Source organism: Rutidosis leptorrhynchoides, chromosome 4, assembly GCF_046630445.1.
Source record: "Rutidosis leptorrhynchoides isolate AG116_Rl617_1_P2 chromosome 4, CSIRO_AGI_Rlap_v1, whole genome shotgun sequence".
Classification (NCBI taxonomy): domain Eukaryota; kingdom Viridiplantae; phylum Streptophyta; class Magnoliopsida; order Asterales; family Asteraceae; genus Rutidosis; species Rutidosis leptorrhynchoides.
This window is the reverse complement of record NC_092336.1, coordinates 485,896,663-485,968,751: the sequence shown is the minus strand read 5'-3', so window position 1 is coordinate 485,968,751 and position 72,089 is coordinate 485,896,663.

Here is a 72,089-nt window from a genome sequence, read left to right as displayed (position 1 = left end):
TTTAATTTCCTTTATTTTATATTTAATTGCACTTCTAATTATCGCACTTTTATTTATTGTTATTTAATCGCAATTTTAATTATCGTACTTTTTAATTATCGTAAGTTTATTTTATCGCACTTTTATTATTCGCAATTTCATTATCGTTATTTACTTTACGCTTTAATTTAAGTCTTGTATTTATTTTATATTTTACATTAGGTTTTAACTGCGACTAAAGTCTTAAAATCGACAAACCGGTCATTAAACGGTAAAAACCCCCCTTTATAATAATAATATTACTTATATATATATTTGTATTTTTATAAAAGTAAACTAATATAGCGTTGAGCTTTGTTTAAAGATTTCCCTGTGGAACGAACCGGACTTACTAAAAACTACACTACTGTACGATTAGGTACACTGCCTATAAGTGTTGTAGCAAGGTTTAAGTATATCCATTCTATAAATAAATAAATATCTTGTGTAAAATTGTATCGTATTTAATAGTTTTTCCTAGTAAAATATAAAACTATTTCATATACTACCCCGCTGCACATCATAATTCATTATTAATTAATAATACTTATGATATGATTTAAAATTTATTATTAATTAATAATACCTATATTATAACAAATATTTAATTAATTAATTAAATACTTATGTTATATTAATTATATCATTTAAACTTATGTTAACTTTAATAATTCAATTTAATTTAATTAAACTTATGTTATGACATAATTATACATATATGACTTTAAATAACATTATAACTTATGTTATTAATATAACTTATACTTTTAAAATTAACGTTGACTATGTTTGACTAAGGTTGACTTTTGAGTTGACTTTCGATTGACTTTGACTTTCGGTTGACTTTTGTTGACTTTCTAATTAAGGAAACTTTCCTAACTTATAAACTTTTCAAAAATAGCAACTTTCTAAATATAGAAACTTTCTAAATTTAGAAACTTTCCAAAAATAGAAACTTTCCTAAAATAGAAACTTTCCTAAAATAGAAACTTTCCAAAAATGGAAACCTACTAAAAATAGAAACTTTCTAAAAATAGAAAGTGTGTGTCCGTACGCTGTTTCGATCAAACCGATGCATGTTGAGTGTTGTTCTATGTCTACTTGTAACATTTACAATAGCTATCATACTAAGACTTGACCTAAGTTAGTTATTTATATCGACCTGCTTTATTTATAGGTCGGCGTTGTGATCATACTTGATCACTTTACTTCATTGATGTTCGCATTTTTGTCTGATTACTTCATTTGCTTTAAGGTGAGTTATAGTCCCAGATTTCTATTTTAAATCTTTTGGGATGAGAATACATGCATTTTATTTTTACGTATTGGACACAAGTGGAAGTTGGTTTAAATTATTCATTGTGAGTCGAACAAAAATATTCCCTAACCTGGTAATTGTAATCACTGGTTTCTACTGGTGAACGCGAATCCTATGGATAGATCTATCAGGTTTGACAACCCCATTTCGAGCTAGTCGCGCTAGCAATTTATAATCGGAATGTTTAGTACTTCGTATTTAGTTGAAGATACACTTGTTCGGTGTATAATATTTATTGTGATTGGCAAGGGTAAATAAATGGTTAAGTGGTTACCAGGTGGCTCATGGAAAATGGAATAATATTTTTATATGTTTTCTAGCATATAATTTTGTAGTCTAAAAAGGAGTTTTATGTTTTCAAACATACATTTTTATGGTTTAAATTAAATATTGTTTGCAATATTAAACCTATAATTCACTCAACATTTTTATTGACAGTTACTCGCATGTTTTATTCTCAGGTTCATGATTGATTGCTTTCGCTGTGCTTAGAGAGTCTGCATATTTATGATGGCAGCTTTTAACATTAACTTGCATTCTATTTTGATACATTTAATAGTGGATGTTGTTGACTTTGTTTTAGTCAACTTTTGGTTAAGTAATAATGTATGGTTTTTCTAAACTTACATATCTTGGTATGATTCCTTTATAGGAAATCATTTTTTAAATAAAGAATGCAAGGTTATTTATCAAATTCATATAGAGTTATGATCAGGCTGTGGGACCAAGATAATGATGGTCGTCAAGTGTACTTTGACGTGTCGTTTCAGTTATGTCGTTGTATTTTTTTGGGAATTTTTTTGTGCAAGCAGGACCTTCCATGCATGGTGCACGTGAGTTTACAATGCCACATGGTCCGTACATCATAGTCGCGGAGATCATCACGTAACCAGCGAGGTCGGTTCTCGGGTCAGGAAGTTTTGCGGATATGTAATCATCTATTCTTTCACTTATAGGTGATGGGGGTGAGGAATGCAACCACACCAATGTGTGACAATGCGGAAAACCTCTTTTTTGAATTCAATGGTATACAGAACTGGAAAAAAAAATAGCCGTCAACAGCGGGAAAAAAATAAAAAAATATAAACGTCAGTATCAACTAAATACAAAAGTAAGGGAACCTGGAGCATCAACCAACTTTAAATCGGGATGGAATCCTGGCTAGCCAAAAAAAAACATCAATGGGAATTGTAGCGATATATACAACGAATGGAGTTTGTTAACCCGCCTTGGGGTACTCAGACCTCGGGTGGATTATTACATCGTAATCCGAAACTGCCTGTGGGCCAGTATCAAAGACAATAGCCCCTATTGCATCAGAAGTAGGAAGGCTATGCTGGTCTGACCCGGTGACACTGAACAATCGAATCTTGAAAGTAGGAACCTCGTTAGCACCACATTTATCTCTGGCCGTCCGGAACATTCTCACAAGCTCGTTATGCGAATCGAGCAAATGAATCAGTTTGCGCACAATATCTTCACAGATTTGATTTGAATCTCGGCCACAAAAATTGGCCATTATGTTTTCAACCTCGGTATCCGTATCGTAGATGTAAAGCTGCAGAAACCTCAGGCGAGTTCCCGGCTGAGGGCACAGAGAACCAATCCAATGGAAAATCTGGCCCAAAACTTTGAAAACGTACGGAGACCGGCCATCATTTATGGCTTCATCAATGCGAGCACCAAAAGAGGTCATGCTGAACATCTGGTTGTAAGCACGGACTTTATCCATGAAACTGCGTGTTTCTAAAAGTTCCTTCAAAGCCTCAGGAGGTTCTTCATAACTTGGCAACACCACACGGCCGTTCTCACAGCAACAATAATAGTGAAGTTACGATACAAAGGAGATATAGCTGCAAAAAAGTGAAAAATCAATTCAGACAACAAATCCAAGGGTCGAAAACGGTAAAAAAAAAAATACACAAAAAGAGAAAAAAACAGGTCAAGAATAATAAATATACGACAACATTCGTAAAGTATGCATAAAAGTACTTGCTATAAAACCTCTAAAGAAACACAAAAAATTTACAGTGAGTACAATGAGGGAAATACACCACCTGAAGAATCGAAAGCTGCAGACAAACTATATATGAGTGTAACTCCACGTTGAAGTAACGGAGTAAGTAACTGCAGTGCAGGCCCGAAATTAACGACACCTGGATAGAAAGCAATTCACAAATAAGATCTAAAACGACTAATAACCACATAAAAACAAAGACAAAAAATTGTTAAGACTTGCAAGCGTACCTAACGTATGATCGTAAGTTGTTGATGACGATGATTCAAAATTACACTTGCACAGAGACGCCCGCTTTGCCGTTTGTTTTACAGAGACAACATCATCGACTGCATCTGTTCTATCACCCTTTTTTTCTTTTTCTGGTGCCTCTTACCATTACAATCAGCAACACAATTATGAAGACAAAAAAAAAAATAACAGCACTATAGAGATGAAACATTCCATCAACGAACGGTAGCACATACTATCGAAGGAACAACATATCCAACAATAACAACATATTAAATAAAAGAAAAGGCCAAGAAAATACCTGGAAAGATGAACTGCAAGCACACGAACCTGAATTAAACCCAATAATTTAAAAAGGCGTTAATATGAATCAATATACCCCATTGTAGTTTATTTATAAGATTAGAGGGGAAAATAATTAAAAAACATAATATAAATGAATAAACTCCATTTCAATTATTTTATATCAGGCTAAAACAAATTTAAATGAGTAAGATTAACAACAAAGGAAGCATATCTCAAAGTATTCTTTTTTGTCAATCGAAAATGCAAAACATACACAGATTTGGTATAAAAAACAGACACATGGTGTTTTCAACTTCTCTCTTTCCAAAGCTCATTAATTTATTTTTCTAATTCAAGTTTGACTGCTGAAAAGATGCAAAGTGTGTTTGAAAGTATTCTGCTTCTCAATGGAAGTTGAAGAGGTTGCCATAAAAAACATAACCATGTTGTTTCATATCTTGTTTGTAAACAAAAGTTCAGAAAGTTCTAAATAACAAATACATGTTCACTATTCAAACTACTTTGCACATAATGGTTAAATGTAGTATATGATACATATAAATATAACATGTCAAAACATACACAGACACAGAGATATTTTCAATGGAAGTTAAATACGTTTTAAAAAAAACATAAACATGTTGTTCAGGAATTTTCAATGGAAGTTAAAAAAAATACAAACATGCTAACCTGAAGAGGTTCTAAATAACAAATATATGTTGATTACTCAAACTATTTTACACATCATGATTCAATAGCTTCTAAAAAAATAACATAAACATAGTAAGTTGAAGACGTTGTAAATCATGTGCATTCGATACATGCAAATCGAACCTATGATCAACATGCAGCAATCAATAATACTAATTAAGAAATTCAATAGCAATAATTAATCAAAAAATAGAATACCAATTACCTTTGCTGGTAAACCGAAAACTGGAATCAAGTGAAATTGGATTTTGGCTTGCAACACGAAAACTGGAATTAGAGTTGGAATTGGAGAAGATATTATTGGTAAATTGATAAAAAGAAACAAAGAAGTATGTTGTTCATGGAGACCCGGGTGTCCAAGGTATGGGAAGTATGGCGCAGCGGTACTTGTTTGTACAGATGATGATGCAACCCCTCGTACGTGCTTGGTCGACATGTCCCGGTTAATCCTCTTCTCAGTCGGCATGTCCCGGTTAATACTCCTCTCCCGGTTCAAAATTTGGTCGGTCGACATAGGGGGCAAACGGTGAACAGATGGCGCATGTGAGTGAGAGGGGTAAACGTGGACCAATGGGAGAGAAGAAATCCCACTTGTATTTAGTATGTGGATAATATATATTATTTATTTTATTCCTTTTAATTAATTAAATAAATTAAAAAATAAAACTAGACAAAATAAATAAAATAAAACTTGGAGTAGTAGAAAAAAAATTACAATTCATAATTAAAAAATTAAACTACAATTCATAAAACATCGGAGTAAATTAAAATTAAAACATTTAACCAAAACTTAAATAACTGCTCTTCTTTGCATATTAGCCCAAAGATGTTCTACCGAATTGGATATTCGTCATTCTCTTGTACGTGTCATATCTTTCGATCTAACAAGTTTTCATGTTCACAACCAGTTCATAAACCTCATCATTGTCAGCAATGTTATATCCATGATCCTCAACAATCATGTTGTGTAGAATGATACAACAATACATGATTCTTTGAATAGCTTTCACTTTGTAAGCTCGTGACGGTTGTTGTAGTATATGCCAACGTCCCTGTAAAATACCAAAGGTTCTCTCAACACCCTTGTGTGCAGAAGCTTGTTTCTTTAAAAAGTAAGTACGTTTCCGATCACCTGCACTATAATACGCCTTAACAAATGATTCCCATGTTTGGTAAATCATGTCAGCTAAGTAATAACCTCTTTTATACTCGACATCGTTAACATAAAAAGGGATGTCTGGCATTTCATCATTGAGAATAGAGTTGAACAAAGGACTAGCGTATAAAACGTTAAGTCATTGTTTGCTCCCGCAATTCCGAAGTAAGCATGCTAAACCCAGTTGTCATATGAGGCAACAGCTTCAAGCATGATAGTTAGATGACCGTGATCCCCATATTGAACTCTCTATGCAACCGAACATTTTTCTCATTCTCAATGCATACAATCCATGCTACCGAGCATTGCGAAAAAACCTTAAAGTTCCTCACGAGCCTCATACAAACATAACGTGTCTTCATATGTAGGTTCCCGCATATAAACATTTGATATAAGTCAATAATACACCTTGAAAAAGTTTGTAGTCTTTCACGTGAGATGTAACGACCCAACCCGTTATCCAACCGAATACGCAAAATATATTTTTTTATATAACAGAGGGTGCGCGGCGCGCAACCCTTGATGTGCGCGACGCGCACAGAGGCCATCAGGTTCTGTCCGGATTTTCCAAATTTTGATTAAGGATCTCCCACTTTCCGACACTTTTAGACAAAACGGTTTTCACGACATTTAATATTAGTTAAAACTAACACGTTCCAATAATAAAATGAGTTTTATGACACCGGGCCCACATCGGCCGTTTTACGACTTTCATACAAAGTACAAGTTTTCGACCACATGATTTTTAACACATAATAAAGACCGAGCATGGCGATTAGGGATACGCTACCCAATCCTAATCAATCCAAAAGCATGTCTTCTAAAGCAACCTACGCGAGTCCACTAGTTCCCACGCTTACCCGAGCCACCGCCTCCATGCAAATCTATAAAAAAAAAATGTAAACAACGAGAGGGTAACCTAACGCTTAGTGAGTGAGAATATACTACATACATATATATGCATAAAATGGACACGCCACACAAATAATCAATTAACACATACCGAGGCATCCACGTATAAGGCAAACTAAGCATACCGTTCAACTGCTATATAACAAGCTAATAATCAACAAGTAAGTTCACCAACGACGATATGAACGACTCCAACAAGCTACACCCGGAGGGTTAGCTACATCACAACGATACAACGATATATATATATATATATATATATATATATATATATATATATATATATATACATATATACCCAAGCATAATACCGCCCAAGGTTAACCCCATAACCCAATACCAAAGGTCAATTAACACAATGAAGATTGGCCGAACTACACGAGCCATAGTAAATCCACATCCACACGAGACTACTATCTTCATTACCACAACAACATCGAGGTTGGCCGAACTACAAGAGCCTTAGTGAATCTGCAACTACACGAGATCACTACCTCAATAAGATGACCGAACTACACGAGTCATCGTGAATCCGCATCCACACGTGATCCACTTCTCCAATCACAACACAATACCAATCCTTCGTCATTGGGGTTATATAATCCACATCACAAGCACATGTGATAACGTACACACAAAATGTGCACCTCGCCAAAGGTAGTCAACCAAAACGCACAACCGTGCCAATTGGACCTATACGCAAGTCCATCAAATCCACCTATATGTGAAGTGAGCTCTATAACCGAGAACCACTTCACCCGACCCGCACCCATCCTACACATACATATGCACATAGGATATTAACACTCACCTTGTCACCTTGATGAATGCAACCGAATAATCCGCAACTCGCCGATGGAATGTACCTATTCCAATATCACAATACAAGTAACTCACTTAGAGTGGATTTACATACCAACTCAAAACGACACTTAGTGCAATTTTGACCAATTGCACTTCCAAGCACAAAACAGCGTCCAAACTAACCAATAATCACTAACACAAGTGAAAATGGTCCTAATACGCCAATTAAACCCAAACACAAGTGTTAAACACTTATCATTCTCAAAATCACCCATAAACCCTAATTTTGACTCAATTCAAAATTAGTCTTTCAAATACACTAAAATGGGTTCTAACACTTCCATAATCACCAAACCTAGTGATTAAACACAATTCCAAGTCCTAAATCATGGCCAAGTCGATTTTCAACCCAAAACCTACCAACAACAACAATAAAACCGATTACTACCATCAATGAACTCACTTCAAGAGTTTAAATGGGTTTCTCTACAATTCAAGTTCAAATCCTAACTTTGAATATCAAATCAAACATTGAAATTCGGAGTTAGAACTTACCACAACAACTAAAACTGTAACAACCCAACCCAATATCCAACCGAATACGCGAAATATTTTTTTTTAAACAGAGGAGTGCGCGGCGCGCAACCCCTCTATGTGCGCGGTGCGCACAAGCCAGTTCAGGTTCTGTCCGGATTTGCAATTTTTCAAATAAAGATCACCCACTTCCCGACATATATAGACGAAACGCTTTTCACAACATGTTATAATATGAAAAACTCCGCCGATTCTATAATAAAATAAGTTTTACGAAACGAGGCCCACATCGACCCGAATTACGAGTTTCATACAAAACATGAGTTTCGACCACATTAGTTTAAATTCCAAACGACACTATGAGCATGGTGTTTGGGGGTTAAACTACCCAAATCTCGGTCAAACTCCAAAAGCTATATGTCCAAAAGCGTCTCGTATCAAAACAAAGCGGGATCACTAATCCAAACGAACGCCCTTACCCTTGTCCACGCCGGAGCCTATAAAAAGATAAACAACGAGGGGGTAAGCAAAACGCTTAGTGAATGCAATAATTATACACATACATATATAATATACCTACTTGCATACACTTACATTCACCATATAATCGCTAGTAATAACAATTAGCATACCAACTCCGAGTATAAGCTAATAACCTCCAAATACCGCAACTAGCATAATCAATAGCATATTCACTGAAATAATATATTATGCTATACAACAACACATACACAAACTACATGGTTAACCATTCTCGCGTCATGGTGCTACCGGCTCCGTGGTTCACACCATACGCAATGCTTTGACGCTACAGGCTTCGTGGTTCACGTCACTACGCATTTGAGTCATACTATTTTATAGTGCTACCTGCTCCGTGGTTCATACTTTGGTGTTACCGGCTCCGTGGTTCACACCTCATTTTATAGTGCTACCGGCTCCGTGGTTCACACTTTGATGCTACCGGCTCCGTGGTTCACATCACAACTCGAGTCATACTCTTTTATAGTGCTACCGGCTCCGTGGTTCACACTACAACACACGTACCATGATGCTATCGGCTCCGTGGTTCACATCATAGCACACTCGCACATACTATGGCACTACCGGCTCCGTGGTTCATGCCATAGCATACAAATAAATACACTATATACATACATGCATAATTATTCCACTCACCTTAACGATTCGGTGACGGTTTTACACGTCCGCAAGCTTCAAAGCAAAGTACCTAATACAATAAGTACTCAATCAACACACAAACTAGTTGGACTTATCACCAACAAATCTCTCATGTGCATTTAATGACTTAAATGCATTAAATGCCCCATTGACACCAAAATCGTCCATTTAAGGTCAAGACCATCATAAATTACTAAAAGCTAGTGATTAAGGTCCAACAACACTAACTAATACACAAATAGGGTATTTCATACCCATCTTTCCCAACTAGGTCAATTATTACCCATTTGACCATTTTCAAGTCAACACACCCATTTTGGGTCATCCATCAACCCAATTAACACTCAATTGCTTAATAACTAGGTGTGCTAGTAATTAACTAACCAATTATAACTCATAAGCCCATTTATCATTTCAAAACCCTAGGTTAATCATCTTTGAGTCCTCATGACCCAATCTTACCCAAGAACACCCAAAATCACCAAATATGGGTTTTATGTTCATCACTAACCCAAACCCTAACCCTTAAACACATTAAAATAAGGAAATCGGAATTAGAGCATACCACCACAATCACAACGTAGCTAGTGATGAGATGAACAACTTTAACACTCGAGCTTTTGATCGATTCGAGCTCCTTCTTCCCCAAATCTCCAAATCTCACTCTAGAAATATCTCTCTCTTTAAGAATGAATGAGAGTGTTTGTGTGGATGTGAATATGATTTAAAATTCACTCCAAGTCTGATAATAAGGCTACAAATCCGTCCCCAAGTGAAAAGACCAAAATGCCCCTCATTTAACTCAAATTAGAAAAGGCAGGAAATCTGTCGCAGGGACTGTGCGCGGCGCGCTCACCTAGCTGTGCGCGGCGCGCACCATGGTCCGAATAGTTTCTAAGCTTTTTAATTTACAGCATGCTTCACACACTTTATGTACACTATAATATACTCATGTACAATAAATAATCGAGTCTTACAACTCTCCCCCACATAGATTGGATCACGTCCTCGTGATTCGCACAAAATACTAGAAGTTAAACAATTCAACCTTGAACATTTCCGTCTCCAATGCGGAATTACACATGTAGTAATCACCCATCCGGGTTCTCACTTCGTACACTAATGCATCATATTACAACGAACAATGGTAATCATCTCTCGAGACAAAACAACCGCAACCGCTTGCTCCTACACCGAGTACCTAACTCGTACACTACATTCACAGTAAATCCAAAAGTGGAATAATCTCCTGACGACCTCCGTCATCACGCCTTTCCACCATGGAATACTCAGGAATCATCCCGACACCTTCCTAAAATCTCCAGAACTATCATCGGGAAACTCGCCATTTTGACTCATGTCACTAACTACCTTCACAATTCATTCCAAAGTACAACTTGGGACTCTTTCGAAGACCATCAAAGTCTTTCTTTCCTAAATAAGCGAAACCCGTTCGCTCATCACATCTACTGGATAGGGACTTTTGCAAATTCACCGGTACTTAACTCCCCCATTTAGGGTTTTAACCCCCATACGTTCATCGTTGAGATGATAATACCCCACGGAATTCTGACATTCCACAACGCACATTACCTTTTCCGACATTAGTCATACTCAATAGTCCTTCCAAGGACTCATTATAAGGTATTCGAACCTCGATATTTCAAATCAGTTAAGTGTTAACGCCCGCTAAACACCATAATAAACCACAGTTGTATATTCGGGTTTTTCACCGGTACCCAATTACAAAGTAATCATACCATCAGAGTGGAGCATTTCACTAGCAGGTATAAGGAGGCACCTGACGCAATGTTATGCAACCCCCATTACTACCACCGAGTCATCAAGAGCTCGACCCTTACGGGGTCTACTCTTAGTGTCACGCGTCTCCTGACTAATCGAAGTCATACAATTTCCAAGAACCTTAGGCTCAAAGCCCACAATTTCTAGCGACACCCGCTAGCCACAACTTCTTCTAGGTCGCATAGCTAGCCTATTAACCTTTCAACTTATCACTAAGGAGATGCTTGGATACACCAAGGCTTATACTCTTCCAATTCATCCTAATCACCATCACGGTTACCTTCTCACATCAAGTCTATGAACACTTGCTACACGCACCGCATCGAACCCCAGTCGCGGTTAACGCAGGGTGAGAACTTATGGAATCACTCACCACACTGTATCACGTAGCCGTCGAAAGCCGAATCCTTATGCCAGGATGTCACCCGACACTTACTTACCAAATCGTCAAATTAACATGTAAATACAAACCTAACATGTTAACATCATCCAACATACATTTGCATTATGGCTACTCCCTACATGGTTTCATCACCATACGTTATGTTGTTAAGCTCTTACATGCGCAACAATACATGATACAATCGACAAATCCAACGGGTCTCACTCGGACGAACTTAATGACCCAAATGTCACTACTCAAAAAGCCTAGACAATAAAAGACTCAAACAACAGAGCCAAGGCACAGCGCACCAACTTATACGACCAATCACCTCATCGATCATAGCCCACGAACTCTCGCGAACTCATTTTGCCATAAAACTGACGCCCACTTTCACCCGTTTACATCAATTAAGCAATGACCTAACGCCAACATCACTCGTACCTCGTATAACAAAACGCCGCTACCCACATGGTAGCTTTTTTAGCTAGTGGGTTCATTCGACCCATTGTACCCGAATTTGTCCGACCGTCAATACACCTATGCTTATCCTCTGGTAAAAGAGTGAACAATGTTATCATAATAATTGCGTTACTTACGTCTTACACAACCATCTTGTAAAAGAGAGACGAGGTTCACCTCATCTTGCATCTCATAACACGCACATCACCAAACTTTGCTCCACCGTTGAGCATACGAAGGATTTCGGATTATCCTTTGCTACTTCAACCGAAGCACTTACCTAACTGTACGAGTATTACTCTAGCAATCATCGTGTTGCTATCGCTTGTAACTTCCCCACCGTCACTCGAACACCTAAGGGTTTCTTGCCGGTACCCTATGTTCAATGTAACTGTAACACCATCGGAGTCGAATACCACGCTAGTAGGTATGAAAAGGGCACATAACGTTGCGTCCCGTATACTCCATTAGCAACATTCATCTAGATCAAATACTTGGTCTTAATGGTTTCATCCACCCGACGAACCTCATGGCTTATCAACTTCCACACGAAAGTGAACATGTTCTAACATCTGAACACCAAAGCCCGTCCCCATGGCTTGGTAGAAACATTTTCCCAAACACTTAGGAATGCTTAGAAAAATTAAGTCTTACCTCCTTCGTCCGTCCATCCAATTGTCAATGTAGGGAAATTCCATTAGGAATGCTACCCATAACTATACTACGTATTTACACAATGCATTCAACCCAGGTTACATTGTCACGAGTCAATGACTCAAGCATGCATCGTCATCGAACTCACTAACAAATCAGATCATCACCGAGTTCACTAACCCCGGACCCTTATGAGTACTAATTACATACACGTTCGCTCGAGACTAGTTAGATCTCAAAACGAGAATTAAGTCTTCTAACGCATACCCGAATCCATCGATACTCAACAATTAATCATAAGGCATATTTGTATCGAAAACGAAAGTACCTGAGGCAGCATCGTTGGACTTTCGTGCTTCACTATCCATCGAATACTCGAGCTCTAACCTCTTAACCCGGTCGGCAAATGATTCAGAACACTCTGACTTTTGGTGTCCCTCCTTCTGGAAAATAAAGCACTTGATCATGCTCAAAGGTATACTCCCACAATCCTGTGCCAAATGACCTCGTTGTAGACAATTATAACACGTAGGCACGAAATCTCCCAACTTATAAATCTGTCTATCAACCAATTCGGGACATTCTGACTTCCGGTGCCCTTCCTTTCGACAGTAAAAACATACTGTCTTGCCCGACGGACACTCACAAGACTTATGTCCCCTTTGCCCACAATTGTAATATCTTGACACACTGGATCCCGACACTCCCTTCACCGCACTACCTGTGCTCTCCACTACACTTTTACCTTAATTATTAAACAACTCGGGACACTCCGCCTTTCGGTGTCCCACTTTTTGACACTTAAAACATGTCTCGTTGTTAGAAGGTGCATTTGGGCAATCACGCGACAAATGACCCCTTTTTGCACAATTAAAGCACGTAGGTACATAACCTCCCTTACTCCTCTTTTTCACGTTTCCGACGCCTTCAGGCGCAGTTCTTGTCCTCTTTCCAGGAGCACTTGACTCTAACCTTGCAAGTACTTCTTCATCACCACTACCTCGAGGTTCGGAAAACCTCTTCTCAAACTCTTCCCTTACAATCTTAGTCACTTGGTCTCAGACCATTTCGGTTACTCGTCCTTCGATTGACTCCTTGACTACTTGTCTAACCTCGATGGCCAAACCCGAGACATAATGTCCGAGTACGGCCTCAACCCTCACCGTTAACTCATCCTTCCTTTCATGAGTAGGCGCGTCCGTTCCGATCCCATCTTCCGTCTTCATTCTAAAGAATGCACATCGATTAAACAACAAAACGTAAAGGAAACGACATATATACCACACCACCCCATCTTGCTTGACACTCATCGTACATCGCTCGTTTGACACAATTTGAACCCGTAACAATGGTGGCTAATCATTGTTACGCGAGCATGTCGCATTAACTTGCTAGTGCAACGTCTATCTCGCTTGATGATTGCAGCCACAACACAAAACAATTAGCACAAGGTTAGTTCACATAAACCTAGACACTAACCACTCCCGGTCCGACCCGAAATCCTACAAGTCCCGCATAAAGCGCATACACAATAAAGTCTAAGTCTAGGCACCTATCTCAAGTCGCCTAAATCCCTTAGACCATGCTCTGATACCACATGTAACAACCCTACCCAATATTCAACCGAATACGCGAAATATATTTTTTTTTTAACAGAGGAGTGCGTGGCGCGCAACCCATCTATGTGCGTGGCGAGCACAAGCCAATTCAGGTTCTGTCCGGATTTGCAATTTTTCAAATAAAGATCACCCACTTCCCTACATATATAGACGAAAAGCTTTTCACAACATGTTATAATACGAAAAACTCACACGATTCAATAATAAAATAAGTTTTACGAAACAGGGCCCACATCGACCCGAATTACGAGTTTCATAGAAAACATGAGTTTCGACCACATTAGTTTAAATTCCAAACGATACTATGAGCATGGTGTTTGGGGGTTAAACTACCCAAATCTCGGTCAAACTCCAAAAGCTATATGTCCAAAAGCGTCCCGTATCAAAATAAAGCGGGATCACTAATCGAAACGAACGCCCTTACCCTGTTCCACGCCGGAGCCTATAAAAAGATAAACAACGAGGGGGTAAGCAAAACGCTTAGTGAATGCAATAATTATACACATACATATATAATATACATACTTGCATACACTTACATACACCGTATAATCGCTAGTAATAACAATTAGCATACCAACTCTGAGTATAAGCTAATAACCTCCAAATACCACAACTAGCATAATCAATAGCATATTCACCGAAATAATATATTATGTAATACAACAACACATACACAAACTATATATTGTTAACCATTCTCGCGTCATGGTGCTACCGGCTCCGTAGTTCACACCATACGCAATGCTATGACGCTACCGGCTCCGTGGTTCATGTCACTATGCATTTGAGTCATACTCTTTTATAGTACTACCGGCTCCGTGGTTCACACTTTGGTGTTACCGGCTCCGTGGTTCACACCTCATTTTATAGTGCTACCGGCTCTGTGGTTCACACTTTGATGCTACCGGCTCCGTGGTTCACATCACAACTCGAGTCATACTATTTTATAGTGCTACCGGCTCCGTGGTTCACACTTTGACGACTCGTGCTATAGTGCTACCGGCTCCGTGGTTCACACTACAACACACGTACCATGATGCTACCGGCTCCGTGGTTCACATCATAGCACACTCGCACATACTATGGCACTACCGGCTCCGTGGTTCATGCCATAGCATACAAATAAATACACTATATACATACATGCATAATTATTCCACTCACCTTAACGATTCGGTGACAGTTTTACACGTCCGCAAGCTTCAAAGCAAAGTACCTAATACAATAAGTACTCAATCAACACACAAAGGAGTTTGAATTATCACCAACAAATCTCTCATGTGCATTTAATGACTTAAATGCATTAAATGCCCCATTGACACCAAAACCGTCCATTTAAGGTCAAGACTATCATAAATCACTAAAAGCTAGTGATTAAGGTCCAACAACACTAACTAATACACAATTAGGGTATTTCATACCTGTAACGACCCGACTTTTTCGACTTGCTTTTGTGCCTTGTATTTTAGCGAAACTGCATATTTGTGTTACTTTATTACTCTGGAACCTTGGCACACGTGTTTTATATTCATATTACCCTAAAACATGCCTTGGTGTATGTGGAATGCTTAACTTGTCCATTGGATGCTTTATAACCGTTAGTGTTACGTGCCGTTACGAATAAACCGCGGACTGCGCGCACGTTTGACTTTTGTCGGAACCGGAACTTTTGGACTGCGAAATATTAATTATTATTTTATAATAATGATTACCTGGGCTTTTGGATGATTAATTTTATTTATTTAATTGCTAAAGCCCAATAGTTGGTCTTGTTGGACTTTCTACCTTGTTGGGCTCAAACCCACCCTACTCTAGCTAGTGACCCAATTAACTAGCCCAAGTATTATTACTAGTGGCCCATAATAATAAATAAATTAATTAATTAATTAATTAATGAGTCATACTAGCATAATGGATAAGGATTATCTAATTGTCACATGGGATTCTAGCATTAGTACACACTTTAGACAACCATGATCCATAAAGCAAAACTTCGTCTCCCCCCTCCCTCATCAAAAATCACGGCCACAAAGGCCTTGGTCTTGGCCACCTCATCAATCCATGTGATACTCATTTTCTTATAAATACTAGCCTTTAGCCTCTCATTCCAACACTTGATCATTTTGGCTTTTCACACACTTATTCTTTCTTTCTTTCCTAGCTTGTAAGTTTTCTTCTTCCTCTTCTTTTCCTTTCATTTTCGTGTACATCATCATCATCTTTATGGAGATGAAGTTCCTTGTAGCTTTGATCTTACTTATATCTTGTTGATTCAAGCATAAATCTTTCAAGAACATGGAAGATTCAAGCTTTCTAGCTTGAATCTTCATATCTTTGTAGATCTACTTCTTTTATACTTTAATCTTTCTATTTTGTGATAAAGATTCAAACTTTTGTTTGTAATCTTCATGTATCTTCAAGATCCAAGCTTTATGCTTCAAGATCTTCAAGAACAAACAAGATGCAAGCTTTCTAGCTTGAATCTTCATATCTTTTTGTTAGATCTAAGTTCTTTTTGCTTTAATCTTGTTATTTTGTTGAAAAGATTCAAACTTTTATTTGTAATCTTCATGTATCTTCAAGATCCAAGCTTTATGCTTCAAGATCTTCAAGAACACTTAAAGGTTCAAGCTTTCTAGCTTTGTAACCTTGTAACTTGTGTGAAATGGATCCAAGCTCTCTAGCTTAGGGTTCCATCACCACATTTGACTTGGATTGTGCTTATACTTGTTGAATTGATGTAAAGTTTGTAGCTTTAGTTGTTATTGTGAATTGAAATTGTGTTAAGACTAAGGATATGATGTAACCTTGGTTCATCATCCATCTAAGACTCATGAATGAGTTGTGTTCTTACTTGGTCTTAACATATTATGTATTGATGGTGAATCTTGGTCAAAATTGATGCTAAACCATCAATGAGTAGTACACTTGAAGTTACAAGCATCAAGGATGAGAACCGTGATGAGCATCAAGCACCAAGAACCCCACCGAAGCACTTGTCCACTGATTTTCGTATCTTATCAGACCACCTGGGCTACTGGAAATTTGATTTTCAGTTAGTTCGGTTTGAGTAGATGATTTTCCGTTTAGGCCTCGTCTTAATCCGAGTTACGGTTTAGGATTTATGGCCTTCCGAAAGTCAATACTCCTTTGTAACGTTGTGCTGAAAATTCGGACCTACTTGCACTTAGACCATAACCACGGTCAAACTAAGATGAGTTAGGTTCTGAAAATTGGTTAGCTGTTAGGGGACTCATATACGGAGCATAGCCACTGACTATGCGTCTTTTAGATTTACGTAGAGGTCGTAGCACCTGATCGAAGTCAGCCTATTGTTTCGATCTCTATTCTTGTCGAACTTACTTAGCTTTTATGATGATGAATGATGATGATGATGACACTTAAACTTATTTTACACACTATTAGAATTTATAAAGACAACCTACTGACCTAGTAACCTTTGATTTAGGTTGACGACCTTTCGGACCGACTTACTACTTGCGTACTTTCATTACCGACTTTACCGCTTTTATCACTGTGAGTTATAGCATCCATTTTTACCACTTTTACTATTTTTGGGACTGAGAATATATGCGCTTTTTATGTTTTACATCTTAGGCACGAGTACTTAAACTTTATATGTGTGTGGGTTATATAACGGCATAAACATTCCCTTTAGCACGGTAACGTTTAGTCATTGGTCTTTGAACCGGTGAACGCGAATCTTAGATATGGATCCATAGGGTTTGACATCCCCACTCGGGCTAGTCGCGCTAGCATTTAACGAGTGTTTAATACTTCGTGAACATACGCACTCGCCAAGTGTACTTTCAGGGGGTTATAAACGTTAAGTCTAGTTACCGGGTGCCCACGTTTATACAAATACTTTTCATACTGTTTTGATACGCTGTTGCAGCACTGAAATCTCGTGGCCTATCTTACGTTACTATTACAACTTAAACTATAGCTCACCAATATTCGTGTTGACTTTTTAAGTGTGTATTTCTCAGGTGCCTAGAGGTTTATTGCTTCCGCTGTTAGACTTAATGTCATGCTGTTATTGAATTGCTGTTAAGGACCTGCTGTATTAGTTATCCGCTGCATTACTAGAGATGTCTCATTCATGGAACTTTTCTGTTGCACTCGTAGTTTATGTTAATTTCAAACAATGGCTTTGTAATGACCTTAGGGTCAAATAATTATGTTTATGCTCCTATTCATAGGATGCACGCTATCTTTTGTAAAAACGTTATCTTTTATGAATGCAAACTGGTTTTCAAATAGCATGTAGTATTCAACCGTGTAAAGATCCTGTTGTTGACGAATCGTACACGATAGTTTTGTACGGGGCATCACAGTTGGTATCAGAGCATTGGTTGTAGGGAATTAGGTTGCATTAGTAAGTCTAGACCGACCCGAGTAGGATTCACTAATAGGACTAATCTACAACTTGCTAGTTTACCTGTTTCTGCAAAACTTACTGCAAGCTTTTGTCTACTCTCTCAGCTGTATGATCTTACTGCATGCTATTGCTTATCTTTACTGCCATACGAACTTGCTGTATGCTTACTTCCGCTGTTGCATGATTACTATCTGCTTTCACATATTATTTCTGTTTAGCACTGTTGTTATTGCCATGCTAGGTTGCTATAGTGCCTAATACATGCTTGCTTATGACTTACTGATATGGAAAAGTTATTTTCCTTGTTCAGATGTCGGATATTCCACCTGTCATCATTTTAGACAGCGATTCAGACTCGTCAGCCACCTCACCTACTGCTGCTACTGACACACAGATCCTGTTAACCAGTGACCCCAGCGCTTCATCTTCCGGAACCAGCAGCCATACACCTGTACCAGTGGTTACCGCAGTCGGAGCCCAGGACCCTCCGGAGATTCCAGCTCCAGTTGCCCCGGTACCTCAGGAGCCACATCCCCACCCCGGTGGTGTTGTGATTCCAGGGGAATACGGGGACGTTCCGTTCTGTAATGAGCATAACCATTGGTGCCGACGCCTTCCTGATGGACGTCTTGTGCCAATTCCGCCCGGCAGATACCGACAGATGATGGCCGCCCGAGGACAGCCAGTACAGCCACCCGTGCAGCCACTCCCAGCTAATTCATCATCTGACGGCTCATCCACAGACGATTCTAGCGATAATGACTCTGACGAGGAGGACCTTGATGAGTGCAGCCACCCTCCACCCTGCCGAAGAAGCGGTACCATTTCGATGGCACCGTTATTCCGGGGATCAACGGAGGTCGAGCGTTCACTAACGCACATGGTCAGCGTCGTAGGGTTACCACCCGTAAACGGGTCGTGCCTTACCTTGCTGATCCGTTCGTGCGTAAGTCTTACCGCCGTGCATCATCTACCTCTAGAGCCGGACCATCTGCACCATCTGCACCAGCAGCCCCGCCTGCTCTGCCAGCCCCTCCTTCTAATGAGGAACTGACGAGGGAGGTGGAGATTCTCCGTGCTCAGGTAACTGAGCTCGAGGAGCAGATGTCCCATGTGATGGACATCCTTTACCCACCGTCACCTTAGAGCATTGTAGTAGGTTTCATTATGTAAACTTGTTAAAGTTTCATGTTTTCCTTATGTAATGTGCGAACTTACGCGGATGTATGCAACTCTTTATTAATGAATGGAACTTTGTATTGTTAATTCTTGCACAGTGTTCTATCTACATTACTGTATGTTGGTTTTTCGGTATTTATACCTGGTTGCGTTACTATATTGGCATGCGTTGTGTTGTTTCCCTGTTTACTATATAAGGTATTATTATATGTTGTATGCTGGATTTTGACTTAAGTCAAAACTTTTGTTTCAAAGGGCAATGGCAAACACACGAACAACACCCACAGCAGCTCAAATCGAAGAGATGATTAATGAACGAGTCACCGCAGCCTTGGCGGAAATGAACCCTCAAGCTGAACCACCGCCGGTTATCCAATCCGTTCGAAACGGGTGCACCTACAAGGAATTCCAGAGCTGTAAACCACATAACTTCAGCGGAACTAAGGGGCCTGTTGGTCTCACAAGATGGTTTGAAAAGCTTGAATCAGTATTCCGAGTCAGCAACTATTCCGAGTCTAACAAAACCAAATTTGCTTCCTGCACGCTATCTGATGGCACCCTCACGTGGTGGAACACCATGGCTCAGGCACAAGGTATTGATGAGGCGTATGCTACTCCATGGGAGGAGTTCAAAGCGGCCATGATTGATGAGTATTGTCCGAGAACCGAGATACAAAAGATGGAAATGGAGTTTATGCAATTGAAAGCTGTTGGCAACGATCTCGATGGTTACAATCGGAGGTTTCTTGAGTTAGCTCTTATGTGTCCTACCATGGCCACCCCGGAATTCAAGCGTATGGAGAGATACTTTTGGGGACTCCTTAAGTTCATTAAGGGTAATGTCACCTCGTCCAAGCCACCGAATGTTCCCGAAGCAATGCGCATGGTGCATACACTCATGAATCAGATTCTCATCGATGAACCGGAGATGTCCAAGTCTGAAGAGGGTAGTAGTGACAAGCGAAAGTGGGATAACAGTAAGGGGAGGACCTATGATCAAACCCCCGCTAAGAGACACAACAACGGTGGAAACCCCAACCCCGGCACAAGCTCCAACCCGAACTACAAAGGTACCCTACCGCAATGCAAGAGGTGTTACAAACACCACACTGGGTATTGTAATGCGGTCTGTGAAAAGTGCAACAGGATCGGGCACGTTGGCAAGAACTGCAAGATTCCCATCCCAGCTGCAAGGACAAACCAAAACGGACCAAGAAAATGCTACGAGTGTGGATAGCAGGGCCACTTTAGGAATGATTGTCCCAATAAGAAGAAGGACGGTGGACCACCTCGTGGTAGAGCTTTTAATGTTAATGCAAGGGATGCACGTGAGAACCCCGACTTGGTGACAGATATATTCACTATCAACAATCTTTTAGCTTCTGTCCTATTTGATACTGGTGCCGATAGAAGTTATGTATGTAAACACTTTTACGATAAGATAAATTGGTCATTAGTTCATTTAAAAGAAAGTATGCTAGTTGAGGTAGCCAATGGGAAACTTGAGAAAGTTGACCAAATTGGCCGAGGAGCTATTATTAACATAGCTGGCGTGGATTTCGAAATTGACTTGATACCCATCAAATTGGGAAGCTTTGATGTGATTGTCGGCATGGACTGGTTGACTAAAGTAAGGGCTGATGTTATCTGTGGAGATAAAGCTCTTCGTATACCACAAGGAGATGGTGAGCCACTGGTTATATACGGAGAGAGATGTAGTTCGAAACTGAACCTCATTAGTTGTATGAAAGCGCAGAAGATCATGAAGAAAGGACGTCTTACTATTTTAGCACACGTGAAGGCTTTAGAATCAGAGGAGAAGAGTGTGAATGATGTGCGAATCGTGAATGAATTCCCCGATGTTTTTCCGGAAGAACTGCCTGGATTACCGCCACCAAGAGCAGTGGAGTTCCAAATCGATCTAGTGCCGGGAGCTGCACCCGTAGCTCATGCGCCTTATCGTCTGGCACCTTCAGAACTGCAAGAATTGCAGAGTCAACTGCAGGAATTGCTCGACCGAGGGTTTATCCAACCGAGCTCGTCACCTTGGGGCACACCTGTTTTATTCGTGAAGAAGAAGGACGGATCTTTCCGCATGTGTATCGACTACCGCGAACTCAAAAAATTGACGATCAAGAATCGATATCCTCTTCCCCGAATTGACATTTTTTTTATCAGCTGCAATGATCAAGCGTTTACTCTAAGATCGATTTGCGATCCGGTTATCACCAGTTGAGGGTGAAAGAGAGTGATGTGATGAAGACTGCGTTTAGAACCCGTTATGGTCATTATGAGTTTCTCGTGATGCCATTCGGTTTAACCAACGCACCCGCTGTATTCATGGACCTCATGAATCGTGTCTGCAAGCCTTATCTGGATAAATTCGTTATCGTCTTCATAGATGATATCCTCATCTACTTTAAGATCGAAGAAGAACATGAGCAACATCTTCGGTTAGTGCTTGAACTCTTGAGACGAGAGCAGCTTTATGCCAAATTCTCCAAGTGTGAATTTTGGCTGAAGGAAGTCCAATTTCTAGGTCATATTGTGAGTGATCAAGGTATCAAAGTTGACCCCGCCAAGATTGAAGCTATCAGCAAGTGGGAGACACCTACTACTCTAACTCACATCCGCCAATTTCTAGGTCTTGCCGGTTACTACAGAAGGTTTATTGAAGGTTTTTCGTTGATTTCGCGTCCTTTGACTGCACTGACTCACAAAGGAAAGAAGTTCGTTTGGGAAACCGAACAAGAAGCAGCATTTCAAACCCTGAAGCAGAAGTTAACCACCGCACCTATCTTATCTCTTCCCGAAGGCAGTGACGACTTCGTTGTGTACTGCGATGCTTCGAAGAACGGTTTTGGTTGTGTCTTGATGCAAAGAACGAAGGTCATTGCTTATGCATCTCGTCAACTGAAGATTCATGAGCGAAACTACACTACTCACGATCTCGAACTTGGAGCCGTTGTCTTCGCATTGAAGCTGTGGAGACACTATCTCTATGGAACAAAGAGTACCATAGTTACCGATCACAAAAGCCTCCAGCACATCTTTGATCAGAAGCAGCTGAACATGAGACAGCGTCGATGGATTGAGATGCTAAATGACTACGATTGTGAACTTCGCTACCATCCGGGCAAGGCCAATGTTATAGCTGACGCATTAAGTCGAAAGGAGAGGACGGTACTGTGAAGACCCGTCCTAATCCATCCGGACGAAGTCCATATCGATTATAAATGAGTCACAATAGTTGGTTACATCGCGAGGTACATGACCTCTAAAAGATACATTTTACAAACATTGCATTCGTTTTTAAAAGACAAACTTTCATTTCATCAAAAGTTGGCAGGCATGCATACCATTTCATAATATCCAACTATAAATGACCTAATCCGTCATTTACTTAATAATCTCTAATGAACTTCAATGACTCGAATGCAACGTCTTTTGAAATATGTCATGAATGACTCCAAATAATATCCTTAAAATGAGCTAATGCACAGCGGAAGATTTCTTTCAAACCTGAGAATAAACATGCTTTCAAGTGTCAACCAAAAGGTTGGTGAGTTCATTAGTTTATAGTAATCATTTCATTTTCATCATTTTAATAGACCACAAGATTTTAAATATTATAAAACGTGCAGAAGTCCCATTCCAACTGCACAAAAATATCTTTCATATGAAGAACACCTGGTGAGGATTCGAAATATAATAGTAACCATCTGTGCCGGTCTTTCACCCCACGGCTGAATACATGTGCCTTCAAAATATAGAACCTCTGTGCCGGTCTTTACACCCCACGGCTGAACACATGTTTATAAAATATAGGACAACCGGTGCCAAAATGTCATAAATAATAAACCACCCACCCGGCTCGGGAGCTCATACGCTCTAACGGAAACCGGGGGCTAATGCGTGTCATAATAATCAACCCCAATCCCAGATAATTCTATCATAGAATGCAGTTAAGGTACTTGTGTCTATTGTGTCAAACATTTATAAAAGCGCATGTATTCTCAGTCCCAAAAATGTAAAGAGTAAAAAGGGAATCAAATGAAACTCACGCATATAAATATTGTAAAACAGTTAATAAAGCATTTGCATGTATTCTCAGCCCAAAAATGTAATGAGTAAAAAGGGAGCAAATGAAACTCACCTAATGTATTTTGTAGTAAAAATACATAGAACGACATTGAACAAGTATAGGGTTGGCCTCAGATTCACGAACCTATATCATTTGTATATTTATTAATATACATAATTGTAATCAAACATATATATATATATATATATATATATATATATATATATATATATATATATATATATATATATATATATATATATATATATATATATATATATATATATATATATATATATATATATATATATATATATGTATTTATTATTAGTGATATAGTTTTTATGTATATATATATATATATATATATATATATATATATATATATTAAGTAAATTATTATATTTATTTTGTTAAGTTTTGTATTAAATATATATGTCTATATATATTTATATATATATATTTATTTTATAATTATCTTTTGTTTGTTAACTTAATGATAATACTAATAACAATAATACTAATGATAATATCGATAATATCGATAATAATTTTTATTATAAAAAATGATACTTTTGCTGTTATTAATTGTTAGATTAACAATTTTAATTATTATATAGTAATAATGTTGATCATGATAATATTAATAGTAATACTTATAATAATTTGTTATCATTAATGATAATACGTGCTAATACTTTTTAAATGATAATACTTATACTAATGGTAATACTAATAATAATAATAATCTTACTAATAACACCATTGATAATGATAATTTTTAATGATAATGATACTAATAATATTATTAACAATAATAATGATAAGAATGATTGTAATATTATTAATAATGATATAATAATAATGGCTTTAATACTAATTCTTATATTCATACAAAACATGTTAATACAACTAATGTTTAAAGTTATTACTAGTCTTCATGATAATGATAATAATAATTTTACTCATTTTTAATGATAATAATATTCATAATATTAATGTTAACATTTACAATAACTAACATAATCATAAACTTAGTCATAATAACTAACAATAAAAATAATAATCACAATAACCACAATAATAATAATAATAATAATAATAATAATAATAATAATAATAATAATAATAATAATAATAATAATAATAATAATAATAATAATAATAATAATAATAATAATAATAATAATAAAAATGAATTGGAAATGGAACTACCTCTTATGGCTGAAAAAAATGAGTAAACTGCCCAGGCCGGGACTCGAGCCCGCGACCTCCCGCTCAACCGATAACCCATTAAACCATTGCTCCATCTAATTCATTTCTGATTTAAACTCTTCACACTAAGATATAATCCGTTTATATTTTCTGTTAATATTTCTTCTTTATCGTTAACCGTAAATTCGACCCAAGCTCAAAACAATTACAACAATAACATATTGGATTTGTTTTGGTATTCATATCCTAAACAGAAACTTTATGGGATTGCTGAGACTAATTAAAACACAGAAAATAAAACAAAAATAAAGAAAACCGAAGTTGTAACAGATATTGAAAAATTCATATGATCTCCATACTTGATTCAACGATACAGAATGTTTTAGCTCTTGAATTCAACACGAAAAAGGTTTCAAATCCCTCCTAAAAACTTTATGAATCGTTAATTGAATTTGAAACATCAAGAAATTTTCGAATTTTAAGATGAACAACAACGTTGACTTTTTCAATTTGAATCTTTGACTCCATAATTTGAATCCGATACTGAGAATTAGAGGTTGAAACTTTCCAGAAAGTTTGAATGACTGATTTAAAACAGAACTGCATTTCAACATTTTTAAACTTCATTAAAAATCGTGATTTTGCAGCTTGAGTTCACAAACAGAGAAACCGTTTTTGCTTCTGTTTTAATTTCAAAATTTTGGATCTGCAATTTGTATAATTGTTAATGGTATTGGAAGAATGGACGAGTTAACTACTTTCATTGATTATTTGATTAACTTTATCTCCCAATTATGTCGACTGCAGTATTCTATCGTACAAAAGTAATATAAATAAAATAAAGGATGATTTTGATGGGTAATAGATTAAGAGATAAAACAAATTGTAATACAGTAATATAGATACCAGGATCTGATTCGTACAAGTTTTGAAAACAGAAAACAAAATACAGAAAGCAATCGATAGGGATGGTTAACGTAATGATTCTTCATCAGGTTTATATATATATATATATATATATATATATATATATATATATATATATATATATATATATATATATATATATATATATATATATATATATATATATATATATATATATATATATATATATATATATATATATATTTAATTTTTAATAATTAATAATTATATTAATAATAATTAAATTTCTATTAATATTAATATTGAAATTAATAATAATAATATTAATGTTATCATTATCCAAAATAAAAAAAATGATTTGTAATAATATTAATAATAATAATAATGATAATAATAAATTGTATATATATCTATATATATATATATATATATTTTATAACTATAATAATGATAATAATAATTAATAATAATATCTAATAATAATACTAATACGGAGTATTAATCAGGTTACATCTTTCAATTTTACATAATAATATTAATAATACAAATAATAATATTAATAATAATAATGAAAGTAATATTAATAATATTGATGTAACAATCTATACATATCAAATCTCACATATATATATATATATATATATATATCAAATTAATAATACTGGTATCAATATTAGTAATAAAAGTAATATAATAACTATATTTTAATTTGTAATTAAGTTTAATTTGATAATATTACATTTATTAATTATGTAATACTTATGCGATATAATAACATATTTGAATATTTAATATTTACATATATTACATTTATATTACTATATTCATATAACATGAATTGTGTACAGATTTCATATATATTTCTATATTTATTTTGATAACATCTTAGCTATATGTATATTACTTAACATATATAATTCAAATGATTAAATGGTGTCATATTAATTCCTATTAATATATATATTTATATATATACTTATATTTATATTTACATATATATATTTATTTTATATATTTATTTTCACACAGTTGTTCGTGAATCGTCGGGAATAGTCATAGGTCAGAGGGTAAATGATTACATGGATATAGATTTCAAAACTTTTCGAGACTCAACATTACAGATTTTACTTATCGTGTCGAAAACATATAAAGATTAAAGTTTAAATTTGGTCGGAAATTTTCGGGTCATCACAGTACCTACCCGTTAAAGAAATTTCGTCCCGAAATTTGAGTGAGGTCGTCATGGCTAACAATAAAAAAAATGTTTTCATGACAAATATGAGTTGATAAATAGAGTTTTATCATCATTGAGTAATATGGATAAAACAATTCGATTATTCGAAGAGTACGAGTGAAGCTATTCACAAAAGAGTGAAATGAGAAAATAATGTTTCGTCATATCCTTTGACGTAGATATGGTTGATTTCCGTAGTTCAAGAGATTTGGAGAAAATCTTCGTAATAACATTTGATTCTTCGGTAATCAAGGGAATTAGGATCCGCTTTAAATGCGATCATCTGTTTTGATTGTTCTATTGGATATTTTACTATAAATCCACCCCCTTCTTTTCCTTATAGCTCACACCTTCTATTCTTCCTCCCTCAACTCATACTTTAAGGCATTCATTAATATGCTCCATCCAGTACTAATTCTTAATATACTCCTAACTTTCATATCTGTCATTCTTCTTTTTCATATACCACCGGAGGAAGTTATTTTCTTCTACCCTTTCCTTGGGGTTATAGTGTTTTTAATTCTCCCGTGTCTTTACGTTGCGATACGTATTGATATACACGGTTTGTAATTTAGGTGTTGTTGTCGAGCTTTATATTTTATTTTATATTCAAGAGTTCCATACTTTTGTCTCCTCTTCCCGACTTCAAGTCAAGCGAATAATGGTCCAGAATTTGTAAATATGAAATTCGGAATGAACATAGTTAATGTTCTAAGAAGGAATTCATAATGGCACGATCTTGATTTGGCAAATTACCAGAATATCCGGAAAGATAGAACTATTAAGAATATATATATTCTTAATATGTTTGGAGATTGGGTAGAATGTAAGAGTCGTGTAAATGGCACATGATGACGGTATGTTCTGTGAATCATCACGTTCCATTAGAAACTCAGCAAGAATTACTGTAATATAATCACGTTGATCAAGTGTCATTATATTATACTAACTCATGCATCAGTTCCCAACATTACTTCAATAAAATTCATATTTTAAGCTTGAAAGTTTACAGAATATAGAAACTAACAGTTTCTATATGATGTAATACTGATAGCACGAAGAGATTATTGATTTCAGATAAGAATAGTTATAAAAATATCTCTAGAAATATGGAGGATATTTATAATGAAAGATACGATAATATCTCGGAATATCTAAGATCAGATGATAGAAACTATTGTCTGCAAGGGTTTAGAGTAAGGAGCAAGATATTCACTAAAGACTTTAGCAGACATTGAATCATTTGGGTTCTTTGAAGTCAAACTTATTCTTTGTGATTTGTCCACGGCTTTCTTCATAGTTTCGTATAATCTGCTTTTCGGTACTAAATTTTCTATTGAATGTTTCCAATATAATGATACACAGGAAGTACGAAGAGGTATATAATTTTGGACGAGAATATTTATGAAAATATCCTCAGAAATATCGAAGATATTGATGATGATATTTTGGAATTTCTAAGTTCGATGGTTGATGAAGAAAAAGAGATTCCGCAAGATTTTAACATGACTTCGAAGCAAGATATTCTATAAAGATTTCAACGGATCCAAAATTATCTGGATTCTTTGAATATAGGGTATGGTCCTTATATTTGTCTTTGGTCTCCTTCATGGTTAACTCTATCCGTTTTCCAGTTCCAACGTTTCTAAGCTTTTCCAACATATTATTCTTTATCATCAAAATTCCGATGACTAAGGTCGTTTACGGTTGCCTACAGTTTCTGCTGCTTCATTCAGTTTTTTTCAACATTCAGAGTATCGATTCGTAAACTAGGTGGCTTTTCAAAATTTCAGAATTGAAGATCGTAATTCTAGGAGATAATTGTTATATGTATACATATAACTATTGATGTAGAAATGCTACGAGATTCGAAATACTGATTGCTGATTCCCGGTAATTGGTATGGCAATTATTGTTACAGGGTATAGATGAATACAAGATGGGGTTTCAATGAATATAATGACTTTTCGGAAAGTCCAAATTCATTGAAGTTGCTGGTAATTTTACTGCTAATGTGGTGAAATATAAACGGTTCTCCGGTAACGATGACGACAGGCAAACTTATATATCGAGGTTATAATAAGGCTAATTCGAGTGGAAGTGGAAGTTGAAGTTGATTTGTTGAAGCTGTGATAAAATTGGCTAATTTGAAAAAGAGTTGCAATGTTATTTTCGGTAACAACAATGCCAAAGGAGCTAAAACAGACACGTGTTAAACTTTTACTTAGGGTCCGGGAGTTTTTAGGTGCATAACTATATGCGTCAATCTTTTCTTCCATAGATGAAGTGCGGTTGGTTCATCCTTTCAATTGAGGTATTTTCAAGAATCATGAAAGGTTTGAACGCAGATTAGAATTGTCAAGATACAAATGGCGTTTAAGATGAAATCAAGTGGCAACTTGAAGAATTATTTAGTTTCACATATTATACTCAGTATTTTAATTCATTTTAATTGTCCAATATTATTCGTCCACAGTCGATAGTCCACAGTTAACAGTCCAATAATTCATATATAGTTTAATATATAATATTCGAATTGATTAATACTTATCGTGACCCGTGTACATGTCTCAGACTCGATCACAACTCAAAGTATATATATTATTATAGAATCAACCTCAACCCTGTATAGAGAACTCGATCATTACTGCATATAGAGTGTCTATGGTGATTCTAAATAATATATATAGATGCGTCGATATGATATGTCAAAACCTTGTATACGTGTCCCGATATTTAAAATGCGTAAATAACAGAATGACGATAAATAAAGTGCGTAAAATAAATAACAGAAATTAAATGACGATAAATAAAATTGCGAGAATGTAAATTGCGAGAATGTAAATTGCGATAATTAAATTGCGATAAATAAAATGTAACCAGTTAGCTAGGAACAGTTAGCTAGGAACAGTTAGCGTGGATTCTTAGCAAAATTCTTCTCATAGTTAAATTGTTTGTTTCTAACAAGTTTTATTTTGTCCAATGTTTTCTTCATTATGCCACTTGTTGGATTCTGATAGGTCCAAATCCAAATATGAAATTTGAATGGAAATGGTTATTCTGTGGTGAACGGATTCATATATCTGTGGATGTAAGTAGGATAGGAAATGACTGTTGAATCAGATTGAAAGAATGTACAGTGTAACTTATTAATGTGAAATCTAAATATTCCTTGGGTATTACCTACCCGTTAAAATATTTTCACCGTTAACAGTTTGTACAAGAGAATTTTTAATTACAATCTTTATGAAAATATATGTACACATATATTTTCTTCAAATGTAATCATGGATTTAATGAGTTAATATGATATTAATCTCATTTGATTTACCGTTAGAACTAGAATACATAATCTCTAAAACATTAGAGATTACTTGATCGCTATGAAGAACGAAGATAATTGATGTAGAACGATACGTAGAACGATGATTATACTCGAGGTACAGAATGAGATGTTGAGGCATGGATTGTTGATGGTACTGGTATTGATATTGGTGATACTGTTGATGCCGGTGAGGTTGCTGAAGCTGGTACATTTTGCACCATATTTTCTTTCAAGGCTACAACTCGGGTGCGAAGCTCGTTGACTTATTACTCCGGGATGATTGTCGGTAGGAGCGAGCAAGATGAATAAGGTTTTGAATTTGAGATAGTATATAATCATAGCGAGATATTCGGAAAATGAGGGTGAAAATGGTGTTTCAGACTGGTTCGCCGGTAAGTGCTTCAGGTTCTTCACCAAGAGATGAATTCGGTTGGTGAAAATGATCGCCTTCTTCGCGTCTCCATTGATTAAGTCGTTTATTAACCCATCAGATGAATTGGGGATGGTTGATTTGTTGGTACATTCTGATGACACTGCTTTCAGAGCTTAGGTGAATATCCATGTCGGAATAGCTGTCGGAATAACTATCGAAATAGCTATCGAAATCTGAGGAACTCGAACTAGTTGAGGGATTCATCTCGTACGAATAGATGAAAGATTTTTGATAAGAAATAGTTTATAGGATGTACATTAGTACCCTACAATACATAATTTACATATGCATATATAATACTAAAATCCCATAAGTTATGAAGGAATCTACGGAAGCTGTCAGGCAAAGGTAACAATAACAGATACGCTAAGATATAAATTTTGTCTATACACTGTTCATACAATCAATGCAGGAAGATGTGTCTAGACTAAGAATGATAAGCAAATGATTCCCTAAGAATGATAAGTAGGATATTTTCGACACGAAATGATAGGCAAAACTTTTTGACATGCATACCAGGTTCAAGTCCAAACTTATTAATATAACCTAACAACTACTAAGTCGAAGTCCAGACTCACTAATGCATCCTAACAACTCCTAGTTAGACACACTAATGCAAGACCTGGTTCGCTACGACCACCGCTCTGATACCAACTGTGAAGACCCGTCCTAATCCATCCGGACGAAGTCCATATCGATTATAAACGAGTCACAATAGTTGGTTACATCGCGAGGTACATAACCTCTAAAAGATACATTTTACAAACATTGCATTCATTTTTAAAAGACAAACTTTCATTTCATTGAAAGTTGGCAGGCATGCATACCATTTCATAATATCCAACTATAAATGACCTAATCCGTCATTTACTTAATAATCTCTAATGAACTTCAATGACTCGAATGCAACGTCTTTTGAAATATGTCATGAATGACTCTAAGTAATATCCTTAAAATGAGCTAATGCACAGCGGAAGATTTCTTTCAAACCTGAGAATAAACATGCTTTCAAGTGTTAACCAAAAGGTTGGTGAGTTCATTAGTTTATAGTAATCATTTCATTTTCATCATTTTAATAGACCACAAGATTTTAAATATTATAAAACGTGCAGAAGTCCCATTCCAACTGCACAAAAATATCTTTCATATGAAGAACACCTGGTGAGGATTCGAAATATAATAGTAACCATCTGTGCCGGTCTTTCACCCCACGGCTGAATACATGTGCCTTCAAAATATAGAACCTCTGTGCCGGTCTTTACACCCCACGGCTGAACACATGTTTATAAAATATAGGACAACCGGTGCCAAAATGTCATAAATAATAAACCACCCACCCGGCTCGGGAGCTCATACGCTCTAACGGAAACCGGGGGCTAATGCGTGTCATGATAATCAACCCCAATCCCAGATAATTCTATCATAGAATGCAGTTAAGGTACTTGTGTCTATTGTGTCAAACATTTATAAAAGCGCATGTATTCTCAGTCCCAAAAATGTAAAGAGTAAAAAGGGAATCAAATGAAACTCACGCATATAAATATTGTAAAATAGTTAATAAAGCATTTGCATGTATTCTCAGCCCAAAAATGTAATGAGTAAAAAGGGAGCAAATGAAACTCACCTAATGTATTTTGTAGTAAAAATACATAGAACGACATTGAACAAGTATAGAGTTGGCCTCGGATTCACGAACCTATATCATTTGTATATTTATTAATATTCATAATTGTAATCAAACATATATATATATATATACATATATATATATATATATATATATATATATATATATATATATATATATATATATATATATATATATATATATATATATATATATATATATATATATATATATATATATATATATATATATATGTATTTATTATTAGTGATATAGTTTTTATGTTAATAACCTATATATATATATATATATATATATATATATATATATATATATATATATATATATTAAGTAAATAATTATATTAATTTTGTTAAGTTTTGTATTAAATATATATGTCTATATATATTTATATATATATATATATTTATTTATTTTATAATTATCTTTTGTTTGTTAACTTAATGATAATACTAATAACAATAATACTAATAATAATAATGATAATATCGATAATAATTTTTATTATAAAAAATGATACTTTTGCTGTTATTAATTATTAGATTAACAATTTTAATTATTATATAGTAATAATGTTGATCATGATAATATTAATAGTAATACTTATAATAATTTGTTATCATTAATGATAATACGTGCTAATACTTTTTAAATGATAATACTTATACTAATGGTAATACTAATAATAATAATAATCTTACTAATAACACCATTGATAATGATAATTTTTAATGATAATGATACTAATAATATTATTAACAATAATAATGATAAGAATGATTGTAATATTATTAATAATGATATAATAATAATGGCTTTAATACTAATTCTTATATTCATACAAAACATGTTAATACAACTAATGTTTAAAGTTATTACTAGTCTTCATGATAATGATAATAATAATTTTACTCATTTTTAATGATAATAATATTCATAATATTAATGTTAACATTTACAATAACTAACATAATCATAAACTTAGTCATAATAACTAACAATAAAAATAATAATCACAATAACCACAATAATAATAATAATAATAATAATAATAATAATAATAATAATAATAATAATAATAATAATAATAATAATAATAATAATAATAATAATAATAATAATAATAATAATAATAATAATAATAATAATAATAATAATAATAATAATAATAATAATAATAATAATAATAATGAATTGGAAGTGGAACTACCTCTTATGGCTGAAAAAAATGAGTAAACTGCCTAGGCCGGGACTCGAGCCCGCGACCTCCCGCTCAACCGATAACCCATTAAAACATTGCTCCGTCTAATTCATTTCTGATTTAAACTCTTCACACTAAGATATAATCCGTTTATATTTTCTGTTAATATTTCTTCTTTATCGTTAACCGTAAATTCGACCCAAGCTCAAAACAATTACAACAATAACATATTGGATTTGTTTTGGTATTCATATCCTAAACAGAAACTTTATGGGATTGCTGAGACTAATTAAAACACAGAAAATAAAACAAAAATAAAGAAAACCGAAGCTGTAACAGATATTGAAAAATTCATATGAACTCCATACTTGATTCAACGATACAGAATGTTTTAGCTCTTGAATTCAACACGAAAAAGGTTTCAAATCCCTCCTAAAAACTTTATGAATCGTTAATTGAATTTGAAACATCAAGAAATTTTCGAATTTTAAGATGAACAACAACGTTGACTTTTTCAATTTGAATCTTTGACTCCATAATTTGAATTCGATACTGAGAATTAGAGGTTGAAACTTTCCAGAAAGTTTGAATGACTGATTTAAAACAGAACTGCATTTCAGCATTTTTAAACTTCATTAAAAATCGTGATTTTGCAGCTTGAGTTCACAAACAGAGAAACCGTTTTTGCTTCTGTTTTAATTTCAAAATTTTGGATCTGCAATTTGTATAATTGTTAATGGTATTGGAAGAATGGATGAGTTAACTACTTTCATTGATTATTTCATTAACTTTATCTCCCAATTATGTCGACTGGAGTATTCTATTGTACAAAAGTAATATAAACAAAATAAAGGATGATTTTGATGGGTAACAGAGATAAAACAAATTGTAATACAGTAATATAGATACCAGGATCTGATTCGTACAAGTTTTGAAAACAGAAAACAAAATACAGAAAGCAATCGATAGGGATGGTTAACGTAATGATTCTTCATCAGGTTTATATATATATATATATATATATATATATATATATATATATATATATATATATATATATATATATATTAATTTTTAATAATTAATAATTATATTAATAATAATTAAATTTCTATTAATATTAATATTGAAATTAATAATAATAATATTAATGTTATCATTATCCAAAATAAAAAAAAATGATTTGTAATAATATTAATAATAATAATAATGATAATAATAAATTGTATATATATATATATATATATATTTTATAACTATAATAATGATAATAATAATTAATAATAATATCTAATAATAATACTAATATTAATCAGGTTACATCTTTCAATTTTACATAATAATATTAATAATACAAATAATAATATTAATAATAATTATGAAAGTAATATTAATAATATTGATGTAACAATCTATACATATCAAATCTCATATATATATATATATATATATATATATATATATATATATATATATATATATATATATATATATATATATATATATATATATATATAATATATCAAATTAATAATACTGGTATCAATATTAGTAATAAAAGTAATATAATAACTATATTTTAATTTGTAATTAAGTTTAATTTGATAATATTACATTTATTAATTATGTAATACTTATGCTATATAATAACATTTTTAAATATTTAATATTTACATATATTACATTTATATTACTATATTCATATAACATGAATTGTGTACAGATTTCATATATATTTCTATATTTATTTTGATAACATCTTAGCTATATGTATATTACTTAACATATATAATTCAAATGATTAAATGGTGTCATATTAATTCCTATTAATATATATACTTATATATATACTTATATTTATATTTACATATATATATATTTATTTTATATATTTATTTTCACACAGTTGTTCGTGAATCGTCGGGAATAGTCATAGGTCAGAGGGTAAATGATTACATGGATATAGATTTCGAAACTTTTCGAGACTCAACATTACAGATTTTGCTTATCGTGTCGAAAACATATAAAGATTAAAGTTTAAATTTGGTCGGAAATTTTCGGGTCATCACTGGTACCTCTTCGCGTTCGGGCTCTGAACATCACCATTCATTCGAACCTCCATAACCAGATCCGAGTAGCCCAAGAAGAGGCTCTCAAGGAGGAGAACATACCTCGCGAATACCTGAACATCCTCATCTCTAAATTTCGAGGTTAAGGAGTCTGGACTCCGATGCTATGCCGGAAGAATTTGGGTACCTCATTATGGAGATCTATGGAACCTTATACTTGATGAAGCCCACAAGTCAAGATATTCGATTCATCCAGGAGCCGGAAAAATGTACCACGATCTTAAGGAACAGTATTGGTGGCCAAATCTTAAGAAGGATGTTGCAACTTATGTTGGAAGGTGTTTGACTTGTTCGAAGGTTAAGGCTGAACATCAGAGACCATCTGGATTACTTCAGCAACCAGAAATCCCACAATGGAAATGGGAAGCAATTACAATGGATTTCATCACGAAGCTACCAAAGACGGTGGGCGGATACGATACAATCTGGGTTATCGTTGACCGTCTTACCAAATCTGCTCATTTTCTAGCGATGAAAGAAACAGATACAATGGAGAGAATTGCTCAACTGTACATCAAAGAGGTTGTATCTTATCATGGTGTACCTCTATCAATTATCTCAGATCGTGATCCCCGTTTTGCTTCTAGATTCTGGCGTTCTTTGCAAGAAGCCTTGGGAACTCGCCTCGACATGAGCACCGCTTATCACCCACAGACCGATGGTCAGAGCGAACGAACGATTTAGACATTGGAGGACATGTTGTGTGCCTGTGTTATTGACTTTGGAAAGTCTTGGGAAAGGCATCTGCCGCTAGCTGAATTCTCTTACAACAACAGTTATCATTCGAGTATTAAAGTCGCGCCTTTTGAAGCGTTGTATGGTCGCAAGTGCCGTTCTCCTATTTGTTGGGCCGAGTTAGGCGAAGTGCAAATCACCGGACCCGAGATAGTCCATGAAACGACGGAGAAGATTTCTCAGATTCAAGCGAGACTTAAGACGGCCCGCGATCGCCAAAAGAGTTATGCTGATCTTAAATGTAAAGACTTCGAATTCAACATAGGTGACCGTGTGATGTTGAAAGTCGCACCTTGGAAGGGTGTAATCCGCTTTGGAAAGCGTGGAAAGTTAAACCCGCAATATATTGGTCCTTTTGAGATTTTGGAACGTGTTGGACCGGTTGCTTACCGTTTGGATCTTCCGACTCAGTTGAGTGCTGTTCATCCTACCTTCCATGTATCAAATTTGAAAAAGTGCCTTGCTCCACCGGAACTTATCATACCCCTGGAGGAACTTACGATTGATGATCAACTCCACTTCGTGGAAGAACCTATCAAAATTATGGACCGTGAGGTCAAAACCTTGAAACGCAATAAGATTTCAATTGTCCGATTTCGATGGAATGCCAAGCGTGGACCTGAGTTTACCAGGGAACGAGAGGATCAAATGATGCAGAAGTATCCTCACCTTTTCCCGACTCCAACACCTACCTCAGCTTAAATTTCAGGACGAAATTTTCAATAACAGGTGGGTAATGTAACGACCCGACTTTTTCGACTTGCTTTTGTGCCTTGTATTTTAGCGAAACTGCGTATTTGTGTTACTTTATTACTTCGGAACCTTGGCACACGTGTTTTATATTCATATTTACCCTAAAACATGCCTTGGTGTATGTGGAATGCTTAACTTGTCCATTGGATGCTTTATAACCGTTAGTGTTACTTGCCGTTACGAATAAACCACGGACTGCGCGCACGTTTGACTTTTGTCGGAACCGGAACTTTTGGACTGCGAAATATTAATTATTATTTTATAATAATGATTACCTGGGCTTTTGGATGCTTAATTTTATTTATTTAATTGCTAAAGCCCAATAGTTGGTCATGTTGGACTTTCAACCTTGTTGGGCTCAAGCTCACCCTACTCTAGCTAGTGACCCAATTAACTAGCCCAAGTATTATTACTAGTGGCCCATAATAATAAATAAATAAATTAATTAATTAATTAATGAGTCATACTAGCATAATGGATAAGGATTATCTAATTGTCACATGGGATTCTAGCATTAGTACACACTTTAGACAACCATGATCCATAAAGCAAAACTTTGTCTCCCCCCTCCCCCATCAAAAATCACGGCCACAAAGGCCTTGGTCTTGGCCACCTCATCAATCCATGTGATACTCATTTGCTTATAAATACTAGCCTTTAGCCTCTCATTCCAACACTTGATCATTTTGGCTTTTCACACACTTATTCTTTCTTTCTTTCCTAGCTTGTAAGTTTTCTTCTTCCTCTTCTTTTCCTTTCATTTTCGTGTACATTATCATCATCTTTATGGAGATCAAGTTCCTTGTAGCTTTGATCTTACTTATATCTTGTTGATTTAAGCATGAATCTTTCAAGAACATGGAAGATTCAAGCTTTCTAGCTTGAATCTTCATATCTTTGTAGATCTACTTCTTTTATACTTTAATCTTTCTATTTTGTGATAAAGATTCAAACTTTTGTTTATAATCTTCATATATCTTCAAGATCCAAGCTTTATGCTTCAAGATCTTCAAGAACAAACAAGATGCAAGCTTTCTAGCTTGAATTTTCATATCTTTTTATTAGATCTAAGTTCTTTTTGCTTTGATCTTGTTATTTTGTTGAAAAGATTCAAACTTTTGTTTGTAATCTTCATGTATCTTCGAGATCCAAGCTTTATGCTTCAAGATCTTCAAGAACACTTAAAGGTTCAAGCTTTCTAGCTTTGTAACCTTGTAACTTGTGTGAAATGGATCCAAGCTCTCTAGCTTAGGGTTCCATCACCACATTTGACTTGGATTGTGCTTATACTTATTGAATTGATGTAAAGTTTGTAGCTTTAGTTGTTATTGTGAATTGAAATTGTGTTGAGACTAAGGATATGATGTAACCTTGGTTCATCATCCATCTAAGACTCATGAATGAGTTGTGTTCTTACTTGGTCTTAACATATTGTGTATTGATGGTGAATCTTGGTCAAAAGTGATGCTAAACCATCAACGAGTTGTACACTTGAAGCTACAAGCATCAAGGATGAGAACCGTGATGAGCATCAAGCACCAAGAACCCCACCGGAGCACTTGTCCACTGATTTTCGTATCTGATCAGACCACCTGGTCTACTGGAAAGTTGATTTTCAGTTAGTTCGGTTTGAGTAGATGATTTTCCGTTTAGGCCTCGTCTTAATCCGAGTTACGGTTTAGGATTTATGGCCTTCCGAAAGTCAATACTCCTTTGTAACGTTGTGCTAAAAATTCGGACCTACTCGCACTTAGACCGTCACCACGGTCAAAATAAGATGAGCTAGGTTCTGAAATTTGGTCAGCTGTTAGGGGACTCATATACGGAGCCATAGCCACTGACTATGCGTCTTTTCGATTTACGTAGAGATCGTAGCACCTGACCAAAGTCAGCCTATTGTTTCGATCTCTATTCTTGTCGAACTTACTTAGCTTTTATGATGATGAATGATGATGATGATGACACTTAAACTTATTTTACACACTATTAGAATTTATAAAGACAACCTACTGACCTAGTAACCTTTGATTTAGGTTGACGACCTTTCGGACCGACTTACTACTTGCGTACTTTCATTACCGACTTTACCGCTTTTATCACTGTGAGTTATAGCATCCATTTTTACCACTTTTACTATTTTTGGGACTGAGAATATATGCGCTTTTTATGTTTTACATCTTAGGCACGAGTACTTAAACTTTATATGTGTGTGGGTTATATAACGGCATAAACATTCCCTTTAGCACGGTAACGTTTAATCATTGGTCTTTGAACCGGTGAACGCGAATCTTAGATATGGATCCATAGGGTTTGACATCCCCACTCGGGCTAGTCGCGCTAGCATTTAACGAGTGTTTAATACTTCGTGAACATACGCACTCGCCAAGTGTACTTTCAGGGGGTTATAAACGTTAAGTCTAGTTACCGGGTGCCCACGTTTATACAAATACTTTTCATACTGTTTTGATACGCTGTTGCAGCACTGAAATCTCGTGGCCTATCTTACGTTACTATTACAACTTAAACTATAGCTCACCAACATTCGTGTTGACTTTTTAAGCGTGTATTTCTCAGGTGCCTAGAGGTTTATTGCTTCCGCTGTTAGACTTAATGTCATGCTGTTATTGAATTGCTGTTAAGGACCTGCTGTATTAGTTATCCGCTGCATTACTAGAGATGTCTCATTCATGGAACTTTTCTGTTGCACTCGTAGTTTATGTTCATCACTAACCCCAACCCTAACCCTTAAATAAACTAAAATAAGGATATCAAGATTAGAGCATACCACCACAATCACAACGTAGCTAGTAATGAGATGAACAACTTTAACACTCGAGCTTTTAATCGATTCGAGCTCCTTCTTCCCCAAATCTCCAAATCTCACTCTAGAAATCTCTCTCTCTAAGAATGAATGAAAGTGTTTGTGTGGATGTGAATATGATCCAAAATTGACTCCAAGTCTGATAATAAGGCTACAAATCCGTCTTCAAGTAAAAAGACCAAAATGCCCCTCATTTAACTCAAATTAGAAAACCAGGAAATCTGTCGGAGGGACTGTGCGCGGCGCGCTCACCTAGCTGTGCGCGGCGCGCACCATGGTCTGAATAGTTTCTGAGCTTTTTAATTTACAGCACGCTTCACACACTTTATGTACACTCTAATATACTCCTGTACAATAAATAATCGAGTCATACAAAAACGTAGCAAGGAATGAGGTGAACAACTTTAACACTCGAGCTTTTGATCAATTCGAGCTTCTTCTTCTCCAAAACCCTAATTCTCTCTCTAGAACTCTCTCTCTCTCTCTAAGAATGGATGAGAGTGTTGAATGGATGTGAAAGTGATCCAAAATTGGATCCAAACCAGCTGATAAGCTCTCAGATCCGTCCTCAAGTGAAAAGACCAAAAAGCCACTCATTAAACTCTAACTAAAACGAAACAGGAAAACTGTCCCAGATGGGGTGCGCGGCGCGCACCCTTGACCTTGCGCGGCGCGCACAGAGGTCAGAACAGCCTGCCAGTTTAATAATCCGCTCCACGCTTCACCCACTTAAGTACACCATAAATACTATATGCACTGGCGGATCCAGTGTATTAAGAGGGGGGGGCGCCCGCCCCCGGTGGATTTCGAAATTTTAGTGCAAATTTTTTCGGTTTTTCGATTTTGCCCCCGGTGGAAAAAAATTTTGCCCCAAACCTTTCATATTTTGCCCCAAAACCTTCATATTTTGCCCAAAAACCTTCAAATTTTTCTCAAACAACTCTATATTTTGCCCCAAAACATCTATATTCTGCAACAAAAAAAATCCCTGCGTTTAAAAAAAAAAATTCGCCCCGGTGAAAAATTTTCCTGGATCCGCCACTGACTATATGTACAATCAATATTAGGGTCTTACATGAGACACGTTCCGACTTTTGCAAATACACTTCAAACACATCGGGTGCATTACCGTATGCTAATTGACGTAGTGCAGCAGTTATTTTCAAATTAGTTAAAGTACTTAACTCTTTACGAGCATCGGACCTTTGATGAAACCATTTAAAATAATAGGGTAAAGGTTGTGCAAACTAATTGAGAATATCGTCGATAATTCGACAGAATACACGTCGCATTATGCAAAATCATTGTTTGAACTCCACCTCGTGTTATTTAGAGTTTTCAGTAAGATAGTCATGCATTAGTCGTTGATGTGCAAGACGGTGCTTACGATTCATAAAACCACGAGTAAATTGTGTGTTTGAACTTTCCGCCTCCTCGTCAAGTTGATCTAAAATATCAACAATAAAAAGCGTGTATTCATAGTCGGAAGAGATTGGGGAAGTCACCTTTTTTGTTATATTTGATTGTGTTTTGGTAGTTTGTAAACATAAATGTTGTAGAAATGATAGACTGAAAGTGAAATTATATGGTTGTATTAATAATAGAAAAAACTGAAAATTGTTATAATTCAGTAGGCTTATAACTACCTTTAATGGTTATAAGAACAAAGAGAGAAAAAGAGAGAAGAAGGAGAGAAGAAATATTGATATTGATATTTCAAGAGAAATGGTGCACCTTAAATGGTTACCATACATGTCTATTTATAGTATAAAATATTACTATGCAAGAAATATAATAATAATAAAATTAACATCCAATCTAGATATTTTATAACACAATCTAGATATTTTATAACACTCCCCCTTGGATGACAATTTTATTAGAGAATAACTAGTACTGCCTCGTTAAAAACCTTGCTAAAGAAAACTCATTGGGATAAAACTTTAGCTAAGGGAAAAAGAGTGCAGCATAAAGTTGACTCCCCCTCAAGTAGGCAACGCCTGAGTTGTTACATCTTCTGAACATGCCTCATGACAATATTATGAATGTGTGTTCTGAAAATAGCAGTTAGCAGTGCTTTGGTATAAAGATCAGCAGAGTTGTTGATTGAACGTATCTCATTTTAATCTAGTTGTCTTTTACGATATCTTGAGTATATGAGAAAAATCTGAGGTTTTCATCTGAAACTGTATCATCTAAATCTTTTATGTACAAGTTTGGCCCTCGTGATTTGTCTACAGTCTCCTTCATGGTTTGTTCAAACCGTTGTTTCAGTTCCTATTCCCTTTCAGTCTTTTTCTGAGCCTTACCAATATACCATTCTTTTCCATCAAACTTATGACCGTTAAGACCGTTTATAGCTTTAGCGCCTCGTCAGCATTTATGTTTTGTTCTGTCATTTTTGATACTCTTCTTTCATTTGTATTATGTAAGCTGTATTATCTTCATAGATAGTTGTTACGCTTTTATAGCGTTCTGGTCCACAAGAATCAATAATGATTTGTATCATTGATCTTAACTAAAATCATTCCCGAGTAGCTTCATGCAATGCAATCACTTCGGCATGATTTGATGATGTTGCAACAAGTGTTTGTTTTGAGAACGTCATGATATTGCGGTGCCTCCATTTAGGAATACATATCCAGTTTGAGATTTAGCTTTATGTAGATCGGATAAATAATATGCATCTGTATAACCAAACAAATTTTGTTTCGAGTTGTTAGAATAAAATAATTATAAATCAGTAGTTCCCCGAAGGTATCAAACTATTTGTTTGATCCCATTCCAATGTCTTTTGGTAGGGGCTGAGCTGAACCTTGTCAACAAATTAACTGCAAAAGAAATGTCAGATCTTGTATAATCTATAAGATACATAAGAACCTCAATTGCACTAAAATATAGAACTTCCGATCTGTTAAAATTTTCATGATCTTCGCAGGGATGAAATAGATCAGTGTCAATATTGAGTGATCTAACAACAATGAGTTTGTCTTTAAAAAAAATGTTTTAAAATCTTTTCGGTATAAGTTGTTTGATGTACAAGTAAACCATTAGGCATATGCTCAATTTGCAATCCAAGGTAATACTTGGTTTTTTCAAGATCTTTCATTTCAAAATAATTCTTTAGAAGTTGAATGATTTCATAGATCTCTTTATTTGTTCATATGATGTTAAGAACATTGACATAAACAACTACGATCTCATATCCGAACATTGTTTTTATAAAACATACGTGCAAAATAAGTTTATATTTATACCCTTTTTTTTATCAAGTAGTCATTTAATCGGTTATACCACATACGTCCCGTTTGTATAAACCCACTTAGAAATCTTTGTGATTTAATGGAATATATTCCCTTGGGTTTTACATTAGATGCTTATGATACCTTAACCCTTTAGGTATATTCATATATATCACTATTAAGTGATCCATACAGATAAGTAGTAACAACATTAATGAGATGCATTTAAATAACTACCAGGTTGATTAAGTATCTAATAAGTAATTGTATCCATTACATGAGGATAATTTTTCCTCCTAATTCATTTCTGGTCTTTGTGGGAAATATTGAGTTACAAGTCTAGTTTTGCCTTGTAACTTCATTTGCACATTTCTTTTCGGATAAAAATTCATTTGTATCCCATACGTTTCACATCTTTAAAAGTGATAACGATTGATCCGAAAACTTTTCTTTTATCGAGCGATTCTAATTCAGCTCTTATTGCTCCTTTCCATTGAGCTCAATCATGTCCATTTTGTATATTCAATGACAGATTTTAGTTCCAGATCATCATCTTTATTCATGATGTCATTGTAACATTATATGAAAATATCTCATAGAGATTTTAGTTTCATTTCGGTTCCATAATATTGCATAATTTATCGCAATTTTAGTATTTACATTTATCAATATCCTCTGCAGAAGGAATATTGATTTGTGGTTCTTCTTGAACACTTTCTCTTACCTCATTATCAGCTGATTTTCTTTTTCGAGGATTTTTATCTTCGGAACCAATTGATCTTCCACGTTTGATGCGTGGCAAAGACTCAACAGTGACATTATTGCCAGCTTTTGGAATTTCAGTTCGAGCTGGAGCATTTATCGCTGGTATATATGATTTAGTCACTTTTTTATATCTGTAAATGCATAAAGTAATTAATTTGCAAGTTCTTGCATATGTATTATTTTTGAACTTTCGTTTCACATTCTTTTGTGCGAGTTCAATATACCTTAATTGATGTTCACATCATGAAGCATCATTTTATTTTTTATTTTTATTTCTCCCCCTAATCTAGGGAACAATGTTTTATTAAAATGACAATCAGCAAAACGTGCTGTAAAAACATCACCCATCATGGGTTCAATATATTTTATGATTGAAGATGTTTTATATTCAAAATATATTATCATCTTTCTTTGAAGAACCATTTTATTGTGTTGTGGTGATACAATTGGAACATACACTGCACAACCAATGTTTTAAGGTAGAAAATATTTGGCTCTTGGCCAAAATCAAGTATTAAGTGAAAATATTTACGACTTCCACATGGTATAATGCAAATTAATGTCGCAGCATGTAAATTTACATGTCCACATATAAATATTGAGAGATTTGTACTCATTATCAATTGTCTAGTTATTAGCTGTAAGCGTTTATCTATTGATTCAGCTAAACCAATTTTGTGTATGCACATGAGCAACTGGATGTTCAACAACAATCCCTGTAGATATATAATGATCATTAAATGCTTGAGATGTTAACTCACCAGCATTATCAAGTCTCATCCTTTTAATGGTGTAATCAGAATAATGTGTTCTCAATTTAATAATTTGTGCAAGAAACTTTGCAAATGCCATATTACGGCTTGATAACATACAAATATGAGACCATCCGCTAGATGCGTCTATTAGAACCATGAAATATCAAAATGGTTCACATGATGGATGAATTGGTTCATATATCTTACCTTGAATTCTTTCAAGAAACATTTGTGATTCTTTTTCACAATATACTTTTCATTAATCACCATATGTGCTTTCCATTAATCACCATATGTGTTTTTTTTTTTTTTTATAAATCACCATATGTGTTTTTTTTTTTTTATCATATATCCTTTTCACCATATACGCTTTTAATCATATGCGCTGTGTTTTTCACCATATGCGCTTTTAATCATATGCGATTTTCATCATATGCATTGTGCTTTTCATCATATTCGCTTTTTATCATATGCGCTTATCATATGCGATGCGCTTTTTATCATATGCGCTTTTTTATGTGAATAGTAAATTAATTAATTTCGTTTTACTATTCATATGAATTAATTTAGATTTACTATTTTGTTAATTGAGTAATATATATATACATCATATACTTGTGACTCCGAAGGCTCAAATGAATTTGACCATATAGTTATACGTTGTACCTTGCACATTAATTTTCAGTAGAAGCTTTAGATGCATATTATTTTCAGTAGAAGCTTTAGATGCACTTTTTTTTTTAATCACCAAATACCACAAACACTTTGTTTGCGTTTGTTCATAGTCATCAATGAAAACCATTTTCTTTAATTTTATTTTATACAATAAAATTAACGCATCATTATTCTTTTCAAAAACAATAATCTATTGTTATTGTTCACTTGTGCCATGTTTAACAACAAAAGTCAACAACCTCTGTCTTGTTTGTTGTGGCAACCAAAAATAACCTTTGCTTTTGTTACCGAGAATCCAAGACCAAAAAACAATTAATTTTTAATTAATCTTTTATCAAAACCCTAAATGATTTTATTGATCTACGTTGATATGGCCATAAAGAATTGACGGCTGACCTACTTTTGTAAGTGTATTTCGGCTATCATCCCGAAAACGCACAACGACCTTTTTTTTTTATGAACTATTTGTTTCATATCTAGTTTAGGCAATTATTGTGAACATTTGGTCCCTATAAGAGCATTTATTTTTTAGACTTTTAGTTGATTTGTACTTGTCACAATTAGGGATAGCACCCGCGGGTCGTGGATGCGGATCCATTGGATCCATCACCCGTACCCGCGGATTTTTTTTAAGAGACATCCAATTGAACCCTTGTTCGTTGAAACAATTTGACTATATTTTTACTCCCCATTATTAAACGGGCCATTTTGATGCACACTCTTAAAAAAAAATAATTTGTTTTTTAAGTTTTCTTATTCAACCTCCTTTTTTCAACGGTCACGTTTTTAACAAAACATTTGACAAGTTTGGAAAAAAGTTTTTTATTGATTATCATCAAAAGTTTTCTATTGTCACTCTACTGGATGGAATTATGGCATACAACCAAAATTGCAACCCAACACTACATAAGAACAAAAAGGTTGTTTTTAATTAACATATGTATATGTGTTAAACTCGGAATAATAATAACTTATTTTAGAAAATTAACATAAGACATGTTGAAACATTTTTGTCACATTTAGTTCATCAAGTCTAATACTTATCATTGATAGATTTTATCACGTCTAGGAGATGTTTACTTTTTTCTTGTATTAAGTCCTACTTTCATTTACCTTTGTTTGGAAAAAAGTTTTTTTTTACTTTGCTTTCCCCCTTTCTGTAAAACTCATTTAAACACTTTCTTTATTTTTTTTTTTTTAAAAAAAACTTCCTTTTTTTTACGTTACCCGTAAATTATAAATATATAAAAAAAACTTTTTGTTTAAATTTTTTTTCTAGTTTTTAAAAGGCCACTTGACCAATTTTTTAATTCTTTCACAACACCTGATATCGTGATCGTGACCTTTCACCAAAGCAAGAGATATTCTTGATAAACTAAACACGGACTCGTGTTTGAAATTGTCGGCCACAAAAAAAATCATTTGATAAAAGTATATATTTTTTTTTTAGTTATAGAAGGAGACCACTTCATTTTCAATACTTCATTTTTGACAAAAAAACTATTCCATTTTACCATCCCCTTTTTTTTCTTACTTTAACTTTTAAGATATACTTTTAATAAAAATACAAACTACTTTTTCTTATTTTAACTTTTAAGATTTACTTTTAATAAAAATACAAACTACTTTTTGTATTTTAACTTTTAAGATTTACTTTTAAAAAAAGTACAAACTACTTTTTCTTATTTTAACTTTTAAGATTTACTTTTAATAAAAATACAAACTACTTTTTGTATTTTAACTTTTAAGATTTACTTTTAATAAAAGTACAAACTACTTTTTCTTATTTTAACTTTTAAGATTTACTTTTAATAAAAATACAAACTATTTTTTTATTTTAACTTTTAAAATTATAAATTTAAGAATAAACATTAGTATGCATGAAATAAATAATGATTAATTGCATAAGTAATCATAAATGTTAGATAACATATAAAGACCCCGTCGTATTCGTATTGATCGGAATTAATCTCGACCCATGGTACCGTGTTGTCAAATGACGTGTTGCGTACATAAAGTACCGTGTTGTCAAATGACGTGTTGCGTACAATCATGAGGTCTTATTAACATAAATATAAATGTTAGTGAAGTTAATAAGAGTTAGATTACAGAAAATATAATTCAGGTGGTATAACCGACCATATATAACTTAAATAACATAAATATAAATGTTAGTGAAGTTAGTAAAAGTTAGATTACAGAAATATAATTCAGGTGGTATAACCGACCATATATAACTTAAATAACATAAATATAAATGTTAGTGAAGTTAGTAAAAGTTAGATTACAGAAATATAATTCAGGTGGTATAACCGACCATATATAACTTAAATAACATAAATATAAATGTTAGTGAAGTTAGTAAAAGTTAGATTACAGAAATATAATTCAGGTGGTATAACCGACCATATATAACTTAAATAACATAAATATAAATGTTAGTGAAGTTAGTAAAAGTTAGATTACAGAAATATAATTCAGGTGGTATAACCGACCATATATAACTTAAATAACATAAATATAAATGTTAGTAGTCCAAAATTTGATATATTCGAGTCTGAAAATTATTAATAATTTCATACCTTGATTAGTGATTCGTGATCGTTTGAGATATCTTTTAATTACACTAAGCTTTTCGTGCTGATAACGTGTTATAATTCAGTAGGCTTATAACTACCTTTAATGGTTATAAGAACAAAGAGAGAAAAAGAGAGAAGAAGGAGAGAAGAAATATTGATATTGATATTTCAAGAGAAATGGTGCACCTTAAATAGTTACCATACATGTCTATTTATAGTATAAAATATTACTATGCAAGAAATATAATAATAATAAAATTAACATCCAATCTAGATATTTTATAACACAATCTAGATATTTTATAACAAAAATATGGTACTAGCTAGTATTATTAATTAAGGAAGTGTTTTTCTTTTAGAGAAAGTTTAATCAAGGTAGTGTTGAGGTGGCCTCTAGTATAACAATTAGTTCGGCGAGAAAATTATCTACTCATTTTATCTTATGTTTATTGTTCTTCTATTTATTGTATGTGGACGTGATGGCTGTAAAGGAGCCGAGTCGAGCCCGAGCTCGTCTCGTTTGAATTTCATAAAGTTTGAGCTCGAATCCGGCTTGGTTCGAGCTTAATAGTTTAAGCTCGAGTTCGGCTCGTTTGATATTTTACAAGCTTGAGCTCGGCTCGAGCTCGACTCGTTAGTTATATAATCTTTTTCTTTTTTATGTTATTTAATTTTTAATTTTTCAAATTCATTGTTTTTGTATTTTTATAAACCTATAATAAGATTTACTTGTTATAATTCAGTAGGCTTATAACTACCTTTAATGGTTATAAGAACAAAGAGAGAAAAAGAGAGAAGAAGGAGAGAAGAAATATTGATATTGATATTTCAAGAGAAATGGTGCACCTTAAATGGTTACCATACATGTCTATTTATAGTATAAAATATTACTATGCAAGAAATATAATAATAATAAAATTAACATCCAATCTAGATATTTTATAACACTCCCCCTTGGATGACAATTTTATTAGAGAATAACTAGTACTACCTCGTTAAAAACCTTGCTAAAGAAAACCCATTGGGATAAAACTTTAGCTAAGGGAAAAAGAGTGCAGCATAGAGTTGACTCCCCCTCAAGTAGGCAACGCCTGAGTTGTTACATCTTCTGAGCATGCCTCATGCCAATATTATGAACGTGTGTTCTGAAAATAGCAGTTGGCAGTGCTTTGGTATAAAGATCAGCAGAGTTGTTGATTGAACGTATCTCATTTTAATCTGGTTGTCTTTTACGATATCTTGAGTATATGAGAAAAATCTGAGGTTTTCATCTGAAACTGTATCATCTAAATCTTTTATGTAGAAGTTTATCCCCTGTGATTTGTCTACAATCTCCTTCATGGTTTGCTCAAACCCTTGTTTCAATTCATATTCCCTTGTAGTCTTTTCTGAGCCTTACCAACATACCATTCTTTTCCATCAAACTTATGACCGTTAAGACTGTCTATGGCTTTGGCGCCTCGTCAGTATTTATATTTTGTTCAGTCACTTTTGATACTCTTCTTTCATTTGTATTATGCAAGCTGCATTATCTTCATATATAGTTGTTGGTGAAGATAGTTGTTAGTCTTTTATAGCGTTCTAGTCCACAAGAATCAATAATGATTTGTGTCATTGATCTCAACCAAACACATTTTCGAGTAGTTTCATATAATGCAATCACTTCGTCATGATCTGATTATGTTGCAACAAGTGTTTGTTTTAAGAACGCCATGATTTTTGTGGTACCTCCATTTAGGAATACATATCGAGTTTGAGATTTATCTTTATGAGGATTTGATGAATGACCTGCATATACATAATCAACCAAATCTTGTTTTGAAACGTTAGAATAAAATAATTTTAAATTAGCAGTTTCTCAAGGGTATCAAAATATGTGTTTATCCCATTCCAATGTCTTTTTGTAAGGGCTGAGTTGAATCTTGTCAACAAATTAACTGCAAAAAAAATGTCAGGTCTTGTACAATTTGTAAGATACATAACAGTCCCAATTGCACTAATATATGGAACTTCTGATCCGTTAATATCTTCATGATCTTCACGGGGATGAAATGGATCAGTGTCAATATTGAGTGATCTAACAACCAATTGGCTTTATCTTTAAAAAAAATGTTTTAAAATCTTTTCAGTATAAGTTGTTTGATGTACAAGTAGACCATTAGGCATATGCTCAATTTGCAATCCAAGGCAATACTTGGTTTTTTCAAGATTTTTTATTTCAAAATAATTCTTTAGAAGTTGAATGATTTCATAGATCTCTTTATTTGTTCATATGATGTTAAGAACATTGACATAAACAACTACGATCACATATCCGAACATTGTTTTTATAAAACATACGTGCAAAATAAGTTTATATGTATACCCTTTTTCTTATCAAGTAGTCATTTAATCGGTTATACCACATACGTCCCGTTTGTATAAACCCACTTAGAAATTTTTGTGATTTAATGGAATATATTCCCTTGGGTTTTACATTAGATGCTTATGATACCTTAACCCTTTAGGTATATTCATATATATCACTATTAAGTGATCCATACAGATAAGTAGTAACAACATTCATGAGATGCATTTAAATAACTACCAGGTTGATTAAGTATCTAATAAGTAATTGTATCCATTACAGGAGGATAAGTTTTCCTCCTAATTCATTTATGGTCTTTGTGGGAAATATTGAGTTACAAGTCTAGTTTTGCCTTGTAACTTCATTTGCACATTTCTTTTCGGATAAAAATTCATTTGTATCCCATACGTTTCACATCTTTAAAAGTGATAACGATTGATCCGAAAACTTTTCTTTTATCGAGCGATTCTAATTCAGCTCGTATTGCTCCATTCCATTGAGCTCAATCATGTCCATTTTGTATATTCAATGACAGATTTTCGTTCCAGATCATCATCTTTATTCATGATGTCATTGTAACATTATATGAAAATATCTCATCAAGATTTTTCATTTTATTTCGGTTCCATAATATTGCATAATTTATCGCAATTTATGTATTTACATTTATCAATATCCTCTGCAGAAGGAATATTGATTTGTGGTTCTTCTTGAACACTTTCTTTTACCTCATTATCAGCTGATTTTCTTTTTCGAGGATTTTTATCTTCGGAACCAATTGATCTTTCACGTTTGATGCGTGGTAAAGACTCAACAGTGACATTATTGCCAGCTTTTGGAATTTCAGTTCGAGTTGGAGCATTTATCGCTGGTATATATGATTTAGTCACTTTTTTTTTATATTTGTAAATGCATAAAGTAATTAATTTGCAAGTTCTTGCATATGCATTATTTTTGAACTTTCGTTTCACATTCTTTTGTGCGAGTTCAATATACCTTAATTGATGTTCACATCATGAAACATCATTTTATTTATTTATTTTGTTTACTTCACCCCCTAATCTAGGGAACAATGTTTTATTAAAATGACAATCAGCAAAACGTGCTGTAAAAACATCACCCATCATGGGTTCAGTATATCTTATGATTGAAGATGTTTTATATCCAAAATATATTACCATCTTTCTTTGAAAAACCATTTTATTGTGTTGTGGTGATACAATTGGAACATACACTGCACAACCAATGTTCTAAGGTGAAAATATTTGGCTCTTGGCCAAAATCAAGTAGTAAGTGAAAATATTTATGACTTCCACATGGTATAATGCGAATTAATGTCGCAGCATGTAAATTTACATGTCCACATATAAATATCGAGAGTTTTGTACTCATTATCAATTGTCTAGTTATTAGCTGCAAGCGTTTATCTATTGATTCAGCTAAACCAATTTTGTGTATGCACATGAGCAACTGGATGTACAACAACAATCCCTGTAGATATATAATGATCATTAAATGCTTGGGATGTTAACTCACCTGTATTATCAAGTCTCATCCTTTTAATGGTGTAATCAGAATAATGTGTTCTCAATTTAATAATTTGTGCAAGAAACTTTGCAAATGCCATATTACGGCTTGATAACATACAAATATGAGACCATCCGCTAGATGCGTCTATTAGAACCATGAAATATCAAAATGGTTCACATGATGGATGAATTGGTTCATATATCTTACCTTGAATTCTTTCAAGAAACATTTGTGATTCTTTTTCACAATATACTTTTCATTAATCACCATATGTGCTTTCCATTAATCACCATATGTGTTTTTTTTTTTATAAATCACCATATGTGTTTTTTTTTATCATATATCCTTTTCACCATATACGCTTTTAATCATATGCGCTGTGTTTTTCACCATATGCGCTTTTAATCATATGCGATTTTCATCATATGCGTTGTGCTTTTCATCATATTCGCTTTTTATCATATGCGCTTATCATATGCGATGCGCTTTTTATCATATGCGCTTTTTTATGTGAATAGTAAATTAATTAATTTCGTTTTACTATTCATATGAATTAATTTAGATTTACTATTTTGTTAATTGAGTAATATATATATACATCATATACTTGTGACTCCGAAGGCTCAAATTAATTTGACCATATAGTTATACGTTGTACCTTGCACATTAATTTTCAGTAGAAGCTTTAGATGCATATTATTTTCAGTAGAAGCTTTAGATGCACTCCTTTTTTTTAATCACCAAATACCACAAACACTTTGTTTGCATTTGTTCATAGTCATCAATGAAAACCATTTTCTTTAATTTTATTTTATACAATAAAATTAACGCATCATTATTCTTTTCAAAAACAATAATCTATTGTTATTGTTCACTTGTGCCATGTTTAACAACAAAAGTCAACAACCTCTGTCTTGTTTGTTGTGGCAACCAAAAACAACCTTTGCTTTTGTTACCGAGAATCCAAGACCAAAAAAATAATTAATTTTTAATTAATCTTTTATCAAAACCATAAATGATTTTATTGATCTACGTTGATATGGCCATAAAGAATTGACGGCTGACCTACTTTTGTAAGTGTATTTCGGCTATCATCCCGAAAACGCACAACGACCTTTTTTTTTATGAACTATTTGTTTCATATCTAGCTTAGGCAATTATTGTGAACATTTGGTCCCTATAAGAGCATTTATTTTTTACACTTTTAGTTGATTTGTACTTGTCACAATTAGGGATAGCACCCGCGGGTCGTGGATGCGGATCCATTGGATCCATCACCCGTACCCGCGGATTTTTTTTAAGAGACATCCAATTGAACCCTTGTTCGTTGAAATAATTTGACTATATTTTTACTCTCCATTATTAAACGGGCCATTTTGATGCACACTCTTAAAAAAATAATTTGTTTTTTAAGTTTTATTATTCAACCTCCTTTTTTCAACGGTCACGTTTTTAACAAAACATTTGACAAGTTTGAAAAAAAGTTTTTTATTGATTATCATCAAAAGTTTTCTATTGTCACTCTACTGGATGGAATTATGGCATACAACCAAAATTGCAACCCAACACTACATAAGAACAAAAAGGTTGTTTTTAATTAACATATGTATATGTGTTAAACTCGGAATAATAATAACTTATTTTAGAAAATTAACATAAGACATGTTGAAACATTTTTGTCACATTTAGCTCATCAAGTCTAATACTTATCATTGATAGATTTTATCACGTCTAGGAGATGTTTACTTTTTTCTTGTATTAAGTCCTACTTTCATTTACCTTTGTTTGGAAAAAAAAATTTTTTTTACTTTTCTTTCCCCCTTTCTGTAAAACTCATTTAAACACTTTCTTTGTTTTGTTTTTTTTTAAAAAAACTTCCATTTTTTTACGTTACCCGTAAATTATAAATATATAAAAAAAACTTTTTGTTTAAATTTTTTTTCTAGTTTTTAAAAGGCCACTTGACCAATTTTTTAATTCTTTCACAACACCTGATATCGTGATCGTGACCTTTCACCAAAGCAAGAGATATTCTTGATAAACTAAACACGGACTCGTGTTTGAAATTGTCGGCCACAAAAAAATTCATTTGATAAAAGTATATATATATTTTTTTAGTTATAGAAGGAGACCACTTCATTTTCAATACTTCATTTTTGACAAAAAACTATTCCATTTTACCATCCCCTTTTTTTTCTTACTTTAACTTTTAAGATATACTTTTAACAAAAATACAAACTACTTTTTCTTATTTTAACTTTTAAGATTTACTTTTAATAAAAATACAAACTACTTTTTGTATTTTAACTTTTAAGATTTACTTTTAATAAAAGTACTAACTACTTTTTCTTATTTTAACTTTTAAGATTTACTTTTAATAAAAATACAAACTATTTTTTTATTTTAACTTTTAAAATTATAAATTTAAGAATAAACATTAGTATGCATGAAATAAATAATGATTAATTGCATAAGTAATCATAAATGTTAGATAACATATAAAGACCCCGTCGTATTCGTATTGATCGGAATTAATCTCGACCCATGGTACCGTGTTGTCAAATGACGTGTTGCGTACATAAAGTACCGTGTTGTCAAATGATGTGTTGCGTACAATCATGAGGTCTTATTAACATAAATATAAATGTTAGTGAAGTTAATAAGAGTTAGATTACAGAAAATATAATTCAGGTGGTATAACCGACCATATATAACTTAAATAACATAAATATAAATGTTAGTGAAGTTAGTAAAAGTTAGATTACAGAAATATAATTCATGTGGTATAACCGACCATATATAACTTAAATAACATAAATATAAATGTTAGTGAAGTTAGTAAAAGTTAGATTACAGAAATATAATTCAGGTGGTATAACCGACCATATATAACTTAAATAACATAAATATAAATGTTAGTGAAGTTAGTAAAAGTTAGATTACAGAAATATAATTCAGGTGGTATAACTGACCATATATAACTTAAATAACATAAATATAAATGTTAGTAGTCCAAAATTTGATATATTCGAGTCTGAAAATTATTAATAATTTCATACCTTGATTAGTGATTCGTGATCGTTTGAGATATCTTTTAATTACACTAAACTTTTCGTGCTGATAACGTGTTATAATTCAGTAGGCTTATAACTACCTTTAATGGTTATAAGAACAAAGAGAGAAAAAGAGAGAAGAAGGAGAGAAGAAATATTGATATTGATATTTCAAGAGAAATGGTGCACCTTAAATAGTTACCATACATGTCTATTTATAGTATAAAATATTACTATGCAAGAAATATAATAATAATAAAATTAACATCCAATCTAGATATTTTATAACATTACTATTATTTTTTCAACTATTATTAATTTTTAATGTATAATTTATTAATTTTTTTAGATAAGCGATGAAAACTTCCTATATAGGCACATTGGCTCCCCCATATAAGGTAAGACGTCGGGTAATCAAGCCTCTCGAGCGCGAGATTTGGTATCGGGTGAATTTCGCATTATGTGTGCTATCTAGTCACACTCCCTTTTTGAAAAATTTGACATAGCCGGAAATTGAACCCGGGTGGTGTGCTTCATTGGGCAACTAGGTGGCACTCAGGCAAGCCTGCGTGGTCATATAATTCATTATAATACAAATATTTTCTTATTATTTAAAAATTAATATTTAGTGTATATAAATGAAAAGCTCATTTAGGCTCGCGAGTTTGTTCGAGCTAGTGATATGAAGCTCGAGCTCGTTTACTAAACGAGCTTCAAATTAAGTTCAAGCTCGGGCTCGAGCTCGTTCAACCTCGGCTCGAATCGAACTTTTAACGAGTCAAACTTGAGTAACTCGCGAGTAGCTCGACTCATTCACAACCCTATGCCCCGTGGATGTTATTTAATTACACGAGTATTGTGTGAATTGATGTTTTGGTAACGAGAGTATATTGTTAGTTTGCTTGTTTCCGTTTTAATAATAGTACTGTGCTTTTACTATTTAGAAGAAGAAATTGGAAAGCTAAAATAGTAGTGAGGGTGGTGTTGACGTAGAGAGAGAGAGAGAGATGTAGATCGAAAAGAAGAATGAGTTGATGGGAAGGGATAGAAAAAGGCTAATGATGATGTCTGGTAATATGAAATACATTAAATAATACTCGCATACATCCACCCGCCGCCTATTTCCAGTTCTCTTTCTCTGACAATTAAACATCATCATATCATTTTTTTTTCTAAATTTTTGCCGGCGTATCTTCAATTTTTTTTTTTTTTGTACCGAGTATATATATATTTATTTTAATTAGTACTCCGTACTACGATAAAATCAGAATTAGAATTACTCTCTCCGTCATTGTTCATTGTTCAGTCTTACTTTTTAGAATGTTTTAAATTAATTGTACATTTTTAAAAATAAAAAGTACATTTACTAAAGTTTATAATATTGTTTCTGATGAAATAATTAAATTAGACTGTTTCTAACGCGGCGTCAGATGGGCCCGCGTCAGACTCGCTGGCAGTAGGTGACGCCCCTGACGCCATTAACGGTGCGTCAGATTTTGACGCTTGGAGGCGTCAGTCTAAGATTTGACTGAAAAAAACGGGCTTCAAATGGTGTGCTGGCTTCATCTGATTGGATGGGGTAATATATCCGTTACCCAACGGATATATACCCGTTACCCAACGGATATATACCCGTTTTTTTGTTTTTTTTTTAAATTCAATTTTTACTCCTATTTAAACCCCAACAATCATATCAATTTTCACACAATTCATTTTTACTTACTCTATTTTTTTATACTTTTTATTTTTTTCACAAAAGTCTCTTAGTTTACAAATGGGTTCGAGGTTACGGGGGTCTAATTCTGACTTCGAAGATTTGCGGATTGTTCAATTAATTCAAGAAATAGAAGATGATGATTCCGAAGTCGAATCGGCACCATCTATTCCGAGAGTTAGAGGTTACATCCCTAGGGAACGGGAGGTTGCTGCACAACGTTTGTGGAATGATTACTTTTGTGAGACGCCACAAAGAAAATTTAAACGTCGTTTTCGCACGCGCATACAATTATTTCTCCGGATAGTGCAAGGGAATGTTGTCTCATATTACATAACATGATACTTGAAGATAACGGCTTTGCACTTTCTAAATGGGAAGAAAGATTTACTACCGAAGTAATGAAAAATGGTATGGAACGTATACAAAATAGAGGACGGGATCGAGGTATCATCGCAAGAGAAATAAGGGATCGAGATCTGCACAACCAACTCACCGAGGATTTAGTCGAGCATATTTGGAACCTTCCACCGACTTTTCGCAATGCGAATTAGTTTTTTTTTTTTTAATCTATGTAATCGTCAATCTATGTACTTTTAAATTCTTATCGAAAATTAATTATGTATTTTTTTATTAATGTTATTTATTTTATTTTGTTGTATTTATTAACCATTTTAATGTAATTTATTTTATTTTGTTATATTTATTTACCATTTTAAATCATTTGAAAAAAAAACAAAAAACCTGGTGGACCCTATTGAATTTGACACTGGCATTTGACATTTGGAGTTATTGAGGGGTCAAAATTTGACACTGTCATGTCACAGGCAGATGCACTTTTTGAGCCAAAAAGTACAAATCTGCCTGTGATGTCACAGGCAAGGTTAGAAACAGTCTTACAAAAGTTAGACCATTCCTAACCGTGACTGTGATGTCAGAGTCGAATTGTGCACTTTTTGGGTGAAAAAGTGGATTTTGACTGTGACTGTATTTGACACCCGTTAACCCAAAATGTCAAGTTTTTGTGTCAAATATTTGGAAGATGATGTATTGAAATCTGATTGGAAATTGGGTATAAAAATAAATTAAATAAATATATTAAAAAGGTCTTGAATTTTGACTGGTCAAAACCAATTTGACACTCCTAAACCACTCCGTCAACATCTCAACTCACGTTCTGTTCCGTCAGTTTTTGACGCCCGGTTAGGGGCGTCAGTTTCCGTTAAATGGCGACACATCATCTGACGAGCTTGATTTCACGCCGGGTTAGTATCAGTCTTATAGGATTTTCTAATTAATTGATTGAGAGTAATACCGTAAAGTTAACAATGACATTTTTTAAACTGTGTATTTTTTTGTCTGGAGACAATTAATCTGAGACGAAGAGAGTATAATATAATTATTAATTACAGGTGTAATTTTATAAGTATTAATAATAATAATGGAGTATAATTTTTTTAAATGTCCATATTAGTGTCACTAACAAGTCATTCAGATCATATTCTAGGAAGTCATTTGTCATGATAACTTCTTACACTTGCTAAAAGAAAACCTTTGGGATATTGCAATCATTGAAAACACCTCGAAGGAACCTTCCTAAATATTGACAGAACCCACAATTTGCAAAAAAAAAAAAAATAAAAAAAAAAAAAAATCGATAGGACTATATAACTAACTGTAGTGTAAGACCTGGATTCTGAGATATAATGGACGTGTTTGGCGAGCAAGGTGAAGTCCCTCGGGTAAGGGATGTGCATATCGGATTCTCTTCTAGAGAATTATTGTTTTGTACCTATGTTTGATATAGGTGGTTCTTGCTCGATTGTGGGAATGGTTAGTGGTATCCGTTAGGATTCACTATGGCGTGACAGAGCGCGATGTTACGCTACTCGTTGTTCGAGGCCAAGAGGGCGTTGATTGGTGAAGCATGACCTTCGGGGTCCGCTGACTTCATCATGGTATTGTTGATTGGTGGAGCATGACCTTCGGGGTCCGCTGACTTCATCATGGGAGTACGTGATTGGTGGAGCATGACCTTCGGGGTCCGCTGACTTCATCATAGGCGTAGTGTTATATCGGTGAAGCATGACTTTCGGGGTCTGCTGACTTCATCCGGTGTTGAGATTGGTGAAGCATGACCTTCGGGGTCCGCTGACTTCATCATGGTAGTGGATTGCGTATGGTTTCGGATTCACGATGACGCGTGTGGTTTCAGTCATCTTATTGTGGAAGTGAATCTCGTGTAGTTCGGATTCACAAATGACTCTTGTGGTTTCGGTCATGGTATTGAGGAGTGAGTCTCGTGTAGTTCGGATTCACAAATGACTCGTGTAGTTCGGTCATTCCTCTGGGATAGTGACTCTAGTGTGAAATGTCCCGTTCTAATTGATTAAAAACGTTCCATATTAATTGATTTCGTTGCGAGGTTTTGACCTCTATATGAGACGTTTTTCAAAGACTGCATTCATTTTAAAACAAACCATAACCTTTATTTCATCAATAAAGGTTTAAAAAGCTTTACGTAGATTATCAAATAATGATAATCTAAAATATCCTGTTTACACACGACTATTACATAATGGTTTACAATACAAATATGTTACAACAAAATAAGTTTCTTGAATGCAGTTTTTACACAATATCATACAAGCATGGACTCCAAATCTTGTCCTTATTTAAGTGTGCGACAGCGGAAGCTCTTAATAATCACCTGAGAATAAACATGCTTAAAACGTCAACAAAAAATGTTGGTGAGTTATAGGTTTAACCTATATATATCAAATCGTAACAATAGACCACAAGATTTCATATTTCAATATACATCCCATACATAGAGATAAAAATCATTCATATGGTGAACACCTGGTAACCGACATTAACAAGATGCATATATAAGAATATCTCCATCATTCCGGGACACCCTTCGGATATGATATAAATTTCGAAGTACTAAAGCATCCGGTACTTTGGATGGGGTTTGTTAGGCCCAATAGATCTATCTTTAGGATTCGCGTCAATTAGGGTGTCTGTTCCCTAATTCTTAGATTACCAGACTTAATAAAAAGGGGCATATTCGATTTCGATAATTCAACCATAGAATGTAGTTTCACGTACTTGTGTCTATTTTGTAAATCATTTATAAAACCTGCATGTATTCTCATCCCAAAAATATTAGATTTTAAAAGTGGGACTATAACTCACTTTCACAGATTTTTTACTTCGTCGGGAAGTAAGACTTGGCCACTGGTCGATTCACGAACCTATAACAAATATGTACATATATATCAAAGTATGTTCAAAATATATTTACAACACTTTTAATACATTTTGATGTTTTAAGTTTATTAAGTCAGTTGTCCTCGTTAGTAACCTACAACTAGTTGTCCAACGTTAGATGTATAGAAAAAAAAAATTAATATATATTATCTTGAATCAATCCACGACCCAGTGTATACACGTCTCAGGCTAGATCACAACTCAAAGTATATATATTTTTGGAATCAACCTCAACCCTGTATAGCTAACTCCCACATTACTGCATATAGAGTGTCTATGGTTGTTCCAAATAATATATACACATGGGTCGATATGATATGTCAAAACATTTGCATACGTGTCTATGGTATCTCAAGATTACATAATATATTAGAATACATGTATAATTCAATATAAGTATATAGATTTGTTACCAATTTTAACGTTGCTACAACAAGAAAAATTATCCAATCTTGTTTTACCCATAACTTCTTCGTATTAAATTCGTTTTGAGTGAATCAAATTGCTATGGTTTCATATTAAACTCTATTTTATGAATCTAAACAGAAAAGGTACAGGTTTATAGTCGGAAATTTAAGTTACATGTCAATTACTAAAGCGGTAGTCATTTCCGTCGAAAAAATGACATATTGATGATCATTTTGGAAAACATACTTTCACTTTGAGTTTAACCATGATTTTTGGATATAGTTTCATGTTCATAAGAAAAATCATTTTCCCTGAAGAACATCTTTTAAATCTAAGTTTATCATAGTTTTTAATTAACTAACCCAAAACAGCCCGCGGTGTTACTACGACGGCGTATGTCCGGTTTTACGGTGTTCTTCGTGTTTTCAGGTTTTAAATCATTAAGTTAGCATATCATATAGATATAGAATATGCGTTTAGTTGATTTTAAAAGTCAAGTTAGAAGGATTGACTTTTCTTTGCGAACAAGTTTAGAATTAACTAAACTATGTTCTAGTGATTACAAGTTTAAACCTTCGAATAAGATAGCTTTATATGTAGGAATCGAATGATGTTATGGACATCATTACTACCTTAAGTTTTCTGGATAAAGCTACTGGAAATGAGAAAAATGGATCTAGCTCCAAAGGATCCTTGGATGGCTTGAAAGTTCTTGAAGTAGAATCATGACACGAAAACAAGTTCAAGTATGATTTTCACTCGAAATAAGATTGTTATAGTTATAGAAATTGAATCAAAGTTTGAATATGAGTATTACCTTATATTAGAAAGATATCTTACTATAAATAAGAAAGATTTCTTGAGCTTGGATGATCACTCTACAAGATTGGAAGTAAGATAGCAAACTTGGAAGTATTCTTGATTTTATGAAACTAGAACTTGTAGAATTTATGAATAACACTTAGAATTTGAAGATAGAACTTGAGAGAGATCAATTAGATGAAGAAAATTGAAGAATTAAAGTATTTGTAGGTGTTTTTGGTCGTTGGTGTATGGATTAGATATAAAGGATACATAATTTTGTTTTCATGTAAATAAGTCATGAATGATTACTCATATTTTTGTAATTTTATGAGATATTTCATGCTAGTTGCCAAATTATGGTTCTCACATGTGTTAGGTGACTCACATGGGCTGCTAAGAGCTGATCATTGGAGTGTATATACCAATAGTACATACATCTAAAAGCTGTGTATTGTACGAGTACGAATACGGGTGCATACGATTAGAATTGTTGATGAAACTGAACGAGGATGTAATTGTAAGCATTTTTTTTAAGTAGAAGTATTTTGATAAGTGTCTTGAAGTCTTTCAAAAGTGTATGAATACATATTAAAACACTACATGTATATACATTTTAACTGAGTCGTTAAGTCATCGTTAGTCGTTACATGTAAGTGTTGTTTTGAAACCTTTAGGTTAACGATCTTGTTAAATGTTGTTAACCCAATGTTTATAATATCAAATGAGATTTTAAATTATTATATTATCATGATATTATGATGTACAAATATCTCTTAATATGATATATATACATTAAATGTCGTTACAACGATAATCGTTACATATATGTCTCGTTTCAAAATCATTAAGTTAGTAGTCTTGTTTTTACATATGTAGTTCATTGTTAATATACTTAATGATATGATTACTTATCATAATATCATGTTAACTATATATATAACCATATATATGTCATCATATATTTTTTACAAGTTTTAACGTTCGTGAATCACCGGTCAACTTGGGTGGTCAATTGTCTATATGAAACCTATTTCAATTAATCAAGTCTTAACAAGTTTGATTGCTTAACATGTTGGAAACACTTAATCATGTAAATAACAATTTCATTTAATATATATATATATAAACATGGAAAAGTTCGGGTCACTACAGTACCTACCCGTTAAATAAATTTCGTCCCGAAATTTTAAGCAGTTGGAGGTGTTGACGTATCTTCTGGAAATAAATGCGGGTATTTCTTCTTCATCTGATCTTCTCGTTCTCAGGTGAACTCGGGTCCTCTATGAGCATTCCATCGAACCTTAACAATTGGTATCTTGTTTTGCTTAAGTCTTTTAACCTCACGATCCATTATTTCGACGGGTTCTTCGATGAATTGAAGTTTTTCGTTGATTTGGATTTCATCTAATGGAATAGTGAGATCTTCTTTAGCAAAATATTTCTTCAAATTCGAGACGTGGAAAGTGTTATGTACGGCCACGAGTTGTTGAGGTAACTCAAGTCGGTAAGCTACTGGTCCGACACGATCAATAATCTTGAATGGTCCGATATACCTTGGATTTAATTTCCCTCGTTTACCAAATCGAACAACGCCTTTCCAAGGTGCAACTTTAAGCATGACCATCTCTCCAATTTCAAATTCTATATCTTTTCTTTTAATGTCAGCGTAGCTCTTTTGTCGACTTTGGGCGGTTTTCAACCGTTGTTGAATTTGGATGATCTTCTCGGTAGTTTCTTGTATTATCTCCGGACCCGTAATCTGTCTATCCCCCACTTCACTCCAACAAATCGGAGACCTGCACTTTCTACCATAAAGTACTTCAAACGGCGCCATCTCAATGTTTGAATGGTAGCTGTTGTTGTAGGAAAATTCTGCTAACGGTATATGTCTATCCCAACTGTTTCCGAAATCAATAACACATGCTCGTAGCATGTCTTCAAGCGTTTGTATCGTCCTTTCACTCTACCCATCAGTTTGTGGATGATAGGCAGTACTCATGTCTAGACGAGTTCCTAATGCTTGTTGTAATGTCTGCCAGAATCTTGAAATAAATCTGCCATCCCTATCAGAGATAATAGAGATTGGTATTCCATGTCTGGAGACGACTTCCTTCAAATACAGTCATGCTAACTTCTCCATCTTGTCATCTTCTCTTATTGGCAGGAAGTGTGCTGATTTGGTGAGACGATCAACTATTACCCAAATAGTATCAAAACCACTTGCAGTCCTTGGCAATTTAGTGATGAAATCCATGGTAATGTTTTCCCATTTCCATTCCGGGATTTCGGGTTGTTGAAGTAGACCTGATGGTTTCTGATGCTCAGCTTTGACCTTAGAACACGTCAAACATTCTCCTACGTATTTAGCAACATCGGCTTTCATACCCGACCACTAAAAATGTTTCTTGAGATCCTTGTACATCTTCCCCGTTCCAGGACGTATTGAGTATCTGGTTTTATGAGCTTCTCTAAGTACCATTTCTCTCATATCTCTAAATTTTGGTACCCAAATCCTTTCAGACCTATACCGGGTTCCGTCTTCCCGAATATTAAGAAGCTTCTCCGATCCTTTGGGTATTTCATCCTTTAAATTTCCCTCTTTTAAAACTCCTTGTTGCGCCTCCTTTATTTGAGTAGTAAGGTTATTTTGAATCATTATATTCATAGATTTTACTCGAATGGGTTCTCTGTCCTTCCTGCTCAAGGCGTCGGCTACCACATTTGCCTTCCCCGGGTGGTAACGAATCTCAAAATCGTAATCATTCAACAATTCAATCCACCTACACTGCCTCATATTCAGTTGTTTCTGATTAAATATGTGTTGAAGACTTTTGTGGTCGGTATATATAATACTTTTGACCCCATATAAGTAGTGCCTCCAAGTCTTTAATGCAAAAACAACCGCGCCTAATTCCAAATCATGCGTCGTATAATTTTGTTCTTGAATCTTCAATTATCTAGACTCATAAGCAATCACCTTCGTTCATTGCATTAATACACAACCGAGACCTTGCTTTGATGCGTCACAATAAATCACAAAATCATCATTCCCTTCAGGCAATGACAATATAGGTGCCGTAGTTAACTTTTTCTTTAACAATTGAAACGCTTTCTCTTGTTCATCTTTCCATTCAAATTTCTTCCCTTTATGCGTTAATGCAGTCAAGGGTTTTGCTATTCTGAAAAAATCTTGGATGAACCTTCTGTAGTAACCAGCTAGTCCTAAAAACTGGCGTATGTGTTTCGGAGTTTTCGAGGTTTACCACTTTTCAACAGTTTCTATCTTTGCCGGATCCACCTTAATACCATCTTTGTTCACTATGTGACCGAGGAATTGAACTTCTTCCAACCAAAATGCACACTTAGAAAACTTAGCGTACAATTTTTCCTTCCTCAATACTTCTAACACCTTTCTCAAATGTTCACCGTGTTCTTGGTCATTCTTTGAGTAAATAAGTATGTCATCAATGAAAACAATGACAAACTTGTCAAGGTATGGTCCACACACTCGGTTCATAAGGTCCATGAACATAGCTGGTGCATTAGTTAAACCAAACGGCATGACCATAAACTCGTAATGACCGTAACGTGTTCTGAAAGCAGTCTTTGGAATATCATCTTCTTTCACCCGCATTTGATGATACCCGGAACGTAAGTCAATCTTTGAATAAACAGACGAGCCTTGTAGTTGATCAAATAAGTCGTTGATTCTGAGGTAGTGGGTAGCGGTTCTTGATGGTAAGTTTGTTCAACTCTCGGTAGTCGATACACAACCTGAATGTACCATCTTTCTTCTTAACAAACAAAACAGGAGCTCCCCACGGTGATGTGCTTGGTCGAATGAAACCACGCTTTAAAAGTTCTTGTAATTGGCTTTGCAGTTCTTTCATCTCGCTGGGTGCGAGTCTGTAAGGAGCACGAGCTATTGGTGCAGCTCCTGGTACAAGATCTATTTGAAATTCAACGGATAGATGTGGGGGTAATCCCGGTAATTCTTTCGGAAATACATCGGGAAATTCTTTTGCGACGGGAACATCATTGATGCTCTTTTCTTCTGTTTTTACTTTCTTGACGTGTGCTAGAACAGTATAGCAACCTTTTCTTATTAGTTTTTATGCCATCAAATTACTAATAAGATGTAGCTTCGTGTTGCCCTTTTCTTCGTACACCATTAAGGGTTTTCCTTTTTCTCGTATAATGCGAATTGCATTTTTGTAACAAACGATCTCTGCTTTCACTTCTTTCAACCAGTCCATACCGATTATCACATCAAAACTCCCTAACTCTACTGGTATCAAGTCAATCTTAAATGTTTCACTAACCAGTTTAATTTCTCGATTCCGACATATATTACTGCTGAAATTAATTTACCATTTGCTAATTCGAGTAAAAATTTACTATCCAAAGGCGTCAATGGACAACTTAATTTAGCACAAAAATCTCTACTCATATACCTTCTATCCGCACCCGAATCAAATAAAACGTAAGCAGATTTATTGTCAATAAGAAACGTACCCGTAACAAGCTCCGGGTCTTCCTGTGCCTCTGCCGCATTAATATTGAAAACTCTTCCGCGGCCTTGTCCATTCGTGTTCTCCTGGTTCGGACAATTTCTAATAATGTGGCCCGTTTTTCCACATTTATAACAAACTACATTGGCATAACTTGCTCCGACACTACTTGCTCCGCCATTACTCATTCTGACACCATTTGTTCCTTTTGTTCCGTTAACCCCTGGTCCGTAGACCTCACACTTCGCCGCGCTATGACCATTTCTTTTACACTTGTTGCAAAATTTGGTGCAGAACCCCGAGTGATACTTTTCACACCTTTGGCATAGCTGCTTCTGATTGTTGTTGTTGTTGCGGTTGTTATTGTTGTTGGGATGATTGTTGTAATTGCTGTTGTTGTTATTGGGCCGTTTTTTGTAGTTGCGATTGATGTTGCGATTGTTGGGATAGTTGTTGCGATTATTGTTGTAATTGCTGTTGTTGTATTGGTGATTCTTATCACCGTTTTCCTCCCACTTTCTTTTGACTTGCTTCACATTGGCCTCTTCAGCTGCCTGTTCTTTAATTCTTTCCTCAATCTGGTTCACTAGTTTGTGAGCCATTCTACATGCATGTTGTATAGAGGCGGGCTCGTGTGAACTTATATCTTCTTAGATTCTTTTCGGTAATCCTTTCACAAACACGTCGATCTTCTCTTCCTCATCTTCGAACGCTCTCGGACACAATAGGCACAATTCTGTGAATCGTCTTTCGTACGTGGTAATATCAAATCCTTGGGTTCGTAACCCTCTATGTTCTGTCTTGAGCTTATTGACCTCGGTTCTGGGACGGTACTTCTCGTTCATCAAGTTCTTGAATGCTGATCACGGTAGTGCGTAAGCATCATCTTGTCCCACTTTCTCTAGATAGGTATTCCACCATGTTAACGCAGTACCTGTGAAGGTATGCGTAGCGTACTTCACTTTTTTCTCTTCAGTACACTTACTTATGGTAAACACCGATTCGACCTTCTCGGTCCACCGTTTCAATCCGATCGGTCCTTCGGTTCCATCAAATTCCAAAGGTTTGCAGGCAGTGAATTCTTTGTAGGTGCATCCTACATGATTTCTTGCGCCGTTAGCTGCATTGCTAGATTCGGAGTTATTGTTGGTATGTAGCGCAGCCTGTACTGCGGCTATGTTTGCAGCAACAAAGGTACGAAATTCCTCTTCGCTCATATTCATGGTTTGTCGAGTAGTCGGTGCCATTTCCTTCAAATGGTCAAATGAAACAAGTTAATCATACAGAATATTAAAAGTAGTCAATAGTATCTCGTAGCATAATATGAACTCATTTATAAAAGCTTTTTCTTCATATTAGCGTTTTATAAGTTTAAATTCGAGTAGTACCTACCCGTTAAGTTCATACTTAGTAGCTAATATACAATTCAACTACTACAATTCTATATGAAAAACTGATTATAATAATATTTCGCGTTCAAACTTTTACACAATATTTTACAAACTTACAATACCGCTTATTTTACATATAACATGAAATATAGCACACAATAACTTTAATACAAGATAGTTGTGAAGATAATTCTAGCTAGTACACAAGTCATTCAGCAAAGGCAATAAAGACACGTAATTCATACGTCCAGAAACAAGTCATGCATTCTGGTTTTACTACGACTACTTCCCATCCTTGGTCTTGTGGAACATAATCGTTATGGCCGTTGATAAGATAACGTGTTGTAACGTCGTTAAAGGGACGAGGGTTACGTAATGTCCAACAGTCCCGTAACAATCTAAAAACCTTATTTCTCACCCCAACTACTGAGTTCGTCACTTGTGGGAATATTTTATTTAGCAGTTGTAATCCGATGTTCTTTTTCTCACTTTGGTGAGAAGCGAACATCACTAACCCGTAAGCATAACATGCTTCTTTATGTTGCATGTTAGCCGCTTTTTCTAAATCACGAATTCCTATATTCGGATATATTGAGTCAAAATAATTTCTTAACCCGTTTCGTAAAATAGCATTTGGGTTCCCCACAATATATGCGTCAAAGTAAACACATCGTAACTTATGGATTTCCCAATGTGATATCCCCCATCTTTCGAACGAAAGCCTTTTACAAACCAAAGCATTCTTGGAACGTTCTTCGAATGTCTTACAAACTGATCTCGCCTTAAATAGTTGTGCCGAGGAATTCTGACCGACTCTAGACAAGATTTCATCAATCATGTCTCCGGGTAGGTCTCTTAAAATATTGGGTTGTCTATCCATTTTGTGTTTTTATACTGTAAAATAGACAAGAGTTAGATTCATAAAAAATACATATTAACACAAGCAATTTTTACATATATCATAAAGCATAAGCACACTATATTACATATATTACACCACACGAATACAACTATCTTATTCCGACTCGCTCGTTTCTTCTTCTTCTGTTTTGGTTCGTTTTGCCAAGTTTCTAGGGATATATGATGTTCCCCTAATACGAGCCGTCGTTTTCCACATTGGTTTAGAAAAACCTGGTGGTTTAGAGGTTCCCGGGTTATTGTCACAACTTAAGAAATACGGGTGTTGACGATACATATAAAGTTCATCGGGTTTGGAATCAAATTTCTCTATTTTTATGCCCTTTCCCTTATTTTTATCTTTTGCCTTATTAAATTGTGTTGGGGTAATTTCTATAATATCATCGGAATCCTTGTCGGGATCCGATTCATCGGAGAATTGGTAATCCTCCCAATACTTTGCTTCCTTGGCAGAAACACCATTGACCATAATTAACTTTGGTCGGTTGGTTGAGGATTTTCTTCTACTTAACCGTTTTATTATTTCTCCCACTGGTTCTATTTCTTCTTCCGGTTCCGATTCTTCTTCCGGTTCCGATTCCTCTTCTGGTTCTGACTCTTCTTCCGGTTCCTCTTCGGGAACTTGTGAATCATTCCAATTTACATTTGACTCTTCATTATTATTAGGTGAGTCAATGGGACTTGTTCTAGAGGTAGACATCTATCACATAATATCAAACACGTTAAGAGATTAATATATCACATAATATTCACATGTTAAAAATATATAGTTTCCAACAAAATTTGTTAAGCAATCTCTTTTTTTTTTCCAAGTAAACACGGTCGAAGTCCAGACTCACTAATGCATCCTAACAAACTCGATAAGACACACTAATGCAAACTTCTGGTTCTCTAAGACCAACGCTCGGATACCAACTGAAATGTCCCGTTCTTATTGATTAAAAACGTTCCATATTAATTAATTTCGTTGCGAGGTTTTGACCTCTATATGAGACGTTTTTCAAAGACTGCATTCATTTTAAAACAAACCATAACCTTTATTTCATCAATAAAGGTTTAAAAAGCTTTACGTAGATTATCAAATAATGATAATCTAAAATATCCTATTTACACACGACTATTACATAATGGTTTACAATACAAATATGTTACAACAAAATAAGTTTTTTGAATGCAGTTTTTACACAATATCATACAAGCATGGACTCCAAATCTTGTCCTTATTTAAGTATACGACAGCGAAAGCTCTTAATAATCACCTGAGAATAAACATGCTTAAAACGTCAACAAAAAATGTTGGTGAGTTATAGGTTTAACCTATATATATATCAAATCGTAACAATAGACCACAAGATTTCATATTTCAATATACATCCCATACATAGAGATAAAAATCATTCATATGGTGAACACCTGGTAACTGACATTAATAAGATGCATATATAAGAATATCCCCATCATTCCGGGACACCCTTCGGATATGATATAAATTTCGAAGTACTAAAGCATCCGGTACTTTGGATGGGGTTTGTTAGGCCCAATAGATCTATCTTTAGGATTCGCGTCAATTAGGGTATCTGTTCCCTAATTCTTAGATTACCAGACTTAATAAAAAGGGGCATATTCGATTTCGATAATTCAACCATAGAATGTAGTTTCACGTACTTGTGTCTATCTTGTAAATCATTTATAAAACCTGCATGTATTCTCATCCCAAAAATATTAGATTTTAAAAGTGGGACTATAACTCACTTTCACAGATTTTTTACTTCGTCGGGAAGTAAGACTTGGCCACTGGTCAATTCACGTACCTATAACAAATATGTACATATATATCAAAGTATGTTCAAAATATATTTACAACACTTTTAATACATTTTGATATTTTATGTTTATTAAGTCAGCTGTCCTCGTTAGTAACCTACAACTAGTTGTCCAACGTTAGATGTACAGAAAAAAAAATTGATATATATTATCTTGAATCAATCCACGACCCAGTGTATACACGTCTCAGGCTAGATCACAACTCAAAGTATATATATTTTTGGAATCAACCTCAACCCTGTATAGCTAACTCCCACATTACTGCATATAGAGTGTCTATGGTTGTTCCAAATAATATATACACATGGGTCGATATGATATGTCAAAATATTTGCATACGTGTCTATGGTATCCCAAGATTACATAATATATTAGAATACATATATAATACAATATAAGTTAGCTAGGATATGATTAATATAGATTTGTTACCAATTTTCACGTTGCTACAACAAGAAAAATTATCCAATCTTGTTTTACCCATAACTTCTTCGTTTTAAATCCGTTTTGAGTGAATCAAATTGCTATGGTTTCATATTGAACTCTATTTTATGAATCTAAACAGAAAAGTTATAGGTTTATAGTCGGAAATTTAAGTTACATGTCAATTACTAAAGAGGTAGTCATTTCCGTCGAAAAAACGACATCTTGATGACCATTTTGGAAAACATACTTTCACTTTGAGTTTAACCATGATTTTTGGATATAGTTTCATGTTCATAAGAAAAATAATTTTCTCAGAAGAACAACTTTTAAATCAAAGTTTATCATAGTTTTTAATTAACTAACCCAAAACAGCCCGCGGTGTTACTACGACGGCGTATGTCCGGTTTTACGGTGTTCTTCGTGTTTTCAGGTTTTAAATCATTAAGTTAGCATATCATATAGATATAGAACATGTGTTTAGTTGATTTTAAAATTCAAGTTAGAAGGATTAACTTTTATTTGCGAACAAGTTTAGAATTAACTAAACTATGTGATGTTAAAGCTAAGGGGTATATTTTACTAGAAAATACTATTAAATACGATACAATTTTACACAAGATATTTAATTATTTATTTACAAATGGGATATACCTAAACCTTGCTACAACACTCTAGGCAGTGTACCTAATAGTAAAGTAGTATAGTTTTTAGTAAGTCCGGTTCGTTCCACAGGGATCGACTTATTTTACACTATATTTTTAAACAACTATATTTGTACAAAATATATATTTTTATATATAATAATAATATAAAAGGGGGTTTTACCGTTTAATGACCGGTTTGTCGATTTTAAAACTTTAGTCGCAGTTAAAACCTAATGTAAAATATTAAATAAATAAAAGACTTAATTTAAAGCGTAAAGTAAATAACGATAATGAAATTACGATAAATAAAAGTGCGATAAAATAAAATTACGATAATTAAAGAGTACGAAAATTAAAAGTGCAATTAAATACAAAGACAATAAATAAAAGTGCAATTAAATACAATAACAATAAATAAAAGTGCGATAATTAGTAGTGCAATTAAATATGAAAATAAAGGAATTATGCTTATTTAAACTTCCGTAATCATGATGTTTGACGTGTTGATTTTAGTTTATTCCCATGGGTTAATTGTTCTTTGTCCTGGATTATTTAATATGTCCATACGGATTTGTCCATAATAGTCCATCAGTCATAAATATAAAGAGCGAAAGCCTTCGTCAAATTATTCTTATTCCCGAAGTCAAATATTCCAACTAATTGGGGATTCGAATTGTAACAAGGTTTTAATACTTTGTTTAATGAATACACCAGGTTATCGACTGCGTGTAAACCAAGGTTTTACTACTTTGTTAACAATTACACCAATTACCCTTGAATGTAATTCACCCCTGTTTCAACAAGTCTATTAACTATTAATCCAGTTTCGTGTCCGGTAAAATGAATAATTATTGGTATTTATAGATATCCCGCCCACCGTACCCAGTCAAGCGTATGTGGTTATAAATAAATACGTCAAATTATAAGTTTGTATATTAAATTAACAAGGTATTGTTTAGTTAATATAAAACCCATTAATAGCCCATAGTCTAATTTCCACAAGTGTCGTTCTTTTATCCAAACCCCAATTATGGTACAAAGCCCAATTACCCAATTTTAATATTTTTAGCCCAACATCATGATTACTTATGT